This window comes from Anguilla rostrata, chromosome 10, assembly GCF_018555375.3.
Source record: "Anguilla rostrata isolate EN2019 chromosome 10, ASM1855537v3, whole genome shotgun sequence".
NCBI lineage: Eukaryota > Metazoa > Chordata > Actinopteri > Anguilliformes > Anguillidae > Anguilla > Anguilla rostrata.
The window spans coordinates 26,102,471-26,161,467 of NC_057942.1; the positions used below are offsets into that span (position 1 = coordinate 26,102,471).

General features: G+C 39.7%; 2 protein-coding genes across 4 annotated transcripts; one reads left to right on the forward strand and one right to left on the reverse strand.

The window, feature by feature from the left end:
* Window positions 1–2,062: 2,062 nt before the first annotated feature.
* On the forward strand, window positions 2,063–39,393 carry thoc5 (THO complex 5). 3 transcript variants are annotated; one of them, XM_064297681.1, is made up of 20 exons: window positions 2,063–2,199; window positions 2,796–2,913; window positions 12,514–12,657; window positions 12,952–13,065; window positions 16,010–16,107; window positions 16,220–16,366; window positions 17,281–17,395; window positions 20,795–20,927; window positions 22,440–22,517; window positions 23,324–23,367; window positions 30,068–30,167; window positions 31,472–31,580; window positions 31,839–31,940; window positions 32,234–32,330; window positions 32,660–32,771; window positions 36,647–36,750; window positions 38,245–38,332; window positions 38,419–38,534; window positions 38,651–38,841; window positions 39,193–39,393. In XM_064297681.1, exons 2-20 carry the CDS (start codon window positions 2,818–2,820, stop codon window positions 39,254–39,256), a joined length of 2,052 nt encoding a protein of 683 aa, XP_064153751.1. In that variant the 5' UTR covers window positions 2,063–2,199; window positions 2,796–2,817; the 3' UTR covers window positions 39,257–39,393. The 3 variants fall into 3 exon arrangements, with proteins under 3 accessions (XP_064153751.1, XP_064153749.1, XP_064153750.1); XM_064297679.1 differs by having other exon boundaries at window positions 2,125–2,279; XM_064297680.1 differs by lacking the exon at window positions 2,063–2,199 and adding an exon at window positions 2,300–2,445.
* Window positions 39,394–45,530: 6,137 nt separating this feature from the next.
* LOC135233783 (alpha-internexin-like) lies at window positions 45,531–53,098 on the reverse strand. The gene is made up of 4 exons (XM_064297659.1): window positions 52,222–53,098; window positions 48,518–48,717; window positions 48,099–48,223; window positions 45,531–47,517 (listed from the first exon to the last, which is right to left on the reverse strand). Exons 1-4 carry the CDS (start codon window positions 53,036–53,038, stop codon window positions 46,110–46,112), a joined length of 2,550 nt encoding a protein of 849 aa, XP_064153729.1. The 5' UTR covers window positions 53,039–53,098; the 3' UTR covers window positions 45,531–46,109.
* Between the last annotated feature and the right edge of the window lie 5,899 nt (window positions 53,099–58,997).

The window sequence follows — 58,997 nt, forward strand, 5'->3', positions numbered from 1 at the left end:
TCCTATGAAAAAATTCTAAAATAGAAGTCCTTTTATGTGGAATATTAAGGCCCCTGGCATTTACTGAAATGAAATTAAGATCAGTCATGTATTAGTTGGTGGAAAATTAAAGGTCATACTCCCCTCATCAGGATAGAGTGGCCTGGATCCCTAAAATAACAAACGCCAAAACAAAAAGAACCTAAACAATAAATTATTTTTTAAAAAAAACGAAGAACAGCGAAGAGAAAAAAAAGATACTCTTCGACATTCTTTATAAGTCCACAACTGGACAACTGACTTAAATATCCGGCCGCCCAAAAGAGGAAGCACCATCGCCAACTATTCTGACAGATACAACAACTGTTAGCTGATGACATCAAAAAACATTTTGACAATCAATACCATTTTACAATTAATAGGTTTACTTTAATCAAACTAAAATTAATTAAGATGTTTTTCATCTTGATGGCATATTAGCTATACATGCTCATGACTTTCTGCCATAAACACGCCTTAGAAATGCTTAGGCTTCTCTTTCCAATCCCTGTGCATGACATTGTACAGATCTTCAACTAGGACGCAAGAATATGATGTAGGATAAAATAAATAATAATAGAAAAATTCATTTATTTGTCTGTGTGGTAGGAAAAAAATATTTCACCTCAGATAAATAATTAATGTTTTTTTCTTTTTAATATAATGCACAGAATTAACATCAATATATGAGCTGAAGTACTTTTATTTTGCTGTCAAAATGAAAGGAGCCCAATCGGGAAAATGAGTTAAAATCATAGATATCAGCAGGGGATGACAGCCAGTGCTGAGGTTGAGAACCAAAAGCTAGCCCCTTGACTCTGTGGGTGTGTTCCAACGGGTCAAGAAATGCATGAAATCGACATCTAGAATCATGTGTAGTCAATGTGGGTGCATTCAAATTGCTTATTTTGTTGGTCCTTTGTCTCAAAGGTCCTTGACTGACCTGGAAAATGATTAACGTGCACCATCTTTGAGGACATTCCAGTTTAAAAAAATGTTAAACCTGTTAAATGCTCCTTTGAGGATCTAAGAGCAAGGAGCCTCCCGGAGAATTATTGAGCAAGGATACACAAGTGAATCCTTTGCGGAAGTATTTTTACAGAAGGCGTGAAATATAATGATAGACTTGTGGATCCACCTCTGGATTGACAAGGCTTCAAACTCATGCTTACATGAGCAAGGACGTTAAAATTGCCTTATACACGTTCCCTGGATTAATGCGTCCTTTTCTTTAATTCACTCCTTGCTTCCTTTCCTTGCTCCTAGCTCCCCCATCCGAGGACACAAGGAAAGGAAGCAAGGAATGAATGGAATGAGCAAATGGAATGAGCCGACATTGACAAAGCGTGATTCCAGATGTAAATTTCATGTATTTTTGACCCATTAGAAAAGGAGACAAAGAAAGGAGGAAAAAAAGCGGTTGGAATGTAAATGAGGTGGTATGTGCAGGAAAGGAGGATGCATTTTTTTAGCATTTCGATGCACCCAATTAGTGTTAGTAGGCAGAGTGATTAGAATGAGGCAGAATGAGTGTTGACCCAGCATGCATTGCGTTGCTTAATGCCATTATGAGAGTCCTTAAAGCATGGCAGAGCTAACCACATTTAAAATGTAATTTTACTGTGGTCATCGCAGTATTGTTTTATTTGTGAACAAGAGTTGTCTGAGCTCATACAAATTTTGTTGATTGAAGTGTAATCACACCAGTCTAAATTGCGGTAATCATTATTTGTAATGAAGTTCAAAGTCGCTCACTGCCTAAATTAATTATTTCTTTTTATTTCCTAAATTAATTCTTTGTAAATTCTGACCGCAGACAAAAAGCGTGTGCCACACAAATATTGCTTTTTGTGTTCCGTATCATTAGATTTTGTAAGTTTAAATGACTTATAGACAGTGCTTTGTATGTGTGAGTAACTTTTTTTGTAGTTTTTTGTGCTTTGAAAATGTGTTTTTCTTCAGATTGAGACATGGCTACCGGAAATCACAGGTTCCAGCCAATTAAAATGAGCTTTCTTTGAATTTATACTTCCAGTTGTGATTAATTGGTCAGATAACTTTTTAAATAGTTGCCTTTCCGTGATAAAAAAAAATATGTTTGGACCAGGATGACGCTCCAGTTTGGTCTTTTATTTTACATTTTTACACTCGTTTTTTAACCGGAAGTCGTTGCTTCTGTAGGTAGGTTCACAGTCGTCACACGTTCATCTACTCGGCTAGGCACACAAGTTGGCTTTTTGATAAGAGGGGTTTATATCTTGGTAATTATTATTACTTCTATTTTTTAGCAAGTACTTCTCACTTCTTTATTAAGAATATGTTGTTGCACGTGAATACTGTAGACTACAGACTATAGCCCGTAAGGTTCGCTAACGGAAGCGAAACTACGTGCTCATGTTCCTCGGAAACGTTTGCAATCGTTATAGAGTAGGCCTGCATTTATTTTCCTTTGTGTGATAACATTACGTTTGTTAACTTAATTACTCTGTTGATTAGTCATTTGTTAGCTCTGTTGGTAAATAGCTGGTTGTAGCTGTGCACGCAGCTTCCACATACGTTGATGTTTTTTTTTTTTTTTTACCTTAATATTCATGTATATGTTAGAACGATGCCTCTTGTAGCTTAACCTAATTAGTAGGTGGTATGAATAGCTATATTGGCTGACTAAATAAAACACAGCTAGCTAACCATGGTGTTAGTTATTAACATTTTAATTAGGTGGCTAAAACTTGGTAAATTGTCGCTATTGTAGGTAGTAAAATCGCTACTTTTTACAGGTTTCTGCATAAACTGTTTGCCATGTCGTCCGACGCTCTGAAGAAACGCAAGCCCAAAGTGATTCGCAATGAAGCGGGCACGCCAGAGAATAAACGTTGCAGGGGAGAAGGAGACCAGGTGAATGACATGGCGCTCTTGTAAAAATGTAAAATAAGTGAAGTTACAGTTATGCGGCGTTTCATTTAAATTTTGACAAGCCATTATTTAATGTCATATTTTGTACATATTCCACAAAAAACGTATTGTGCTACAAAATAATTTTTTTTAATTTAAACTTACAATTCAAAAGCCAATTGGGGTACCTTTGGCTGTATATGTGGCACCTTTAAGACCCTGTAATTCTTGAACTGTGCATTGTAGCTATGGAAAATATATTGAGTAATCTGGGTTCTAAGAACATTGTACTGGAACACAATTATTTTTGAATTCTTTCTTTGTTTCCAATGAAAGTATCTGTAGCTCAGAAACCATAAGTCCTAGAGAAACCATACTTTGCAGATGGGCTGCTATGGCCCCACACTACTCAAGAACGGTATAACACATATATAGGTCAGAAGGTGGGGCTATAACGCATATTAAGTCCAATTGATGCCGAACATGCACACATCCATTGGCACTACCCATATCTACCAGCTTACTGCCATTTTGTTTCATAGGCAAAACTGTTTATTCCCGAAAGCGTTTTAAAATGATTGATCCTATTTATGCCACCGTTTTCATACAGCTTCAGGAGATTTATACGCAGACGTGCTAAAAACTAACCCAATTGCCTGAACTGTTTGGCCATTATTAACAAAAGCCGCGTTTCCACCACAGGAACTTTCCCCAGGAACTAGGAACCTTTTCAGGAACTCATTGCGTTTCCACTGCAGGGACCAGTGTCTAAATTAAGTTCCGGGGACATTATTTTACCCCCCAAAAAGGCCCTGCTTGGGGGGTAGTACTTTCCAGAAGTACAGGAACTTTGGGGGTGGGGCTTGCAGCGCTGAACATTTCTGATTGGTCGAGTGCTCGCAGCATTTTATATCAACCGCCATTTTTAAAAATCAGTGTTTTTTGTTCATTGTGCTTTGACACCTCAACATGTAGCTTAGCCTGCACGTGTGACTTTACGGGTGGATTTTAATCACAATGCCTGTCTTCATCCGTGGTCACGCGAAAACAACAAACTAAAATAACAAAGTTAGTTTGCCAAATAGCTTTTAAATGGCGGACTAACCCTACAGCCTAACCAGGGCAAAACTCGTATTTTGTTTTTACTCACCCTGCTTATGAGCGGCGTGTTGGAAGCATAGAGCAGAGAGCACAGAACGACAGCCTGGCGTTTATAAGACGTCACACCGAGAGTCAACAAAAAGTTTCCAATACCAGCATGGACAAAACAATGAACAGGCAGACCCCGGAGCAGCTAGAGCTAACAGTATTTTTGGCTGGACCGCAACAGCGGGGCCAGCCCTACAAACGCGAATGTCTGTCACTAGCCGCGTTTCCACCGCAGGAACTTTACCCCGGAACTAGGAACCTTTTGAGGAACTCGGTGCGTTTCCACCGCAGGAACTAGGGTCTAAATTTAGTTCCGGGTGCTTTATTTTACCCCCAAAAAAGCCTGCTCGGGGGGTAGTACTTTCCAAAAGTACCGGAACCTTTGGGGTGGGGCGCAAGCGCTGAATTTCTGATTGGTCGACTACTTGCAGTGTTTTATTTCAACCGCCATGTTTAAAAATATGCAGCCGCAAACCGATTTATTTTCATAATAACTTCAAATCAAACTTGTATGTTATGCGGCGCAGTAGCCTAGTTTTGGTTATAGCCTGCCAACCTCTTGGAATTATAACGTGTGCTCTTCTGTTCGTTTCTTGCTTTAGTATTCGTTTTATAAAATGCTAAGCATTCGTGCTGGGACAGCATATTATGTACCAAAACATTCAAACGGATTATTTCGGTTGCTGAATATTTTCTTCCGGATTTTCTTTGTTAGCCCGTTGTAATTGACTCAAAACGTTTGATACAGTTATGTGAGGTATGCGGTAGTTCTGCGTAATTCACGTTGGTGATACAGTAAAAGCAAACTGGAAATCACCTTCCGCACTTTTTGTCTGGGTAAAATAACAGGTTAATTCTAGTAATCGTCCCTTTAGCTTTTTCAGACTGCCGTAATTCTACTCTGCCATTCTTCAATTCCACAAAAAGACCAGGAAGACTGGACTAATTTATGGTGCATGGTTCGCATCTGGAGGGCACACTTCGCTGCTCGGCTAGCAGTAACTTCGAAGGAAAGCAAACGGTTGCTGTACCACTGCTAATTAAAATTTTCACACAAGTCCGAGTTTTCGTTCTATTCTTGTCATTTTGCGATTAGTCTGTATGGAATTGACGATGAGAAAGTAATCAAACAGCAAATTGTTTACAACGTGTGCATGTTTTCTGCTGTTGTTGCCAGTTATATTGGAAATGTGAATGCATTCTGTCGCCTCGGATGTCAAGACATGAAAGTGAACGTTCGCATAAAAACATAATGAATGTGTTTGAGAGGATATATAAAACAGTTACAATCGGACTATTGGCCTGTTATATCCTATTTGTTGCATAACAACGGTCCAAGTTAAACTACCAACGACAGTTTTGCTTGACAACGGTAAAATATGCCCAAACGGCTGCAGAAGAATATTTCAATTCCAGGTGATTAAATCGATAAAAATCAATAAATACAAAAGTAACCATATATAGTCATTGTTGGTAACCCATTGTATATAAGTGGAATAAATCCACTGTCTCGGTTATTAGAAAATAATGTAGGCTACTTCGGTGGTAGTATGGGGTTACAGAAGAAATCATAGGACAAATGGACCGACGACAACGTCACTTTTTCATGCGTCAGTGGGCTAATTTGCCTAATCTTCGCGGGACTTTAGACCGCGGTGGAAATGCAGACAACAATGGGCTGAAGGAACCTTTTAGTTCCTTGAAAAGTAGTCCCTGGGACTAAAAGTTCCGGGTACTTTTGGTGGAAACGCGGCTAATATGGTGCTCCACTATTGTTATTTCGCATTTTTAGGTTAGCTCATTACTCAAAATGGAAAAAAGGATAAAATGGGTTTAAAATCTTAAAGATGCAGTCGGTAATTTGAAAACCCTTCTCGTGTCCACAAGGTAGAACTGTAATCCAAACCTAAAGTATGACACCACCTTGCTAGTTGCTTTCAAAGGAAACTCGAGTGGTTGCCAGGTTCACAACTTTTGTGTTTGTGCATGGTGTTGGCACAGTGCTGTGTGACAGAAAGATGGCTGTTGTAACATCCAAATTGTTAAGAGTAGAGAGAGTTTAGTTTTGCTTCATAAAAGTAATCAATATGGAAACTTTGTAACACCTCAACTGTCAACCAAACCGCTAGGCTAGCTACGTTACCTAGACACCGGTACAGATGTTACGGAATGGGTTGGAAAATGCAATATCCACTGCTACGCTAGCTAGCTGGCTTATCAGCATTCTGATGTTTCAAGAACTGATTTAGAATATCTAACATAGCGCTCTTGAAATAGCCATTGTGTTGTGCAGAATGCAGATAAAAAGCTTGCTAGCATAGTAAATGATGTTGAAATTTCCAACCCATTCTGTAATACTGTCTTTACCGGTTTGTAGGTAGCAATAGCTAGCCTAGCTGTTTGGTTGTGCAGTTGCATTGCTATTACACAAAGTTTCTGTATAAATATTATATTTGATGTTCGTTCTTGGGGTGAAAAACTGGATAGCGTGCAAATGTCCAAGTCTTTACACATGTATCTGTAAAGTGATAATTTTGCAAAGTACAGCAAATATTCAGAATATATTAGCCTTTCATGGTACTATATGACTAAAGTTATGTGCCGAGAAGAAGGGTAGGGAACTCTGTGTCAGTTTTCACCCCTTTCAACTCCCTCAGCCATTTTTTTAAACTATAACTTAACTGGCAACCGGCTGCACATTTTATTTGTGAGAAGAAGATGGGCGTGTTATTGGCTCAGGAGTGTTGTTCAAGGAGGGAACTCCAGTATCTGATTTAACAGACAAACATAACATAGCTTACAGATTGTAAAAAAATAATTGAAATGAAAAATTCATAGACAATATAATTTATTTTAGGGACAACAATACTTTTACTCTGTATATTTCTGCAAGGTCTTTCAATGTCTTATTTTAAACAAAAAATTGTCTTCATTGTCTTCATGAAAAAGGTTCCTTTAGCACCTTTAATACTTTTTTCTAGAGAGCTAAAGTTTTCAGAACAGTGAAACAAATCTTTTGTACACTGGTATCTACCACTGATTCTGAAGTCGACCTACTCTGTTTATAGCTGAAACTGACAGTGATCTCACCGTGTCGTCCTTTTAAATTGTTGGTCACAGATAAAAACCAACATGATTTTTGAAATCCTCATATGCTCATTAGAAAATACAATAACTATAATGATACAAATGAAAACCCCAAAATGTCCAGCTAATGTTATGAAGATAAAATGACAATGTGAAACTTTCAATATACTTTGATCAATCTTCACCACACTAAAGACTTGTATCGGGACTCTCAAGATTAGGCTGTCAACATACCTTAGACTGTTGTGACATTCTACTCACTGCAACCCCATTCACCACCCAGCACACTAAACTACACACTTGCCTGGTGGGTAAGCTTGTCAGTTTAAGTTCTGAAGTTGCAATGTGTGTAATCATGCAGGGTCCCATAGATTCTCTGCCTATATTAGGGTGTCAGTTTATTTTAAATTTCCCCAATCACATTTTCTTTGATGCTTGTGACGGGTAGGCCATGCCACATTCTTCGAAACAGTATAATATTGTGTCATTCACTGTTTCCTTCTCCAAGGCCATAATGTAAGTACTACATATCTGACACATGCTTTTCTAGATATGAGAAGAATTATAATGGATGGAGAAACCTAAATTTCACTTAAGCTATCAGTCTAGCTTAGCCTTTGTGATCCTTCTCAGATCTAAGAAGGCATGTCCTTGTGATACCAAATTTTGAGAAACAAATGGCATTTAACAACAGGAAGCGTATAAAATTTCCAAAGAAGACATGGAGGGGCTCACTAGAAAGCTGTAAATGAGCCCTGGTTGCATGCCTGCTATCCCTTGAGGAAAAATGAAGCAATGATAACTCTTTTTTTTTCAGATTATGATGCAATTTCTTAATAAGAATTTTTAATTTCAAAACAAATTTGCTTGTTTGCATTGTCATACACCCTCACCCCCCCACCCCTAGGCATGTGTGTGCATTCTGTCTCAAACACACACACACACAAATAAAACTGGTTGTTGCTCTGTACCAGAGATCCCAATGGTTTTAACATAAAATGTTTTACTGTGTTTAATCATTAATCTACATATAAACAAAATCAAATTCAATTTCTATGGGAGTTTGTCAAAAATTATTTGAGCCTTTTGCGATTAGTTTCTTATGCAGGTATGACTTGTTCTGGCTCAGAAACGTGTGTTATGTATCATACAGGCACGCAGGGCTGGAAACACTGTCATCTGTGTCATCGCATGGTGTGCTTCTCTCTCTTATGCGTATGCATTTAAGAGAGGATAGCACAGATAACTGGTGGAGATATAAGTGTGGCTGATTAGGTATTCTGTTGAATTTGTTAACATTCACACAATTTGGGAGGGTCTATTTATGCGTGAAATTTCTTCAACCCTAAAGAAGTATAGGACAGGTATAGGCCTGGAAGACACATTGAGAGAATCTTTGCGGCAACACTATGTTAACATGCTGAGCAAGTAATGATCAAACGGTACAGATTAAGCAGTCACCAGGGTTTACGCCAGTGTATTGCAAGCCCGGCGGCCTGCCGGGCCTAAGTTGACCCCCCGCCGTGCCTAAGCATCGGGGAATTTAATTTATTTTTTGTTTTAAATGTATTTTTAAGATGTTTGTAAACTACAGTTACAGTGGGGTGGCTCGGTTGAAAAGATCACCAGCGACATCAGTTGGTTAAAATGTGAACGCAATAGGAAAACAGCAGGTCTGAGATCAGTGTTCTTTACCCTCATTGTGCGTAGAGTGACATTCAACCTTTTTACAGTCTCTGCATTGAACACTTGATGCTTCCAGCTATCACAAGCTAACGTTACCTAGGAAACCACCGTTTCTTATTTAGTAGGCTAACTAACCTCGTTACAAACTGTGTTATCACTTCATCTCGTCGGTAAGTACATTCTTTTTATATTAACTTAAGGAGTGTGTAGGTAACATTAAAATAGTAGCATGAATGTAACGTTCCATATATTGTAACATTACATGACTTATTAATCGCCAACGAAATAACAACTTCACTTGTTTATTAATAACGTTAGCTTGATGACTTTGATGTGCATGACATTGTCATAAATTTTCCCGACCATGAAAACTGCCTGACAGATGTGGCTACAGAGTAAATCCATCGTTGTTTCCGTCCCAGCACTTTCGACACAATATTGGAAAAATCCTAAAATTTCTTCTTACGGTGAAGAGTGCCAGATCGGCAACCGTAGAAATGTGTTAAAACAGCTGCAAAATTATGCTATATCTAGAAATACCATCTGTGGGGAAAAAACGCTACGGTTGAGGGTCAGGCACTCTTCACGGTAAGAAGAAATTTCTGGATTTTTTTGATATTGCTTGTGTCTAAAGTGCTGCGACGGAAACAACGATAGATTTACTGAGGAGCCACATCTGTCCAAAATGTAAAGAAGTCAGGCAGTTTTCATGGTCGGGGAAAAATTTTATGACAACGTGGTCATGTAGCTAACTTAGCTAGCTAGCCAAACAGTCAGTAACACAGATTGTTCCTTGGTGCCATTTAGGGATAATGTCAAGGAGGAAAGGTAGCCTACTGTAAAAGCAGACGGTCTTTAGACAGTTTTTTAAATGTTTAAATGTGCCCAGCATTCCAAGACTTGTTGTGAGATTCAGTAGCCAATCAGGACTTGAATACAAGTTTTTTGTAGAGTGCAAAAACCTTGATATTATTTATTTTAATTTCATTTCTTTTGTTGTTGTTGAAATGTGCCCAGCATTCCAAGGCTGTAAGAATCAGTAGCCAATCAGGACTCTCCAAGTTTTTTGTAGAGTGCAAAAATTTTGATATTATTTATTTAAATTAAATTTAATTTCTTTTGTTGTTGTTGAAAACACAGCATTCCAAGACTGTACATTGTTGTCAGATTCTTTGTAAGACGCTATGCTGTAAATAGTTATAGTTATAGTAAATAGATTTTTTTAAATGTGTGTTGAATAAATGACTTATTTATAACAACATTCACATTACGTAGTCATATTTTCATATCTCCAGTCAGCTTTTAGCACTGACTTAATGTAGGGCCCTATGGAATCTGTGTTATAGCTTTTTTAAATTCTCAGTTCCGCGATTCCATCCGTGATTCTGTTACCACAGAAACTATAGGGCCCTACCTTAATGCTGCCATCAGTCTGTCGCTGGCCCGCGCCGGCCCCCCTTAAAAAAAGACACTTGTCCGCCAACCCGCGCCGGGCCGCCGGGCCCTGTGAAAAGATACTTGCCACCGGGCCTAACAACTTTTCTGGGAGAAACCCTGAGTCACAATAATTAAGGCTGGGTGTTTGTCATGGAAAATATTTCCTAAAGTTCTGGAACAGTCACGGCCAAATTGTTAAAAATCATTGTAAACTGAGGAAGAAATCTTAAAAAAAAAAAAAATAATAATAATGTTTAAAAAAATCATTGATTAAATTAACCAATAGATCTCATGCGCAGCAGTGGAAATTCATTTCAATAACATGTAGTGACATTAAAAAGTGCTTGAAGTTTAAAATGAATAAAATCAGTGGGCAGTTGCCACTAGTAAAAATATTCCACCAAAAGTACCCAGAACTTTTAGTCCCTACTTTTCAAGGAACTAAAAGGTTCATTCAACCCATTGTTGTCTGCGTTTCCACCGCGGTCTAAAGTCCCGCGAAGATTAGGCAAATTAGCCCACTGACGTATGAAAAAGCAACGTTGTCGTCGGTCCATCCTATGATTTCTTCTGTAACACCATACTACCATCAAAGTAGCCTACGTTATTTTCTAATAACCGGGACAGCCCGGAGGGGTTTATTCCACTTATATACAACGGGTTACCAACAATGACTATATATGGTTACTTTCGTATTTATTGATTTTTATCGATTTAATCACCTGAAATTGAAATATTCTTCTGCAGCCGTTTGGGCATGTTTTACCGTTGTCAAGCAAAACTGTCGTTGGTAGTTGAACTTAGACCGTTGTTATGCAACAAATAGGATATAACAGGCCAATAGTCCGATTGTAACTGTTTTATATATCCTCTCAAACACATTCATTATGTTTTTATGCGAACATTCACTTTCATGTCTTGACATCCGAGGCGACAGAATGCATTCACATTCCACAAATAACTGGCAACAACAGCAGAAAACATGTACACGTCGTAAACAATTTGCTGTTGAATTGATTATTTTCTCATCGTAAATTCCATATAGGTTAATCGCAAAATGACAAGAATAGAACGAGAACTCGGACTCGCGTGAAAATTTTAATTAGCAGTGGTACAGCCACCGTTTGCTTTCCTTCAAAGTTACTGCTAGCTGAGCAGCGAAGTGTGCCCTCCAGATGCGAACCATGCACCATAATTTAGTCCATAGTCTTCCTGGTCTTTTTGTGGAAATGAAGAATGGCAGAGTAAAATTACGGCAGTCTGAAAAAGCAAAATGGACGATTACTAGAATTAACCTGTTATTTTATCCTGACAAAAAGTGCGGGAGGTGATTTCCAGTTTGCTTTTACTTTATCACCAATGTAAATTACGCAGAACTACCGCATACCTCACATAACTGTATCAAACGTTTTGAGTCAATTACAACGGACTAACAAAGAAAATCCGGAAGAAAATATTCAGCAAGCGAATTAAACCGTTTGAATGTTTTGGTACGTAATATGCTGTCCCAGCACGAATGCTTAGCATTTTATAAAACGAATACTAAAGCAAGAAACGAACAGAAGAGCACACGTTATAATTCCAAGACGTTGGCAGGCTATAACCAAAACTAGGCTACTGCGCCGCATAACATACAAGTTTGATTTCAAATTATTATGAAAATAAATCTGTTTGCGGCTGCAGATTTATAAAAATGGCGGTTGAAATAAAACACTGCAAGTAGTCGACCAATCAGAAATTTTCAGGGCTTGCGCCCCACCCCAAAGGTTCCGGTACTTTTGGAAAGTACTACCCCCCGAGCAGGGACTTTTTTGGGGGCAAAATAAAGTCCCCGGAACTTAATTTAGACCCTAGTTCCTGCGGTGGAAACGCGGCTTAAGTAAATGCTTTGATAGGCTGGTGCAAATCTGAAATTTCCTCTATTGGATGTTTCTTTGCAGAAAACAAGAAATTGTTTTGTTTAACTTCAAACCAGATGTCCCTTATGTATTTGGCCCCAGTCTGTGAAATATTTTGGCTATATTGACACTCATGTTTATGTTTAATGAAACATTGTGCCTAAACTGGGCATTGCTCCATTGTTTATAGTTTGTGCCTTGAAAAACTGTGATATTTAAACACCTTTAAAACCTCATCACTATCGTCTTTACGTGCTGCAAGTCCTATGTCTGCAAAGATGAAGTATTAGGAGCAGGGCTGTTAATAAGAGAGGCTGATAAATTGGAAGCTTGCTGCATTTTTCAGGATGCCAGGGTTTACAACGAGGACATGGAATTGGAGGGAAGGGACCCTGCCCAGGATTATGGTCAGTACAAGGAGACCTGTGAAACACTGGCCAAACTTATGGCTGAAATCCAGGAACTGAAGACCAGTGGTTCCAGAGACAGCGTGAGCAACCTTCCCATAGAACAAGTACCTGCATGGTTAAAATAAGTGCTCATGATTGGAGTGCACTATAATTGCATGAAACACTCTGTAGGTTGAATTCTGCGAAACTGTCCATTACAATAAAATGTATTATGAAGTTACTCGATTATGTAACAGTTCTTACTGTGTTGTTTCCTTATTACTATTACTACTGTGTTATTGGGGTGCCCAGTACCTGACTCAAATATTTTGTTAATTGTTATTAATGGAAGGAGGCAGATTTTGGCGTGTATAATCTTTTCAAATCTTCTGCAGTTGATTGAAATAGAAGAGCGACGCATGCAAAGCTGCATCCATTTTATGACCCTTAAGAAGCTGAACCGCCTGGCACACATGAGACTAAAGAAGGGCCGTGATCAGACTCATGAGGTCAGTATCACCCAATTTGCAGCTGTTTGTAATTACTCTCCAGGAGTCAGTTACAGGAGAATTCTCAGTCTTGTTGTTTTTGGTTTTGTCAGTGTGAAATTATCTATAGTTATTAACATTTTGAAAAAAAAAAAATAGATTTTTAAAATCGTAGCTCTGAACAGGGCAATGTACGTACTAGGAGTGTGCAGAGGCGTCATTATCTGTATCTGTATCTGTTCAACCAACAAAATTATCTGTATCTGTATTCGGATAGAAGACAGGAAGTGGGCGTGGTTTATACCGGAAGTCAAATTAACCCCCCCCCCCCCCCGCCTTTAACTGCGGGGACATTGAACAATCAGGAACTGGAAAAAATATATTAATGGAAAGAATCTGTTTGGCATTGGAAATAGAAGCTATTTACAGTAAAGATATATTAAAAAATGTCCTTCAGTTGAATAATCTTAAATTCCAATGATGCTGCGTTCGCGTTTCTTGATGTGTTAACAGTTCGCTATGGAAACGTGAATGACCACTTTACAACAGTAATTACATAACAGTAATACATTAACCTTTTTGCCTGTTTAATTTTTCCCCTACTGAACTAAGTCTGAATAGACGGCAAACCATCTGGTGTCCTCATATTTTCCCTTGGTGGCAACTGTTAGCCTACCATGAAAATCTGGATTGGATTTCGTGTTCATTTGATAGCCAAGACCTATGGCTGATACATACAGCACGTTACATCTTAAATGGATGAACATTGACTGAAATACAAGGTAAAACGTTTCGTAAAATAGTTCGACTAGATTTTTTTAAATGGAGGAAATTAACAAATACAGCTGAAACTACAGGTTCTAAGCTTCATTTTGATGTATAGGTTGCGGGGGTTTGAAAGAAGTCCAGCTGCCACATCAGGCTTTTGTCTCGCTAGCTCCCGCACCTGACGTCTCCTCCTACTCGATGCGAGAGTTTCCCTGAGTGATAGCCGAGAATGGTCAGCTCTCAACCCACTGCCTGTTGTGCGCTGCCTCGGTGGGGGCGACTACAGAATATAGCGATCACTTTTCAATAATGTGTAGTAAATGAAACGACTAGTTAGTTAAATCAAAGTCCTATGTTGCAAACAGAATGGGCATTTTTATCTTGTGGCCATCCATGATATGAATCGATTTGAAGAAACATAACATTATATGGCTAACGCACAGAACTTATTTATTAAACGTTTTGCAGCGCAGTGGCTCAAAGTTTGTTGGCGTGTGTGCCGGAGTTCCAGATACAGCTAGAAGCCGTGCGTAACGCCCTCCCTCCCTCTACATTACATTACAGGCATTTAGCAGACGCTCTTATCCAGAGCGACTTACACAACTTTTTAACATACCATTTTACATTGTATCCATTTATACAGCTGGATATATACTGAAGCAATTTCGGTTAAGTACCTTGCTCAAGGGTACAACGGCAGTGTCCTACCCGGGAATCGAACCTGCGATTCTTTCGGTTACAAGTCTAGTTCCTTACCCACTGTGCTACACTCCCTCCCTGTAACGTTAGATAGAGGCTATGATAACTCGACATGGAGCTAATTTATTAATTTTTTTCCGAATTTGAATAATAACGAGCAACTTCGGATAGAAGAAATCTGTTTCCATCGCATTATTCGTGCTTTCCCGAATATAGTATTCGGATTCTGATACATCCCTAGTACGTACTGTGTCATCTGCAGTCAGCAGCTATAAGAATACATCTGAACCCCCGTGGTGTGTAGGGCTGTCAAAAAATATTCGAAGTTCCAAAACTTAAAATCTTTTTTTTTTTAAAGTTCGAACCTAAATTTGAGCATTAGAATATTAGTTTTGGATCCCGCGTATTGTAATTAACATGTAGGCTTTAATTTCATGCGGTGAATCATGTTCATGCACGCAAAGCTCATTTCCTGTGCTAACGTTACTTCCTCTGTCAACAAAAAACGTTCTGCCCTGGACCCAGGGCAAGTGGATCGTCTGGTTTTCCTTGCCAATAACCTCCAGTGATACTTTCAGCTCTATTGACACCTAACAGCTAGCCTCGTGAGCCAGTCTCTTTTTTTCACTTCGTTCAACTGTTTTTTCACTGTTCAGCTAACAATTTAGGCTAAATAATGTTCCTATGACAGGCTATTTCCTTTCTTTTCTGAAGATTTTGATAAAATTTATTGATGATTAAAGAAGTTAAACAAGCTAAACAGAGTAAGTAATTTATGTTGTTTTAGGCTACAGGTATTAGCCGTTTGAATAGTTTTTGTGTTAAGAAATAAACAGGGATATCCTATAAACAATCATTTCCCAATGATTAATAAATGCCGATGTGTGGCAAATTACATCCACGTGAAGGTGCTTTATTCATTTGCGCATTAGGCTATAGAAACTGCAGGGGCTCATTTATAAAATGAACTTGCATGCATACGTCAAGTGAACACCTGACGTAGAGCGACGACCGTTTCCACGGTCAAATCGAGTCATGTTTAAATTTTTTAAATCACTACTTTGACGTGATTTTCTACGCACGCGCCACACAGTTGATCTAAAATACGTTTTGTAAATGAGGCCCCAGATGTAGTAACCTAGTATGAAAGTTCACCGATGTCCTCTATTCTACTGCCCGATCGTGGAAAATAACGCATAGGCCAGTTTAGAGGGAGCGTCACATGCATATTGTGCCCGACAATAACCGGCTTATTTTTGTGAATTATAGGCAAATGATATTCGAATATATTCAAACTCTAACTAATTACAAAAGCTAATATTCGAACTCAATTTCATGGCACTTTTGACAGCCTTAATGGTATGTGCTGGTCCTGCGGAATGGTTGTTTTAATGGTTTTGTCCTGCTCCATGGTTTCATTGACATTGTATTCATATTTTTTTTATTTTAACTCCTTGCTAGTTGCATGGCACACTTCTGTCTCTACCCTCCATTCTAGGCCAAACAGCGAGTTGATGCCCTCCATCTCCAGCTGCAGAACCTGTTGTATGAAGTAATGCACCTACAAAAGGAAATTAGCAAGTGTTTGGAGTTCAAGTGAGTCTGGGGAAAAAAGGGTAGAGTGGATTATTGTATGGGCATATGAGATGTTTTTAAAGGAGTGATTTTTATAAATGACTGCTCTTGTTTTATTTCCATTTTAATCAAGGTCAAAACATGAGGAGATAGAACTAGTCAGCGTTGATGAGTTCTTCCAAGAGGCCCCCCCAGATATATCACGCCCTCAGCTCACAAAAGATGACCCTCACCAACTTACTCTAGCCCGTTTGGACTGGGAGCTGGAGCAGAGGAAGAGGTAAGGGGCAAGTGTGGCTGCCTGTTATGCATAAGAAACCCACTATTCTACTCATAATTCAAGAACATTATCAGTGTTGCCTGGTTCCCTAATCTAAGGCAAATGTTACTCTTCCTTTTGGCATGCTGAAACTTTATTGCTATTGTACAGGATTCCTGCCGCTCATGCTGAAATGGACAGAATATATAACAGTATGTAGAAAACCCATGACACATGGAACTGTTACAGAGGGTAGATGTCCATACAGTGGCATTATTAGTTGCAAACAAGGTGTCATGGTGGTGCTTTGACCATGTTTTTAAACCTTTGACAAAAATAAATTGCATGAAGTGTGAAAAACTGGTACATGTGCATATGTAGAAGGGTTGTCAATTCAATATTTGACATTCAAACATTCTTTGACTATGAAAAAAAATAGAATTGTTAAAAATTTGTTTGAATATATAATCACGTCTACGCTGAAATCTAGCTTGTTCCCATACCTCTTGCTTCTGAATGACCTTGTTTCTCAATTGTGCATAGCAGCTTAAACTAGCCAATCGTAGATGAAATTGATTACACTCCCACACTAAGTAACATGGCTACAAGCTTGGAAGTTGTGCTTGAACTTTGATTCATTCTGGTCAGCGACATCTTTTGGATACGTTCAATCAAAAGATTTTTTTTCTGGCTCACTCGTTAGTTTTGTTTACTACCTTCAGAAAGGCTGAAATGAAACTTCAATGTTGGTACCTGACTCAAATGGAAAATAACAAGCCATGTTGAATAGGACAAAAAAACATTTTACATAACCTCCCAAAGCAGAACTCAGCCCACCGACATCAGTGCTGCCCCGACAGGTAATAATAGACTTTCCTCTTATTCAGGGTTGTGTCTAAGCCTTCAACTCTGGTCTCCTCTGTACCCCACTGCAGGCTGGCTGAGAAATATAAGGAGTCACTTGCCAGCAAGGAGAAAATACTTAAAGGCATTGAGGTGAAGAAGGAGTATCTGAGCAGCTTGCAGCCTGGTCTCAATGCCATCATGCAGGTCAGTCCAGAATTTGGCAGGGAACCTGTCAAAAGGTTGCTTTAATCATGTAATTTTGTGGTTTTATTTGTTTCTGTTGCATGAAGGAATTGAGTGTGATTTTGAACAAATAAATCCCTTGATGTCTTAATTTTCCACAGTGAAAAGAATGTTTGATGCATATTTGAGATGCGTGTCACAAATCCTTTTTGAGAAACTTCGTTAAATTAGTGCGCACTTAGTGGGGCATTTTTCCATTATGACAATATGATTCTAATCCGAATGCATGAAAGTATGACGGTAATAGTGATTTGGTATGTAATTTTTGTATGGTGATTTATCATTTTTTATATGTCGATCTATGATCTATTGTATAAACACATTAAACTAAAATGTGTTTTAAATGTAGCAGATATTTATTCATGAAGAAGAAACTTAAAATGGGGTGCCAGGCAGGGAATCCAGTTTTCCCATTGTGCAGGGCAGCTGCAGCTTTCATCATATCCTCTTTCAGCATATGGGGTTGTCAGTGTGGTCTTCAGATATTCCTAGGGTCACGCTTTCTTTGATATGAGAATGCTCACAGTAATCCTTCTAGATTACTCATGTCACTATTAACCTCCAGGATGCAACCAAGCCATCATTTCCCAACACTCAGTAAAGAATGCCCTCATATACTCAGGTGCTAGCCTGTCTGGATGAACAGAGCCAATGGGAATTGAGACACAGCTTAAGTGAACGTGAGCTTTCTCCATCCAACTGAACCAGTGTGATTTTTTTCATGGTCAAGAAAGAATGGTGTCCTTGTGATACCTCAAGAATAAATTTTGACAGATGTACAGTGTTTATTGCTAAAATGATGACACAAACTTGGCTTTAGTAAACACTTCGGAAACTTTTAAAGCAATCCTAGAATAATTAAACAGAGTTCAAAATGAGAGTAAACCTGACAAGTGACATTCCACCTGGCAGAATCTAAAGTCTTATATGTGGGGAAATACACCTTTGAGCAAAGTTGATCTGGATCTAGGAATTGTTAACTAAAAAAAGTATAAATCAAGACTGAGGAGGTTACATTGTTTTATAATACCATTGGTAGATGACACCAGTAATATTGTGTGCAATCTTGGGCAGCACACTACAAGAAAGAATTGGCCACCACTTTGCTTTTGCCATCACTCTGGTACAAGTGAATATTATATCATTTATCCACCTTTTTTCAGAACTCTGCTGGCTCTTTTTGGTGGTCCTGTTTTGTGGCAAACTAGTGGTTTGCTTCTTGCAGTGTAGGCTCTGTATTTCTGTTTGTGAAGGCTTCTGCGGACAGTAGTCACTGTCACACCCACACCTGAGTCCTGAAGCGTGTTTCTGACCTTTCAGGCTGCTGTTTGGGGTTGTTGTTCATTATGGTGTGTCGGACAAGTGGGGAAGCGCCATATTCCCTGTCAGATTTCTCTTTGGCTCATGTTTCCACTGTCCAGTCAGGTGGCACTGCAACACAGTCATTCAACCAGTGGCAGGTTGCGGATCTAACTTCACTTACGTCTGTGGGTGTCATTCGTGGGTGGCAGGGGAGGACTGTGGTACTTCACTCACAGCAACATGCAAAGTGGGAACAATTAATTAAAGCGCTGCATGTGCTAAGTTCAATTTGTCCCATTTAGGGAAACTTTCTTGACTGTGTTTACAGTCCATATGACTGCCTGTACACAGGCACAGGGCAGACATGCACAAACAGCCGTTGAGGGCACCTACACTTTGGGAAAGGGACTTAATTTGGTCACTGTTCTGTGTTTAGAAGTGGTGGTCAGGATATGGCTGCCAGTTTTACCTTGAGGAATAGCGGCTTGACTGCTGGCAGTGCTTTTTGCCGCGGAGGGGAACACAGTTCAGCAACCCTGAACCCATCTTGCTTCTTCCGCACATGGATCCCCATTAACCATGCCTGTCTTATTTCTGGCCTGGGATCTATGCCAATAATTTAAGTGGCGGTGTCAGTGAGGCCCCGGGTGGCCATAAAACGTTGGGGAATTGGCTTCCTAGTCCGTTTTTCACAGGGTCCCATTGAAGCCCTGACAGAGGAGCACTCAGTCATTGGTCATTTTCTGCCGTGGTCTGAACACTCATCTCTTCAGTATCTGGTAACTATCAGCACTCTGCAGGGCACTCCCAATCTGGAATCATTATCATCACTTCATCACATCCCTCTACTTTGTTCCTGTATCACTTTCATGTTACACATGTACCCCCTGTGCCACTTTCTTGTTACATGTAGGCCTACCTCAATCCAGAACTTTTATTTTGTATCATTATCTTGATGTTGTAACTCGTCATGCCTCCTAGTTTGACTTGGCATAGGCTAGGTCAGAGAATAAGGTTTACTGAACTGGACTTAATATGTTCATGGCTATGATTAACAATATGAGTATTGTACCTTATCAGACCTGTGTTTTGTAGTTGTTCCAATGACCTTCGGTATGGACCTATTGTACAATGCTTTGGATAAAAGCGTCTGCCAAATAAATGTAATGTAATGTAAAGGTGTACGACTTTCTTTAGAGCCAGCCCTCTGTCTGAGCCCTGTCATGTGACACTCCAGACGTGGTAAGATTACTGGTGTTTTCAGTGATAGTGTCCATGTGCGGTGGTGCAGCATTCTCTGTGGGTGTTATTGCCGGCAGGTGCATAGAACACTCCGCTTCTGCCTGCATAGCTGCCTGAGATTCCCCGGATTCAAAAAGGGGGGAAAGGACAAACTCCGTGCAGCCCACCACTTCTGCCTGCACAACTGCTAGAGTTTCCCTGGATATCAGTAGGGGAGAAGGGGAGTCTGCAGTGGGTGGTGCAGTGTTTTCTGTGTGGACTGGTGTGACAAAGAGTCCACCACTTCTGTCTGCGTAGCTGTAAGATGTTCCCCAGTGGGGCATGGTGTCAAGTTTGGTTCCTGAGTTGTGGAGTGAATCGGATTCTTAAATGTTTAGTATCTAAATCAGGTTTCACACGCTGTGTCATCATACAAATTGTTGCTTGGGTATAGTTCTTACATGGACAGCCAAAGGTGGGGTCATTTGAATATATGGCAGTACAAATCTCTCTCTCTCCTGCAAAAGCAAAGCATTCTATCTCATTGAAAGTGGGGTGGAATCAGATGAGCTTCAGACAAGATGTTCACCCTAGAAATTGTAGGTGGGGTATAACCCCTGCATAATGTTCGGTACCTGATTTTGAGCCAGGGAAACCCCTGCTTATTTTTTAAATTATTTATAAATGGAGAAATCTATTTTTCAGTTTAATTTCTTGAGAGTAAATTCCTGTTACATTTACAATATAATTTGTTGATTGCATTTTGGATACAGCCAGTCACTTTGTTGTGGTGTACATCCAACCCTGTGCATCCAACCCTGTTTCTTCCTTCAACAGGCCTCACTCCCTGTGCAAGAGTATTTGTCCATGCCCTTTGAGCAGACACAGAAACAGAACGAGGTTGCCCGCCATCTGCCACCACCACTGTATGTGTTGCTGGTCCAGGCCAATGCTTACAGCCAAGCTTGTGGTATGTTGCACTGAAATAATTTGTAGACCCCTTACTAGCTATCATTTACCCCTGGTATCAATTATTGTTAATGATACGCTCTCAATATAAAAAAAAAACTTCATTGTCTTTAGGCACTGTAGCAATAAGTGTGGTCGCAGTTATTGCAAGCAGAATTTAAAATGTGTTTCGTGTTAGTGTATGTTTTTGTGTTGCAGTTGTGACTTAGAGGTAATTCACCCACCTTTTTTTGTTCACTTGTTGATTTTCTGTAGTAAGTTAATGTGCTGCCAAATGGAGAAAGCCACTTGCTGATATGTGAATTGGCTTCACTTAAGCAATAGCATTCATATTACTGCTAGGGATTGTGCAAGTAAAAAACATTTTTTTGACTGAATTACTGTGGGACATTTATGGCTAAATATACAAATAAGGTCAATTCCATCACATGGCTCTCATTTTCAAACTTGATGGGCCTAATGACTTTTAATAAGTGAGGCAGTTCCTGTCATGATGTGTAGGTCATATTGCCTAGACATTTGGTTTGTGTCCCCAATTACATTGATTTGAAAACACTTTGCCATGTCATGAAACATGCCCAGTGTAGACAACTTTTATCATTTGTACAAAAAATTCAAATGAGCACCCCCTTCATTGCGGTGTTAGTCATTCTCAGTTAGCCTTTTTGTTTGTATGCAGGGAACAAACCAAGCATACATTTGTAAAAAGAGGATACAAATTGGCCACATGTAACCAGAGAGCACTTGTTAAAGCATTTTTAACCCTCATGCCACATTTGACCAAGACACTCCAAATTTGGTACATTGATCACTCTTTTAATGCCAACCATTAAACTAGGTAGTTTTGCAACACATTGGTGCTGCAACTACACTCAATTTTACATCTACGCTTTAAAAACTCTTGCTGTTTTCCCTAGACACAAAACAGTTTCTCCCATAGAAAAGTTTACCATTTAAAACCATAAAAGCCACCATATTGGATTTTTCACTATTCAGAATTTTTTGAAAAACATTAAAATGACAGCTCTGAGACCAGTTGACAAATCCACATTCAATTTTCAGTAATTTCATTTTTTGGGAATCTCTTAAAAGTTATATAATGAAAGGTGTTCTACCAAAAAATTATTTAGTAAGGAAATTAAGTTTCAGTAGGTGTGGCTTCACAAGAAATTCTAGTAAACCCAGAGTGTTTTGACAGTATTTTTCCATACAGCTAAAATAACTACTGTAGAGTAAGTTACCAGTCCCCAATGCATATACACACGGTTTCACCTGTTACTATGGCAATAATTTTTGAAAGATGGAAAAAAAGGGAAAAAAATTTGCAATCACATTTATTTCTAAACTTTTCAACAATCTGCTGATGAGTAATTATTTACGTCAAGTCAAATGACACTAAGGTATAACGTGCTACATTACACAATTAATTAAAAAGTTTGTCAGGAGTCTGATTTTACAATGAAAACCCTATTATTCATTTTTGTCAGTGAGGCAATATGGTTGCATGTTTCAGATAAGAACTTGGCTGTGTCCGTCAGTGGGGATGTGGATGAAGCCAAAGCCCTGTCCAAGCCCCCGGAGGACTCCCAAGGTGAGTGATTAATTTCAGTGGTTTGGCCCTACCCCACCCTGCATTGTATCCCCCATTCCCCTTATTACATTAAATTGTAGCATGCTTCTCTTTACATGTGGTTCTCAAATTCCAGGCTGGTAAATCCTAATCAACCCTAGCCCCTCCCCTTCAGTAGTTTATCATTACTGAATTTCTGGTATGTCAATAGTGTTCCAGTTTATTATCCTAAATCCCAGAAGTGAGTGAGAAATTTTGAGCCGTGGGTTCTCTCAGCAGATTTCCAGTGCTTATTTTCCCCTATGTAAGCCTAGGAGAGTTTCATGTTTTGTTCCATGGTATAAATTAGGCCCATTAATATCTCAATTGTGAATTTCAAAGCTGTTTTGTGCCGAGAGAACTACATCATCACTGTAACAGTCTGTGCAAAGTTGTTAGTCCACTAATGGTGAGTGCCCCCATTGCCTGGAAGGTGTGTTTTGGAACCTCGGTTTTTATTTTGGATAGCTGCAGGACTTTTTAGTCATTGGATGGACAGACACCAGCCAGAGCTGTTTCAAATGCTTTATGTAAGAGTTGGACTGCTCCCCATCGATCGTAGTTGTAATATTTTGTAGATACAAAGTGTGAGACTTTATCACTTTATATTGAGTTATTTGTGTATTTAAGACATAAATGTTTGTTTGTGATCATAAATGCCTACCAGAGATTGAGGAGTGTTTTCAGAAGGATTGATTCAGTTAAAAATCTTTGGTACAGCTGAGGTACACATGCTGTGCCAAACATGAAATACAGCATGTGTACAGCATTTTTTTTTTTTTAAACAGATGATGAAAGTGACTCTGATGCAGAAGAGGAGCAGCAGAACACAGTGAGTAGCACATGTATAAGTACAAAGAACAGACTGGGATGGTCTGTACAAGTTTGCTTATATGCTTGGCTTCCACTAGGTGTCTGCAAAGCTCCACGTTGAATTTGTATTTGTGAACTCAATTCCCTGTGGTCATTAGTTATAATCCCAGAACGTGAGCTCATTTTCCTATTTTCTGCAAGCTCTGTCCCTCCAGACAATGTTAGACCGTCTCCATCGATCACGTCCTCTGTCCTATATGTGTCAGCAATCTGGGAGTATGTAATCCGATCCATTGCCTCTAAATTCTGGGAATATTGAAAATGGATTTTGAGCTCCAACAGAAACCTTTTTGTATCTTTCAGTGGTACATTTAATAGTATATTACCTTTTCCAGGAAGTGTAGTAAGTACTGTAATCTTGGTGTTGAAAGCAGAATAGTTGTAGAAGAGAATTAGTCAAAGAATAACAAATGTTTTTAAAACATTTGTTGAAAAAAAAAAACCTGTTATACCTATATGTTACTAAAATATCATTTTGCCAATAGTTGCTAGCTGTTTAAGTAGCCGGTAATCAAATAGTTTTTGCACCATTGATACATAATGTTTCAAGACCCTGTGCAATCACTTCAGTGTTCCTGAAGCCACACAAATTTATACTTTTAAAAAATGTATGTACAAGAATGTAATGAAATTTCTGAGTGAGTAAAGTACTGTTTATTATTGGCTGGACCACAACAGCGGGGCCAGCCCTACGAACGTGAATGTCTGTGAGTCACTGAGTGATGAAGTTACACCATTGCTCGGTCGAGTTATGAAGTTACAGTATTGGTCGGCTGGTCCAGCCATATACTAGGTTTTGACTTGGTTTTGGCTGGACCGCAACAGCGGGGCCAGCCCTACAAACGCGATTGTCTGCGACTGAGTCACTGAGTGATGAAGTTACACCATTGGTCGGCCGGATGAAGTGTGTTAGGTCCAGCCATATACTAGGTTTTTATCTGGTCTTGTTTCTAAACATTAGAGCTGTAGGTCTGATGCAGTGTGTAAATTTTATAACGAATATTTACTTAAGGTTCACTTCTGATAGTCAGTCCAAAAAAAATTGATTGGTTAAAATGTTCATGGTCGTGTTGCTCTCATGGTCTACAAAAGGGCAATACCAAGTCCGCCTGTAGTGGGTAATAAGTGGCGTGGTTTTGTTTAATTGAGATACGTCTCAGTTATTTGGCTAGAAAAGTTATTTGGAGTTTAATGCCATCTGTTACCAGTAGTGGTTCAAATTTAGAGTAAACTCCAGAAACCACTAGATGGGTTTTGAACCTTAAGCCAGCAGATGAGTGAAACATTTTGCAGCGTAGTTCTGTGCAGTTTCAATCATACCATCTGCCTAGCAGGATCCATTAATTTCCAACTTTATCAGCTTGCAAACAAACATCATTTTGAAATTAACTTCTGTTGCTAGCTAGCTTGGATGGCTAGCCAAGTAATTTTCTACTCAAAGTTTGTGGTTTGTGTAACAGTTTGCTAGGTATTTGACCATGTTAACTAGGCAGATATGCCTGTATGTAAGTGAAGACTACGATCCATTCAGCTAATTTCCACCGTCACATTTGCAAACTTGTCATAACTGCTGAACACAAGACATAAATGCCTTTAGTCTGATAATGTTATAGATTTTTATAGCATATATAGTTTCATGTTATATTGTTTTATGGCAGATGTATCTGTTTTATTGCAGAGTTGCTAGCTAGCTGAATACTTTCAGTGCTTACAATCTGTTTGCTAGAAATTTGCTTGGAAGCTAAGGATTCTCAGAAGCTACCAATGTTAATTCACTGTATGCTGAATCTTCAGGTCTTACCCTGTCAGTTGCTAAGTTGGCTAAGTTTTCACCACTGATTGATTCTACCATGATTCCTGTGAGCAAATTTCCACAATCAATTGTAGACTATAGCTTTTGGAGTCAAAACCAGCTAATCTTCCATAAGTCGACAACAGGGTCTGCAATATGATTTTGAGGGATGTATACATTTTAATAAAATAAAGTCAACACAGACGATGATAAAGTGGAATGCTCTTATAAAAGCCTACAACTTGCTAAGGCTGATACACCTAACCTGTTGTCAGTTGAGGTAGACAGAACCATTTACACAACAAAAATGTTAGTGTAATTTAGCTTTGTTGGACAAAAGTACATAAATCTTTGAATTGACTGAAATCTTTTAGATCAGAGGTGCACAACTCTGGTCCTGGAGGGCTGGTATTTGTGCTAGTTTTTGTTGTAACCAATTCCCTTAGTTTAAATTTTCTGACTGCTCTTTTAACAATACTGGTTCACTCCTGTACTTCAGTACAGTAAGTGCCATAGCTGGTGTTAAATGTCAGATAAAGATATGATTGTGCTAATTAAATGATTAAGAGCCAAGGTTGGCACAAAATCCTGAAATATCGGCCATTGTGGTGCATCTGTTTTGAATTGTATCTAGCTAGATGTCTTGAACAAATTTGTCATTGGGATCGCTTCAAGTGTAGTCTGCCACAGAGCTTGTGCTACAGCTGAAATTTGTTGTCTGCTACAGAGCTTGAGCTAATTTGAATTATCTGAAATACACTTAAATGACATCTCCTCTCTAAGAGATTTGTGCATGAAACTTGCACTAATTCTGACGGGACAGTTCTCTTTAAAAGTTATGTAAGTTATAAAAGACATATCAACATGTAAATGACATTAATTTGTTCAGTTGCCAGTCCTCTGAAAGTTTCTGTAAAGAAAATAGATACTCCAAAAAACATGGCTGCAGTCAGCCAATAAAAATTGATGGGGGTGTGCCTTATCACATCAATGCTCATAACTCCATAACAGTTTGATGAAAACGGATTAAATTTGGCAGCAACATTGGCACTCGCAGCAGGAGCCCATACCTAAAGTATTGGCCCAATTTAGTTGCATACTAGTGCTTTTGGGCACTGTATTTTTTTATTTATTCTTAAATTTATGAAAAATCACTTGTCTTTTAGACATATAAAACTTGCTTTAGTGTTCAACTTCCTCATCTGGAACATATATTGGCATCTTATTTGTCGCTTCCATCTTGGATTGCCACCATTTTGGAAAATCCTATTTGCCAGATTCCTCTGTTCCAAGTTTTGGCCTAACCACATCGGTGAGTCCTATGAAACATGGTACAGTCCCTTTTGTTACTTGTTAGTGGCATAATATTGGCTGAGAGTGCTTGTACCCTGTGCATTGTTGTTTGCTGCAATATTTGTAGGGCTGTGCCCAACTCAGAATTTTCTTAGTCGAATCGGATTCGGCAGTTCAATATAACGATTCAACGTTTAGTTTTATATATAAAGGTCAATAAGACTTTCTGGCGAAATAGTACATTGGCATGCGTTTCAGTGCTGATTTAGACCACGGTAACATAGTCAAGTACAACAGTTCATTTCATGAACATTTTTTTGAGCATTTAAAATAAAATCCGTTAAGACAACTGCATATGAGATATGACGCCAGATGGCTGATTTGAATTGCCGTCAATGCATTAGCCTGCGTGCGGATTTGTCTGAATCATGTGTTGTAATAATGAGACAGTACACAGGTAGCTCTTACAACTTCTTTATTTTGCTTTAAACATTAAAAATGAACGAACAAACGAAACAGTTTAAATAAATTTACGGCATTGTCCGCTTTGAAATAACTGAAAATAATCTTCTTCAACAGGATAGGGGCCTAGGCTACTTCTGTATTTCTCTTTAAATATAAGAAGCCTAATATAGGCCTATACATCTAAACCAGTGGTCTCCAACCCTGGTCCTGGAGTGCTACAGGGTCTGCTGGTTTTTGTTTTCCCCTTAAAATCAGCACCCAGTTGAGACCCAAGACACCAGGTGAGTTGAGTTAACTGTGTAATCAACTGCTCTAATTGATTCATGAAGTGCAGTCACCATGAAAACCAGCAGACCCTATAGCTCTCCATGACCAGGGTTGGAGACCACTGATCTAAACAAACATGTAAAAGAATAAATTAACAAATGAAGCAAATAAAGATTTGAATTATTTTAGTTGAAAATAATGCATTTCAGGGTTTCCCCCAGAAAAGTTGTTAGGCCCGGTGGCAAGTTTTTTTATGACGGGGGCCCGGCGCGGGCCAGCGACACACTGATGGCAGCATTAAGGTAGGGCCCTATAGTTTCTGTGATAACACAATCATGGACGGAATTGAGAATTTAAAAAAGCTATAACACAGATTCCATAGGGCCCTATATTAAGTCAGTGCTAAAAGCTGACTGGAGATATGAAAATATGACTACGTAATGTGAATGTTGTTATAAATAAGTCATTTATTCAACACACATTTAAAAAAAATCAACAACTATTTACAGCATAGCAGAGTCTTACAAAGAATCTGACAACAGTGTACAGTCTTGGAATGCTGTGTTTTCAACAACAACAAAAGAAATGAAATTAAATTAAAATAAATAATATCAAAGTGTTTGCACTCTACAAAAAACTTGTATTCAAGTCCTGATTGGCTACTGAATCTTACAACAAGCCTTGGAATGCTGGGCACATTTGAACAACAACAAAATAAAATAAATATTAAAGCCGCAAGCGGCGTTGGGAGGGGTCCAAGCATTGGCACAAGTGCGCCCCCTATGGAGCGATTTTTAAATGGTTTTGTCCTCATGATCATATACCTTCACCCAACATATCTACTGCATCGCCATGGATGTCTCCTAGCCACTAGGCGTAAAGGCCTTTACTATGTCGTAACACTGAAGGCTGTTTTATACTTCTGCATAGTACACGTAAAAATGGGTCTGTGTAGATGGTTGCAGACCACGGCCACGTTGAAGACGCATACCTCTCAAGAAATTAAAAGCGCGTAGTTAGTAACCAGTGCCCGCATACAACGTAAAGAAGATGATCGGTTGACTGCTGACATGAGGTCACTGGCATACGGCTCTGACTAACAGGTTATAATTGATTCATAAAACCGATAGGCAACGTTAAATATGCGACTAAAAGCGCTTTTGTCAGGTGAACGTCTTCGTTGCAACAAGTTACATTTAGCTGAGCATTTTTGTGGTCACTGGTGCAGTATATTGCAGGTTTGGAAATATGAATGAAGGTGTTGTCTTTTGAACTATAACGGTCAGTAACAAAATCTAATTACGTGGCCTGCGCAACCTGTGAAATATACCGCACAAATTATTTGGCCCTTCGCGAGTGTCACACACAACGGAAACTATGCAGACTACGCAAAAGTATAAAACAGCATTTAGATGGTCCGGTGTGTATGTAGAGCTGCAGTGCTTCCGCGCCGCAACTAAAATAGGCGTCAGACAGGTATTCCAATCCATTGCTCAGCTTAGCAGAGAATGCACATTTCAGAGCGCCTCAGAGACAGATAGAATGATGACATATAAATACACGTTTCAAATAATAAATACGACATTGAGAAAAAACGAAACAAAAAGCGAAATATCAACTCGCGACCTGCGTGCTACGCGCAGAGTAGCCTACCGTATTTTTTTTTAGACATTGGCAGATAAGATGATTTTCGGTTACGCTGACCTATAAAACGCTATTCCAAAAGCAAAATCAGACATGTTGTACATCGTTAGAAAGCTTATACTCTCACCTACTGAATAAATGAATTGTCAATCAAGCCAAATTGTACTAACAAGGGCGACAACGCCGTAAGCAACAGGTGTGGCATTACGCACAGCTATTTTTGAAGGTAGTCTACCCAGGTATCACAGATGCGCGTATATTTCACAAACGGATTGTCCAAGATGATATATGATCACTCAGTCTCAAAAGGGACATTTCTACGCGTAAATCCAATGGTAAGATTGTATATTTATTCAATGTTTAGTCCCAGATATTGACTGTAGAATGACATGGTATCATTTTTTAAAACTTTTTCTCGTTTATTTAGTTTGTTTTCATAACGATAATTTCTTTTAGATGAAAATAAATGCAAACGGTTTAAATAAATTCACGGCATTGTCCGCTTTGAAATAATAACTGTCCTCTCATTGTCATGTGGAATTTTTCTAGCACGTGCAGGTAGCAAGAATATAAACACTAAATTTATAATTCCCTTTATTTTATATAAAATTCAATATTGTAATATAACCACTGTCCGTTTTTTGTAAGATTCTATAGTGATGTATTCTGGTATTGTAATGCACATTGACTGTATAAAAAAAAGAAAATCCTTTTTTGCTCGAATCAAATAATCTCAGGTCTCTGACAGATGATTTGAATCGTCGACTTTCAGGGGGCAGCCCTAAATAGTTGTATATTATATTTATTTGGACGGCATGATATCTTGTCTGTATGTCTTTTTTTATTTTGTGCACTATGAACAGGTGGGTGATAAAGTTTTCCTTCACCGTGTGCCATGAATCCCTTTTCGAGTTGCCCACAGTCCACATTTCTGGCAATTTCATATGACATTGGATAATTTTTGTATGAGTTGAGCAATGATTGAACCCCTTTGTGCAGATGCCCAGTCTGGTCAATCCTTGCCTAATTAGGGGGTGCCCTATTTAAGGCTTTATAACTCCAGGTGTGAGCCTCACAGAGACTTAGAAAATGGCTAAAATGATAAACCTTACAGGAATATGGAAGATTTGTGTAAAATTGAATGCTTTTCCACTGCTTGGAATAGCCCTTTCCAGCTCATAATTTTCCCTTCTAACAGAAGCGTCGACGGCCCACTCTTGGTGTCCAACTAGATGATAAGCGGCGGGAGATGTTAAAGCGGCACCCTTTGTCCCTTTGTGTTGACCTAAAGTGTAAAGGTAAGTGAGCTTGGAAAGGTGGGGAGGGCTAACTATAGTTTATAGTTTTATTTGTTTTAATTCAGCCTCCACACACCTGTGAACTCCCAGTCATTTTCAGAAATTTTGTCAGAATTAGAACTTTGTGACATTTTGGTTATCAGTGTCTCATCAACATTCCTGCACTCACTGTTTCCTTCCAACATCTGCTGATATGCTGCGCTGAACAAGATCACTTACCATTCAGAGATGTAATGGTTTATTGTTGTCACCACTATATCCATCTTTCTGTCTGCTTATGTGTGTAGTTAGGTAGCAATTTATCCAGGAGAAAAGCATTAATGGCTTGGGCTTTATTGTGCAGCAGTATAAAGTGCCTATTACCATGTATTACTCCTTTAATTTAGATATTGCATATATTAACTTTTCCAGTAGCTTTGTTCCGCAAAGCCTAGTAATATACAATATCAAATATACAGAAAAAAGACAATGTTGTTGTATCTCCAGTCTTTTACCATTCTTGTTTGACACAAATTAAAGCCCTCCTCTGTCATCCTCTCTGAGCACAAAGGCATTGGCTGAGCTGTTGCCTGCTAGTGGTGCAGAGTTTGCAGGTGGCAGGGTTGTGCAGTAATGACTTGCTGGGAGGCAGGCTTGCAGGCAGTCAGGCAGTGGTGGCTGAGCTTAGCTCTGCATTGCAGATGTAACTTTATCCATGGCTGGTTGTGCAGTTTCTGTCTGCTGCTGTTCTCTCCTCCATTGCTACAGCACAGACTTTGCGCCCACTAAAAATAATTTCGTTAAACTTGAATACCATATTGGCCTCTTTTATTTGTCCCAAGGTCAAAGGGGACTACAGCAAGTATATTTCGGTATATACTGTCACTTTTGAGAACTTGCTGCTCATCTGACTCGGTGTAAGTGAACCCCAAATCTAAAAACCACTGTTGGTATTTTCAATACCGGCATGGTTTCTTGAGGGGGTTGACGCCTTTAAAAACCGTTCCATGCTGGCGATCTGATCTCTACTTCTGATAGCTAATGATACTGATATGATGGTTAGCTAGTGAGCAAGTGCCGCTGTCTGGCCTTCCTTACCTTGCAAACAGACTGGTTATAGTAGCTAGCAGAGTGGCAGAGACAGGAAAAATGAAAAGTAAAATAAATCCAGGTTATTTCAAATCATAACGCATGACATAACATTGAGGAGTTCTGCTTATGTTGGGCTTTGAGGTCAATGCCTGAAAACCCCTTCACTAAATGACCCAGTATATGTGTGGTTGCTAAGTGTAACTAATGGCATGTATTTTTTTCTCCACCATTAGATGGCAGTGTACTGCACCTGTTCTTCTATTATCTGATGAACCTCAACATCATGACTGTAAAGGTCAAGGTGTCAACTGCCACTGACCTGACTGGGGCCATTAGTGCTGGGTGAGTGACTGAGTGCGCAGGTGCATTGATCTGAGATGTTTTCTGGATGTCTTAAACATGTATGTGTTTGTGTTGTATACTGTGTGGTAATGCACAGTTATGGTATGTGAGATGTATGGTTTTGTGAGATGCTTTTTCTCTGTTTTACACTGAGTGAGTTGTTTGGTGTGTGCTGAATCCCAGAGCTTTGGCTTCCGCCTGCTCAAGACGTGCTGTAGTGTGTGCTTATTGTCCTCACAAAGGTGTTTGCCTCTCCAGGGAGCTGTTGAACCCCGAGATGCTGCTCAATTGCTTGTATGCCAATGACCAGGGAGTAGAGACACCCAACCCAGCTAACCGCTACCAGTTTGATAAAGTGGGGTAAGGAGGCACTTCGGAGGTCCATAAAATAAGTCAACCGGATATTCTGTGTAACAGTTTAAAATATGATGATTGAGGATAGAAAGACAGGTTGTATCTTTCAGATTATATCTTCAATGTTCACACTGCATCATAAAACATTTTGAATTTTTTAATGATGCAGGTCCATAAACATGTGCTTTTCAAGAATGTTGGACCTCCTGAACAACCTGTGTACATACACGTATTCTCATGTAAGGGTCTGCTGGAATGAACTTGTTATTCACCCCTCTCGCCCTGTGTGTCGTTCGTAGAATCACCACATTTGGGGACTACATGTCTGAGCTTGGGCACCCCTACATTTGGGTGCAGAACCTGGGGGGAGTACAATTTCCCAGTGAGAGACCTGAGGTAAAGAAGGATGACACCAGATTATAATATGTTCTCTTGTTGCAAGCCGGTCTTGAAAGTGATGCTAATTGCATTTACCTGTTCCTTGAGGGAAAAAATACATTTTTATGATCTAGTGTAGGTTGTAGTTGTACAGTGCCATCCAAAAGAATGAGTTCATTTGTTTGTTTTTTTCTTTGTTTGTTTTTTTGGACAAATTAAGTAAATACAAAAATAACAAATTTCACTCTACCATTACCCTACTTTTGGCAGTGCAAGTCATTTCATTTTTGTGAAGAACAGAAGTGACAAAGGCCCACAATGCCATGTAACCATGTGTGTGCCTGCAGTCTGTCCCAGGAGGCAGCTCTCTGAGTGCCAGTCACATGGAGACCACCATGAAGCTCCTAAGAGGTCGTCTCCAGTCACGCCTAGCCCTGCACAAGCAATTCTCCTCCCTGGGTGAGGTCTCAACATAACACCCATTTCCCATTTCCTCCATCTTTTCCAGCCTGTGGGCCTAGGACTCATAAGCCGCGTTTCCAACAAAAGTACCCAGAACTTTTAGTCCCAGGAACTACTTTTCAACAATGACTATATATGGTTACTTTTGTATTTATTGATTTTTATCGATTTAATCACCTGGAATTGAAATATTCTTCTGCAGCCGTTTGGGCATATTTTACCGTTGTCAAGCAAAACTGTCGTTGGTAGTTTAACTTGGACCGTTGTTATGCAACAAATAGGATACAACAGGCCAATAGTCAGATTGTAACTGTTTTATATATCCTCTCAAACACATTCATTATGTTTTTATGCGAACATTCACTTTCATGTCTTGACATCCGAGGCGACAGAATGCATTCACATTTCCAATATAACTGGCAACAACAGCAGAAAACATGCACACGTTGTAAACAATTTGCTGTTTGATTACTTTCTCATCGTGAATTCCATATAGGCTAATCGCAAAATGACAAGAATAGAACGAAAACTCGGACTTGCGTGAAAATGTAAATTAGCAGTGGTACAGCCACCGTTTACTTTCCTTCGAAGTTACTGCTAGCCGAGCAGCGAAGTGTGCCCTCCAGATGCGAACCATGCACCATAAATTAGTCCATAGTCTTCCTGGTCTTTTTGTGGAATTGAAGAATGGCAGAGTAAAATTACGGCAGTCTGAAAATGCTAAAGGGACGATTACTAGAATTAACCTGTTATTTTTCCCTGACAAAAAGTGCGGAAGGTGATTTCCAGTTTGCTTTTACTGTATCACCAATGTGAATTACGCAGAACTACCGCATACCTCACATAATTGTATCAAACGTTTTGAGTCAATTACAACGAGCTAACAAAGAAAATCTGGAAGAAAATATTCAGCAACCGAATTAATCCGTTTGAATGTTTTGGTACGTAATATGCTGTCCCAGCACGAATGCTTAGCATTTTATAAAACAAATACTAAAGCAAGAAAAGAACAGAAGAACACACGTTATAATTCCAAGACGTTGGCAGGCTATAACCAAAACTAGGCTACTGCGCCGCATAACATACAAGTTTGATTTGAAGTTATTATGAAAATAAATCGGTTTGCGGCTGCATATTTTTAAACATGGCGGTTGAAATAAAACAAACAACACTGCAAGTAGTCGACCAATCAGAACTTTCCGGGCTTGCGCCTCACCCCAAAGGTTCCGGTACTTTTGGAATGTACTACCCCCCGAGCAGGAACTTTTTTGGGGGTAAAATAAAGCCCCCGGAACTAAATTAGACCCTAGTTCCTGCGGTCGAAAAGCACTGAGTTCCTCAAAAGGTTCCTAGTTCCGGGGTAAAGTTCCTGCGGTGGAAACGCGGCCATAGTCTATCCATAGATGGAATTCTGTTTTTTGCATTTGTTGGAGAGTGCTTCATTATCTTTGACTTACAGCTTGAATCTGTCATGGGAAGTCAGTGATGGGCTGCTTAGTGCCAGACCTTATTCCTTTGACCTGTAGAAAATACACACACAAATTGAGTTTTGCCTCATGCTATTAACTCTTTCTAAATTTTTCAAAAGTTTTAAAAATAGATGCCACTGTTAAATTGTGATGGAATTCAGTTACTGTGCAAGCTCATACTATTAAGACAATTTGAGAGGGCATAAATAGCAATCATCAATCTTCAGACATTTGCACACCAAAGCTATTTATTTTCTGTCCATGTTTTCGCACATTATGAAAATAATTTTAACCCATCTTATCTGAGTACTTGCACACCAAGCATGAAATGTTTAGTGCTGCGATAATCTGCCATTACTTTATTAAGATCTGAAGATCTGGTTAGATTTTTGTTATGAATAAAATAGGCTATTAAGCAGTGAGATTAATTTTTGCCATATTATTTTTGTCATGTCTGACATTTTTCAACAGTAGCAGACCAGCCGATAACATTTGTATCTCAGCACATGGAGATGTATAACGGTGACATATCTAATACAAAGAAGTTATATTACATTGAAGCATTACATCTAATCATGTGACTTGCATACATACAGATTTAGGCAATGAACAGTGTTGATGCCAAGTGAGAATAAAGACATGGGGCCTCATTTATAAAGCTCTGCATCTTTTTTGTGCTTAAGCGCTGTTTATAAATGAGGCCCATGAAGTTGAGGGAAAACATATGGCAAAAAATTTGCTACTTTTGCTGTACATGGAACTGGAGACCCAACACAGTCTGGTTTCCATGAAATGTCAGACATCCCCAGGCCCATGCATGAATGCAAGATGAGACTTGATATCTTCAACTTTACATGTGTTCTTTTTCAGAATTATTAATGTGTGACTACCAGTACTTAGCAGTACCCCTTGTGTGCGATTTACTTTTGTAAATCACCTTTTAAAAAATTATGTACTATTTATGTAATGCCAAATGTGGCTACTGAACTAAACCGGACACCACTCTGTGGTCCGCAAGATAGAAACAGAATGTTACCTGCTGTTGGAACAGGTAGAAGGAAGAAAAGACAACTCCAATACACAACAAATCTGTCTGTATGTAGTGTTAGCATTTCAGCAACAGAATTTTGTATGTATATACAGAAAATGCATATACATCAACAATATACAAAACAATAATGATGAATTCATCATGGTGATCATGCTCTACATTACCGAGGGCCCTAAGAGAAATACAATAAGCTCCATAATGTTTGGGACAAAGACATATTTTTTTTATTGATTTGGTACCCTCAGCTTTTATTAAAGGGTATATAAGAAAGCTTTCAGTATCTAGTCTTGATTTTAGGCTTTTGATTGCCTTTGGTGTCAACATGACTTACTGCCATTTGTCAACATTTGTGGACCAGAGTTGGAAGCTATTAGTCATATTGGTAGATGTTGGCCAAACTTAAGGCTTACTAAAATCAACTGCTTGGACCATCATTAAGAAGAAAGAGAGCCCTGGTGGGCTTAGTAATTGCAAATGACCTAGTAGGCCAAGGAAGACCTCTACAGTTTATGACTGCAGAATTCTCACCATAAGGAAGAAAAACCAGACACCTGGAATACAGGGATTACACTGCAAGCCACTGGTTTGCCACAAAAACAGGATGTCCATGTCACAGTTTGCTAATAAGTACTTAAAAGAGCATGCATTCCTGTTCTTCTGGACAGATGAGACCAGTATTTTATCAGTGTTTAACCTTACAAAATGTAAAAGATGGAACTGTACATATGGCTGTTGAATGCTCGGACAACAGAAAAAAGAGGGAATGCCACTAATTTAGATGGCATGGGTACAAATAAACTGGCATGTCTGAGTTTGCCATCCTCCCATGCAAAGACACGTACGGGCATTTAGGCTACTGTCTGTTAGAGACTACCCTTGTCCATAATCCAAATTCAACCCCTAACTCCTAGTAGTTCCCCTGGAGTGCCTTCAGTATTTTAACTTGCTGACATCACATCGAGGGCTGCTCACAAAGTTTGTACAAAGAACTCTGGGATACCCCCTTCAGTATGAAGCCTACATTGTTGCTGGCTCAGTCATTTCTGTTGTCGATCACAGAAATATTATGACTATTATGAAAAAGTATTTGCTTTCCAGGAAAGTATATTATTTGGGAAAGGATTTGGTTTGCCATTAAAAGAATTTAAATAAATGAAATATGAAGTAATTCATGAGTAAATGTATTTGAAAGTACTTCAACTATGTATTTAACTACAGTTTGAAATACAAATACGTATTTGTATTTGACCCAGGTCTGGTATTTGGTAAATTGTGCTAATCTTACAATGCAATGTAATCCACTCTGCATAACAAATGTCTGTTAATGAGACTAAAAGATGCTGCATTTTTAGAGCACAGCATTGTGCCGGTGTCCTGTGAATGCCAGCACCTTTTCCCTGCAAAAGTGGTTTCACGCCTGGCCCAGTGGACAACTATAAACTACCAAGAGTATGCGGTATGTACTCCTCTGAGCATGCATGAGCTTGGAAATTCTTGGAGAAAATGTAGATGAGTTGTTTACTACAGATGGGAAATAAAGGCTTTTCATTTTTGGTTGATTAAAAAATAAGAAGATTTTCCTGACAGTTTATGAGTTTGTGTGTTCTGTCAGTGATGTCCTGTGTATTTCAAAATGTTAAAATAGTAGAGGTTTCTTGTTGGGCTGTCCTAAGGCAATGTGACTCTTGCATAGACACAAACGAATTAATTTAGGCATGTCAGATCTGATAAGGAAAGACGCATTTGTGTTTGTGCTTGCATTTAACTGAGCAAAACATCAGAACATATTCTATGTATTTCAATACATTTTGGCTTAATTGGAAGAAATTTCATTCATGAAAAATGGGTGGGAGAGTAATGCATTTTGATGAAGATGTATTTCAGTTAATAAAATTACAAGTAGGCTACACCCTACGCTAGATGAGCATTGATTATATTTAGAGATTTGATTTACAGACATTTACATACTACTTGGGAAGAGTGTTTTTAGGCGTACCACACTGAATTATTGCTGGTGTTTTGACTGTGGCTTGAGGTATGACTGCTAATGCAGAAAAACCCCTTCTATAGCTCTAGAATGTTTGGGACAGACATATTTTTTCTTGATTTGGCTCTGTAGTCCTTAATTTTAGGTTTGTATTCTAACGTGGTTAGAGTGCATATGCTCAGCTTTCAATTAAGGATAGTTCTGTACATTTTGTTTTCAGCATGTTGAAATTACAGCACTTTTTATCGATACAGCCCCCTAACAGACTCCAAAGCTTAGAATCAAGACTTGACATTGAAAGCTGTCTTAAGCCTGCTCTCAATTCAACACACCAGGCTAATCAAAAAGTTTGCTGTAATTTCTGCGTTGTAAAGCCAAAATGTGTGTGTGTGTGTGTGTGTGTATATCCATATATATACGATGAATTTTGGCGTTGTCGTCCTGGAATATGCCCGTGCCGTCAGGGAAGAAAAAATCCATTGATGGGATAACCTGGTTATTCAGTACATTCAGGTACTCGGCTGACTTCAATTTATTGCCGCATAACGTTGCTGAGCCTAGACCTGACCAATTGAAGCAACCCCAGATCATAACACTGCCTCCAGAGGCTTGTACAGTGGGTACTGTCCAAAAAAATCCAAACGGCGACTTTTGTTTTGGCCAGGTATAAACTAAGATAACATTAATCAGAAAACAAAGCAAAGAAATGTTCAGCACTCAAATGCAACATTTTTTTTGATGCATTGATGCCCCATCCTGTAGTTTTGCTAGCAAATGTGTTTTTTTTGTTGTTTTTTTTTGTTTAAATTAATTTTGTTAGTTCAGATGTACCTACAAAATATTTTTTTGCGCCTACTATTATCAAATGCAATCCTGCATAGAAACATGGAGAAGCACTGATTTGAGGTGAAGATATGCAAATATGCAAGCATATATAAAGCTGTGTGCTGTCTGTTCTTGCAGGAGTTGCCTTTCACCCAGCATGTTGCCCTGGCTGGCCTAGCTCAGGAGACAGACATGTACTTCTTGGCTCTCATTGAAAGAGGCACAGGTGAGGGACACATTCTTGGCAGTAATGCTTGAGCAGTTGTTGAAGTTACCAGGGTAACATTGCATTTCACCCCCTCTCTCATACAGCTCGACTTCAGGCTGCTGTGGTGCTGAACCCTCGCTACCCTGAGGTCACCCCCCTCTTCGCCCTCTCCCTCAACTGGAAAGGGGAACGCAGTAGCAGGACAGACGATAACCTACGGGTAAGACCCCAAATCCACAGCACGTATATGAGCCAACCTTTTTATTAATGCATTGCACTTTTAATAACCTTATTCTGGTGCTAGTTTAATTGAGCTTTCCAATGTGTTTTCTCCAGGCTATGGAGAGTGAAGTCAATGTGTTCCGATCAGAACTGCAAGGGCCCCGTCCAGGCTACCAGCTGTTGACCAATCAGCTGCAGCGTCTGTGTCTGTGTCTGGACGTCTATCTGGAGACTGAAAGTCAGGACGAAAGTGTGGAGGGGCCCCGGGAGTTCCCACGTGAAAAGATGTGTCTACGGACTGTGAGGTCAGTTTCATTAATCATATAATTGTATCAGTGCACAATAACAAAATTATTTTGCTTGTCAGCTGGACTTCCCTTTTCCCACTTTCAAAAGTGGTGTGGGAGAAGTTGCACAGTCTACACACACACTCAGCAATTGTTAAACTCATACTGGCTTGGTGGGTTTCAGTTAAAAATAGGACTACAAATAGCTTTATTTTGCATAGTCTGGTGAGCTCTGAAAAAAATCCTGTAGAACTCTTTCATCCCTATATCCAGTCTCTTGTTTTTACAGTCTCCAGACCCCTCTGTATTTTTAGTCTCCATTCTCTCTATTCCTTTAATTCCAGTGACTTTTGCTTTTCTTTATTTCAGGGGTCCGAATCGCCTGAAGCCCTTCAAATATAACTATCCCCAGGGATTCTTCAGTCACCGCTGAGCATGAAGTCCCAGGCTGAGGGGATGACCCTGTCACTGTCTTTAGACACTGTACTTTCTAAATGCTTTCAGGCCTTTTTTTAACCTGCACAGGATAATGTCTATGTAGATAGGACAATAAAATAGGTTTTGTTCAAATGCTTTGAAGACTTTTTTATGAGAAGGTGTTCATAACTGAATGGTAAAGCTATGAAATTCTGCATCCCACACTGCAGTATCCTTCCGTCCCATTTATCTCAGTGCCAAGGAGACCAACAGCAGCAACTATTAATAGTCTGCACTGCACCAGGGCTGATGAGCTTTCTGTTGTACCTCAGCACCATTGCACGCTGAGTCATTGAAACTTAGCCTTCCAGAAAGAAATGAGGAAATGCACATCCAATTCCCCTCAGTCCCCAAAGACCAAGCTCGCCTGCCTTGGTCACAGTCAGTCTGTAGCTGTTAGCCTATTTATTCAGATAGACAGTGTTTCTAACAAACATGCACATACTTGTCTTTTCGTTTATACCTCACAAACACTCAATGCTGAATTGCAAGTATATCAAATACTTTTGCATAGACTTTAAAGACAAAGAAGAGGGCTTCAGTGTGGCTCATTTGGGTAAGGCCAATGTGCACCAAACCTAGCTGCCTATGATTTTTTGCTGGGATTATGCAAAATGGCATTCTTCAGGGATTTTGAGCCAGTACTCTACCCTGCTGTATTTTTTCATTTTTCTCATTTGAGATTAAATATTAGCTTCACGGTATGTTTTAAATGGTTATATGAATATTATGAGCTATCAATACTAGCATCCAGAGCGCAGACTATTTTACCCTTCCCCAACCCCATCCCTCAGATTAGAAAACAAAGGCAACTTCTATATGCTGAGGACAGATTTGTTCAAGAAGGGTACATAGAGCTTCTTTGAAGCAAGCCACGGAACTCCAGTTGAAGTGGGTGGGGTTTTAAAAAGAACAGCAGACAGATTGGTCAGGGATGGAAAAGTCATTGCAAATGCAAAGCAATTGTATGACTGCCTCCTAAATGCCCAGACCTCTGCACAGCTGATCTAATTGACTAAGAAGCTGTGGACAAAGCTGTACACAAGACTCCCGGTGGTTCCTTCAACAATGCGCCTCTATCAGATGATCACTCTCACACCAGGAAAGGTCATCTACAGAGATGTCAGCTGTCTCTGCTCAACTAAGCAGATTCTTGTATGTACATGTCACAGCACTCAAAGGTTTGAATTTGATGTCCAGGCTATCCTTTCTGCTACCACCATATCTGATGTTCAGCCCATCCTTTCTGACACCACCGAAGAGCAACACGCGCAGAAAACAGATGAAATCAAATGGGAAAGCAAAGAGATCATTGGACAGTGGTGTGTCATCAGATATGATGACATTTATCCTGGGTCCATTGTTGAGGTCAATAAGATGCACGTAAAAGTCACATGCATGCACAAAGTGAGCAGAAATCGTTTCTGGTCAAACTGTAAAAATATTTCTTTGACGATGTCCTCAGAATCATCCCACAACCAACCAAAGTGATGGGATGTCATGTAGAAATTGACAAAGCAATATGGGCAGACATTGCTAATGATTGATTTGCATGTCCAGAGTGTGAGGGAGCTGGTATAGTGAAGCATGGGGGCCGAAAGGGCTTGCCATAGAATTTTAAATTTATTTTAAAAGTTGTGTTATAAGTTTATTAAACGTATCCCTGAGCACGGTGACGTATTCACATGGGCGTGTGCACTTTTTAAAAATCAGCTTGCTGTATTTCTTGCTGTATTTCTGCACCGTATCCAATTTCTCTGTTTATAGCTAATCTGAAAACTGCTTATCAGCTCGAAAAACCTTGGACCTTATAAAGTTAGTACTCTATTTTATCAACCTATTATCATTTGTAGTTAGTTTGTGTTTTAATTTCGGTGGAGTCACGAAAATGAACGGGGAACCGGAAAACCTGGAGGAATGGCGCTGCCATTTACCGTCAACAGGGTTATCTAATGTTGCTTGTGTTCATGCTGTGCAAATACATTACATTACATTACAGGCATTTGGCAGACGCTCTTATCCAGAGCGACGTACAACAAAGTGTATAACCATAACCAGGAACAAGTATGACGAAACCCCTAGAGAGAAGTACCGGTCCAAGTGCAGGGAACAACCGCATAGTTCAACTTGGACCCTGAAGGTTAAACTGATTAACACTAACACAACGAGAATGGCAACAACACAATCTATGGAAAAAATACAGTGGGGTAAGCTCCACAACATTACTTGTATTGTACCAAAGTGAAATATCCCTTTAAGATTTCCCTTCACTGGAACTAAGGGGCGTAGCCCAAACCATGAAAAACAGCCTTAGACCATTATTCCTCCTCCACCAAACTTTACAGTTGGCACTATGCATTTGGGGAGGTAACGTTCTCCTGGCATTCCCCAAACCCAGATTCGTCCATCAGTCTGCCAGATAGTGGGGAGCACTTCACTCCAGAGAACGCTTTTCCACTGCTCCAGAGTCCATGGTGATGTTAGGCTTGTGTGCAGCTGCTCTGCCATGCGAACCCATTTTATGAAGCTCCCAATAAACAGTTCTTGTGCTGACGTTTCTTCCAGAGGCAGTCAGAAATTCGGCAGTGAGCGTTGCAACCGAGGACAGACTATTTTTATGCGTTACACATTTTAGCACTTGGCGGTGCACCCTGTTCTGTGAACTTGTGTGGTCTACTACTTCGCGACTGAGCTGTTGTTGCTCCTGGACATTGCCACTTCACAATAACAGTACTTACAGTTGGCTGGGGCAGCTCTAGCAGGGCAGAGGTTTGATGATCTGATTTGTTGGAAAGGTGGCATCCTATGATAGTGCCACATTGGAAGTCACTTCAGTATGACCCATTCTACTGCCAATGTTTGTCAATGATTTTATGCACCTGTTAGCAATGGGTGTGGCTGAAGTAGCCAAACCCGTTAATTACAAGAGGTGTCCACATAATTTTGGCCATGTAACGTAACTTGCCCGATCTTGAAAATTTAGCTGCTTCACATAGTCACTCAACTTGCTTTCTGTCATCAAATTGTGCTGTTACGTCATTACTGTTTACAAACTTTGAAGGGGTCTATTCGTTTATATTCTGCTTTCTGCCAGCCTGTACAGACTCATTTTGACAGCTTGATTAGCGGTTTAATATTATCTAACTAGCCTATAGCCTAGTCTATTTTTTTTCTACTGTAAGCTGTTGCTTCTTCTAAGCAAGTGTGATTGTCTGCATTAACAAATAAATGCTCACATTGAGGACATAAAGATCGGTGTTGTAAAGCGTTTATTTGGTGCAATGGACTTGTGGGATACAAGTGTGTTGCATCCTAGAAAGAATAAGGTTTAACCCAAATGCTGATTGTGTGATGATTGCTGATAGCGTCATTCTTAAATATACATTCTAAACTTCTGTATTCATCACACCGGTGTGACCGTATGCTTCAGGAAACACTCTAGCGCTGTAACACCCGTGTGGCCGTACTTTTAAACACATTGTAATAATATTATTATTATTATTATTATTATTATTAATAGCTTTATTTGTATAGCACTTTTCTATACAGGTAACAAAGTGCTTCACAATAGTCAATACAAAACACAGAAACAAATAAAAATAATAAAATAACATAAAATAAAAGATCACCCAATAAACGCTTTAACATAAAATATATGTGTTAAGAAGTTAAATAAAATGGGGAACTGACTCTGCAAGCCTGATAATTTCTGGCAGATTGTTCCAAAGTCTAAGGGCTCTGTCAGCAAAGGTCCTGTCGCCTTTGGTTTTTAGCCTTGACTTTGGAGTGACTAGCAACGCCTTACCCGGGGATCTCAGTCTGTGTCCTGGCTCATAGGGGGACAAAAGATCAGAAATACAGGGAGGGGCCATCCCATGTCTGGCCTTAAAAGTAATCAAAAGAATTTTAAAATCAATCCTAAGATAAACTGGCAGCCAATGCAAGGATACTAGGACAGGGGTGATATGATCACATTTTTTGGATTGAGTTAAGAGCCGAGTTGCAGCATTTTGAACTAACTGTAGGTGGTGGATTGATTTCTGACTAAGACTGGTATACAGGGAGTTACAATAGTTGAGGCGGGAGAAAATGAAAGCATGGATGAGGTTCTCCAGATCTGGGGCAGAGACGAAGAATCTAACCTTGGCTATATTTCTCAAATGATAAAAACATGATCGACTGTGTTGAAGGCTGCGCTGAGGTCCAACAGAACTAAGATGGCGCATTCACCCGCATCTTCAGCCAACAGCAGGTCGTTACAGACTTTGAGCAGCTCAGTCTCAGTACTGTGGAGGGATCGAAAGCCAGATTGGAATATTTCGAATAGGTAGTTGTCACTCAAATGCGCTACTAATTGTTTAAACACAGCTTTTTCTAGGATCTCAGATAAAAAAGGAAGTTTTGAGACAGGTCTGTAATTATTCAGAATAGAGGGATCTAAATTGGATTTTTTAAGGAGAGGTTAATCTAAAGCAGTTTTAAAATAGACGGGTACAAAGCCAGAGGTCAGAGAGCTATTTACAATAGATAAAATGAAAGGACCAACAGCAGGCATAATCTCCTTCAGTAGTCTGGTAGGGGCAAGTAGATGACTTCATGTGCTTACCCATATCATTGAGTGCAGATAGAGACACTGATGTAAAAGAACTGAGGGATAAAACATCAAATGATCTGTGAGTTAGAGGCTGTGGGGTAGGTAGATTGTGAGGCCGGCTGCTATCAGTCTGGGATCTGATTTTTTCAATTTTTTCGGTAAAAAATATTTTAAACTGCTCGCAGAGGTCAGGTGATGCAAGCATGTTAATGTTAGGCGAGCACCAATAATCCGGTTGTGTTTTATAATAGTACTTTTGGATTTTGGGCATTCTGTGAGATTAGAGTAGGAAAGTAATTTGCTCGTGCATCCTTAACTGTGGAATTGTATTTCTTCATTAAATCCTTCATATACTCATAATAAACGTGGAGTTTGCAGGCCTTCCATTTACGTTCTGTTTTGCGTACCTCTCTCTTTAGAGAGATGTGACCGGATGTGGTCGTTGAAACACGGGGGGACGTTTGAAATTGTTTTGGTTCTAAATCTGATTGGGGCAACTGAATCCAGTGTTGCTAGGCAGAGGTCGTTAAAGGAGTTCACCAGTAGGTCAGTGTCAGAGAAGAAAGGCAGCTTGGAGGAGAGGGACGAAAATGCATCCGAAAATTTGCTAGCTGTTTAGAGTTTGTGATGCGAGAGCGAATGGGGGCCAATGTAACTTTAGGGGGCAGAGAGGAATATAATTTAAACACAATGCTAAGATGATCAGATACACAGATATTAATAAGTTCCATACTATCAATCTTCAGACCATGAGAAAGAACAAGATCGAGAATATGGCCCTTTTCATGTGTTGGCCCTGTGGGGTGTAAAATAAAATTAAAAGACTCTAAAAGACATTGTACAGAATATTTTGCTGTTGTACCCTTGAGCATGGCCATTAACCAGAATGGTTTCATTTAGAATAGTTGGGTATAAAAATTGCTATAAATTGCTGTTACTGTAATATCTGCCAAGCTCGTGTTTCCATGAATTATTTTCAAAAGCTCTCAAATGCTTTTATTGTTTGAGATTCAATGACAGATGCAAAATTCTGTAACTGAGTGTGAAAGGGTAAAAAAATCCTGTTATCATTTGCACAGGCCATATTGTTTATCCTCAGAATTCAGTATTACCCTTTGATTAGCCCTGATTTTTCCCCCTCAGTGCTCAGTATTATCTTTTGAACAGCCCTTATTTTTACACTCGGCTTTCCATATTATCTTTTGAAAAGGTCATAGTTTTACTCTTGGTGTTCAGCATTGTTCTTTGAATAGACATGGGTAGCCATGAGCCATTATGCTTTTTTGTTATTTTTCCTGTGCATTATTTATGACATCTTATTCCAGTGCAGCAAAATTCTTCAGCAGTTACACTTCCTGCTGCCATTGTTGTCGCTTTTAGTTGGCATTTCAATCTCAAAATAAAAGCAGACACACTATTCAGTGAACTAAATGATGCACTGATTCTTCGTGAAATATATAGTAGTTGTGGCCATTCATTTCTTTAAAATCGCAATACTTTGCAAATAATACTTTTCAAAGCATTATCCATCACTTTATAAACAAAACAATTCAGCCTTAATACCAATTGTTACCATTTTAATACCATTTGTTTTAATGTATTTTATGTAAGATAAATGAGGCAGGACACCTTGCAGTGCTCTTTATTCAGCTCTTTATTTATTGATTTGTATTGCTAGGTCTCTGCAGCGTATACATTGCTCAATCAACATTCATTACAGACTACAGACAGGAAGTGCATCATTGCTTGAAAACCAACATGAAAGTATATAAGGTGCATAACAAGCAAATTATGTAAATTCCTTGCATTTTTGTAAATATATTAATATTTATGTATATTCATTATATACATTCATTAGATTCATTATAACAGTCTTGTTTTATCTCTACCATTTTTATATGATATAGTTTCTTTTTTGACATTGTATTTCCAGCCAGTTGGATGTTTGTTAAAATGCACTTGATAGTTAGAGCTGTCCTCAGATATAAAGCATTCTGCATTCCCTATAATCATATATATAAGAGATTGTGTTTTGTTTGTCACAGTTTATATGCAAAAGAAACACTACTGCTTGCTCACTTTGTTCATGTGTTTGCTTTGGCCACCAAATTTGAAAGGCTACTTAGGTCACTTGTAATTCCTAATTCCTAAGTGTTCTTGGCTGATCATTGATTCCCCCTAAACCTTACCCTGCCATTAACCATTACTGTAAGTTTCACTTCTTCGCTTTCTCATCTGTGATCTGGGTTTTCTTGGTGTCTGTGCTGGATGAATTGTGAACTTCCTCTGTCTTGGAGTTCGTGGTATCCTTTGTGACTGCTTTGGGAGCCTCTTTCTCCTTCTTTACTTCCATTTGAGGCTGCTTCTCCTTCATAGGTTCAGGTTTCTTTTGCTCAGAGACATCTTTCTGGGCTGGCTTCACTTCCGCTTTGGGCTTTTCATTCGTCTTAGCTACATTCTCCTCTGGTTTAGGAGAGGCTGGCTTCTCCTCTTCCTTTTTGGTGGGGACTTTTTCTGACGTGGTCTTGGGTGAAGGCTTCTCTGCAGGCTTGGAGGGGGTTTTGGGAATCTCAGCCTTCTTAAGGGAATCTTCGGTCTTGCTGTCCTTCCTGACACCCCCTTTTTCTATCTTTTCCTCTACTTTCTGAACAGGCACATTCTCTTTTGTCCTAATTTCAAGCTTGTCTTCTAACTTAGCATCTGGCTCCTTGTCTTTGTCCTCTTTGGAGGGCTGTAACATCTCTTTAGTTTGACCATCCTTTCCTGGCTTTGTGGCATCCTTCACAGCAGCTGGCTTGGGTTTGTCCTCCACAGGGGACTTAGGGCTGGGAGGTTTGGACTTGTTATCTCCAAGTGATTCTGGAGATTTTTGGACAGGTGATTTGGGGGTAGGAGATTTGGACTCAGGTGTGTGTCCTGGGGACTTGGACTGTGGTGATTTTCCAGCAGAAGACTTGGTTTCTGGGGATTTACTTGTTGGGGATTTTGGTGTGGGTGATTTTATGGTGGAGGATTTCAATTCAGGGGTTTTCTTTACTGGGGATTTTGGCTCAGGTGAGTTTACAGCTGGAGACTTTGTCGTTGGGGATTTAGATTCAGGTGATATTGGTTGTGGTGTTTTAGTAGGAGATTTTGTCTCCTGGGACTTAACTCCAGGTGATTTTGGTTGTGGTGATTTAGCAATTGACTTTGACTCACGGGAAGCAGCATTCTTTCCAGCAGGTAGTTTGGACTTGTCTGCCTGTTCCTCTCCACCTGAAGACTTCGTACCCACCTCAGGCTCTGTCTCTTCTTCCTCTCCTCCATTTTCCTCTTCCCTCTCCTTATTTGTCTCCTCTACATCTTCAGCTTTCTCTACTTCCAATTTGGGTTCTTTCTGCCCCTCTTTATCTTCCTCCTTTTCTCCCTCACCCTCCTCTTCATCTTCCTCCTTCTCTACAGCCTTTCCATTTTCTGTTACCTCCTCTGTTACTTGGGTTTCATCTGTCTGTTCCTCAAGAATGACAGTGTCAGAAATCTCATCTGCTTTGATTTTTATCTGAGAGATCTTGGTGGTGCTGTCCAAGTAAGAGTATGGACCGAGGTTAGAAGTAAACCTTGTCTCCTCACTCTCAAGCAGTTTCCTGTTAGACAGACAAAAAAATAAATGAAAATGGTACCCAGTGTCAAAGGTTTTCTGTTGTAAAACATGGACGTACGCAGAGTTTAATGGGGGCCAAGCATACATAGTCAAACTGAAGCCAGTGAATGTAAAACCAGTCTTTTTGGCCAAATGTGCAAATCATTGCCTAATTAATTGTGTATATTGGATGTTGTTATGTCTAAATTTTTTTGGATTTAAAAAAGAAACACTACTGTTAGCCAGCTTGCTTGCAAAGTGATTTTCCTTGGTATAGTAACAACAGCCAGAAAATAATACACATAATTGCTCCTTGGCCAAACTACACGACCCTCTACAACTACATAAAGGTTTTTTTTTTTTTTAAACTTCACTCGACAGTTTTTCAGTATTGACGAAAACAGACATCAAAACACAATAATCACTACAAGAACAAAAATCTGCAAATACAGTAAAGTGTGCTTGGCCCCCTAAAATGTGTGTGTGTTGTTTTATTATGTCCTGGACACGTCTTAACTTAGACCATGTTCAATGAAATTAAAATCCCATGAATTTGTCAATTTTGTAGAGGAAGAAACAAATCACCTATATGCAGCAATCTCAATATCTAGGGCCATTTTCACATTCAGGAGGTCCTGATAGTCCCTCAGCTGGCTAGCCATCTCCCACTTTATGTTCTTTAGCTCATTGTCCATTTGGTGGATGGTTTCCTGCAGTGGAAAAGGAAACAGGATACATACACATGCAAATGTGCATGCGTGCACACATGCACACACATGTCGAGACTGAGTATATGCAGCCAAACTATTTGCAGGGAATATGGATACTAGAGAATATGGATTCTAATTTACTGGTTAAATTGGTGTTTAAGTGAGATTATTTTTGCTTAGTTCAACTTAGATTCAGGGGTTCTGCTTGTCTTTATTTTACAAATGTTACTACTATCAATTAATTTATGAAAAATGGACGTCATGGTGGGCAGAGAGAGAAGCGAACCAGCTTGCCTGTAGAGATGAGACATCACCATGGTGGCGGTTCTCAATCTCACACCGTTGCCTCTCTAGTGAATCCCTGGTCCCCTTCAGTGTCTCCAGTTCAATGGTGCGAGATTGTAGTTGCCGAAGGTACTCGCCAATCTCATCCTTTGCACTTCGGATGGCATCACTGTTGAAGCGTGCAGCCTCTGACAACTTCTCCATGCGCACTGCCAGAAGTCATAAGAATCATTAAAACCACAAAAAAGCAGCCATTACTACTGGTAGTTTTCTGGACATTTTTACTAGAAGCCAGTTTGGCCTTGGAATTCCCATTCAGTTTATTTGTTTTTCAGTCGTGGTGGTGTTTAATAAATTTTGCAATGAAAAAATTACTTTGATTTTTCATTACTTGAAGTTATGTCCATTAATCTCAGTCAACATCGTTTCAAAGTACATTTTTTACCATCCCAATGTATTTGACGTCTTGATGTGTTGCTAATGAAAGAAAAATGTGAAATTTAGTCCATATCCCCATTGGAATTTGTGACTGAAATTTTGTTAATAGAAAGCAATGTGTTTCTAACAAAAAAACTGACAACTAAAAATTGGGTAAACTTTTTAGAAACTCCTAGAACCCTGTTTTATTGAGGTCATCAGCTCAGAAGTGGTTTTCTTTCACCTGGACATTCAACACAGGAAAACCTCAGTCTGTGATCATATTCCTAAATACATTTGACTCAGTACAGCTGCCAAACCTTTAAAACAGGTTCCTGTAGACTTATGTCAGTGATTTTTAACAGAGACTCTTCCCCACAGTCTTGAATTTCTCTATTCCCCCATTCCTACTAGGTGTACAGTCTGTTTGGCTTACTGTATATTTCAGGGGAGCCAGATTCTACCAGCTTACTAAATGGAATGGTACCATCTAGGGTTACCCTCCATGCAGCAACACAACATGCATTCTGTGTACACACAATCTTGCTTGCACAACACTTACAGAGCACATCACACACTCAAATCTTCTACTTGTGAAAGAGAAACCACTATAAAATGTCGACCATGCATAGAATATCCCTGTCTTGTAACCACTTTGGTGGTTCTTCTTCATGAACAATTTGAGTTTCAGTGGAATTTCCAAAAAAAAGTTATGAAGTGCAAGTAAATTGAAACACATTTCGATCCCCCCCTGCTTCTCATTGGTTACATTAGGGGGTTGCTGTAAATACAAACCCTGCTTCACTGTTTGGCCATAATTTAATTACAAAGATAAGTGCCAACAAGTCTTTATACTGATTCATATTAAGTAAATGTTAAATGTTTACTCTTGATTCCACAAAAAGCACAACTGAGGAAGGGCAAACCCACACATTGCATTAAACAACACATGCATGGACACACACCTACAGCTACTCAAGTCCCACTGTCACTGGCTGGAGGGAAGATGGTGCCAAGGGCTCTGTCTCCTGGTGTTTGGTAGAAGAAAAAAATTCATGAAAAGCCCCAACTGCTTAGAAACACACACACCTTGTGTGTGTGTAAGTGTAGTTTTTTAGGGCAAGCACCAGACATTGTTAATGACATTCCTGTACAATGCTACTATGATCCTTTGATCCCACTTGTAGAATAGTATTAGCGATGACTAACTGTTATGCAGCACATGTATGCTTGTATGGTGGTGTGTAATTAAGGCAATGTGCAATAACAAGCTTAATTTGTTAGACCATGTTCATTGAAATTAAAATCCCATGAATTAGTCACTTTTGTAGAAGAGGAAACAAATCACCTATATGCAGTAATCTCAATATCCAGGGCCATTTTCACATTCAGGAGGTCCTAATAGTCCCACAGCTGGCTAGCCATCTCCCACTTTATGTTCTTTAGCTCATTGTCCATTTGGTGGATGGTTTAATTTGTTGGTAATCAATCAAGTAGTCATTTTGAAACAATGTATATTTCAGAATAAAAATCAAAGTTTTTCATACAAGTGTAGACAACGATGCAGCCATTTAGTGCAGCTGAAGAGTTACTCCAAGAATTCCAAGATGCTGAGTCATCCTACTTAACACCAAACATGATCCATGCCTGAATGTCCACAATTCTTATCCTAACCCTAATAGTGTGCATTTCAATGTGTTATTTACTGGTGCGCCTTTTCTCTTTAAACCATATAAACCATAAATATAATTGTAAAGTTATATCCTCACTGTTCATACCACTGTAAACCCATAGCATGAAAAGCACTGTAAACCGGGAACAACATGACGTCACGTGAAAACCCGGTGTCCTAAAAGGTCAGTCAAGTACGCAGGCAAACCAGAGTTTGTTAAAATTTCACTCGACCATATGTAGCCTCACCACCTTGAATTGTCTCCACTGTATGCAGGCACCTTCACTTAAAATTTGAACCGCAGACGCATTTTAACTGCACAAACTGCACGTTTGCACATCGGCATTGATGATAACCCCAGCCCCAAATGGCAGCCCACATGCTTTATGAATATTTTCTTTGCTTCTTCTACCCAATTCGGAACAATTCGGCTCAAGACACCCCAATGTCTTTGGACTAGATTTGATATAAAGACTTTGAAAATGTGTTGAAACGTGTTTACGTAGACTATAGGGTAATATGTCGCTATGTGTGAGAACATCGGCTATTTTAACATGTAGCCTATAGGTAGGCTATAATAACACGCCCCATTCTGTCGAATTTAAAAAAACCCTTATGCATTTCGATAGCCTATCAGATCATAAATAACTAAATACTATAGCCTACATTTAATGTTATCGTCAGGTTTTCGTTGAAAATTTCGAAAGGACGTGGTAGTTGTCCCGTATTTAGGGTAATTAAACTACCTGTGTGTGAAATTTAATGCCCATCCAAACATGGGCATATTACGAAGTGTTTAATAAACATAGCCTAAACCGACTGCATAAAACGGGCCAATTCGGCACTGCACTGGCGACGATATCGGTACGTTGAAAGCCTACTCTCGCAGGCTTTTAAAAATGGGGGTGTCCGTCGGGTAGGCTAGCCGTGCGGCTAGACTATCCGGCGAAGGTCTTCTAGTTTTCCCACTAGGAAAAAAGCTTCAAGCTGTTTATTAATCGGCTAAACGGACATGAAACAACACAGACACATAGGCTATTATTATACGAAAACAGCGAAAAAGCGTCCGTCTATGGGCAACCTGACGACACCGCATTTGCAGACCGTGGTTACAATCTGTTCAAAACTACAATAAAAAGAAATATGATTACGAATGTAAGTACTGCTCGCATTATGAATACATTTTATACAAAAAATTTCACTGGAAATAAATTGATAAAATTATACGTTAAATGTTCGTCACATTCATGGCTACATGGAATGGAGGGGAGTAGTAACAAAATAATTCTTAAAACTGTAATGACACATTGAAATGTATATAAACTTGATAATTTCGCTCTCCACAAAGAGAAACATACAATATGACCACAGACAAACCACTTAAATTATTGTACATTTTCCATCTAAACGTTTTTCATTGTGAGGCAAGATGGTCTTTCGCAACAAACGTTAACTGTAGCGTCTAGTCCTATTAAAAAAAACAACCTCGTAGGCTATAATGGCTCTCTCAAAACACCTGGAGGCAAACATTGGCTTCAAAACACCTGGAGGTACCCAAAGTGCTGTTGCGTTACCATCGTGCTAGAAGTGAAGCAAGTGTCCGGTTAGGATGGGGGCGGCATACCTTTAAACCATTCCTCAGCCTGCATTGCGCTCTTGGAGGCATGGCCATCCAGCTGGGCTCGGATCTCCCGCAGTGCGCTGGAGACATCAGCCTTCAAGGTATCCCTCACCTCGAATTGCATCTGGGATCCCTGGGTCTGTGAAAGTAGGTCGGCGACCTCCTCCTCGTGGTTTTTCTTGAGAAATGCAGCATCCTCATTAAGCGACTGAAGCTTCTTATCCAGCTCCAGGCGGGTTAGACCGGATTCATCAATATACTTGGTCATGGTTCGGATTGCTGCTTCCAATTCCTCCCTGTTCCTGGACTCGTCGTCCAGCCTTTGCTTCAAGTGCTGAATGTCTTCCTCGATATGCTCCTGCTCTAATATAACTTGAGTTTTCTCGTTGCTCAGCTGCAATACCATGCTCCGCAGGTCCCCAATCTCCCGCTCATAGAGTTCTCCGATAGCCGACCTACCGGCTTGGCTTTGCCTCAGTGCCACTGCTTCTGTCTCGAGGTTCTTATTTTGGAGCTCGAGGTACCTCACCGTGTCAATGTAACTGGCGAAGCGGTCATTGAGAGCTTGCAACATTTCTTTCTCATTTCGGAATTTTACATCTCCATCAAATGATTCCAGGCTGTCGGCGGAAGGAATTTGGCAGTAGCCCGCTACTCCTCCGCGGCGATAGGACGAGGATGCGGAGCCTCGCGACCACACCCGAGAGTGGAACCTACCGGAGGCAATGGAACCGGTTGACCTCGAGACATTGCGCTGAGGGTCGCCGAGCACCTTGCGGTAGGCGGTGCTGCCGTACGCGTTGCCGTAAGTATTGCTCATTTCTCCTCTGATGGAATCAGGGGCACTGCGACAGGACGAACCGTTCCACAACCTTTTATACTGAAGGAAGGAAAAACTCAGCAACTCTGCATGAACAGACGAAACAGGCGAACTGTTCCTCTTAAAGGAGCCTCATCCCAATTATTGATCTCCTTTTTTGCGTTTTCCCCCAATAAAAACTGGTTGAAATCAGACAGCTGCGTTTTTTTGTGCTTATGTAGCATTATAAAGTGCGGTTTGAACACTTATGTTAATGAAGAAGGCACAACTGCACAATGCAGTACTGAAAAAATACATACACTTGAAAACACATTATTATTAAGCATATATTTCCCGTTGTGCTTTCTTACTACTTATCAGTACACCATGACCAGGCACAGGGGACTATAGAGACTGGATAATGGATCACTGTGAAATGCTCCAGGCCTCATAAATGCAGTTTGTCATTCATTACCATGCAGAAGTGTGGCAAGCCATTTTAACATTTTAAATCTTTTTGATATCATAAATGGCTGCTTGTACTGTATGTTACAATATGTGAGTGAAAACAACAGTAAATTGCACAAAACTGAGGGTATATCTTTGGTCAATTTTGAAGCTTTTCTTGTCAGCCAAAAATTATGAAAGCATGTGCATTTTTTACAATGGGTGTCACCTCCCCACAAACCATTTCTGTTGGTTCGCTGACAGCAGTACCAGTACCAGTGCTTGGTCAGACTTGCCAGAAGCAAGATCAATAGGTGAGGCCATGGATTTCTACATACAATTGAGGGGTTGAATTTTTTGCCAAATCAGCCGACCGATCTAGCTCATCATGTATAATTGGCAGGAAAGAAAGATTTTGGCTGACAAAATATGTGCAAGCACTGTATCCCTGTATTTTAAAATACAGTCCTTTTTTGTTGTGCCCCATATTCATAATTAGCCAACATTGTTCACACACCTTAACCTTTGTGTTTTGGTTTGGGTCAAATTGACACAATTTCAACTTAGTCAATGAGAAATGACACATTTGAGAGATGTATTTCATAACCAGTGACTAAATCATATATTTGACCTAGTCTAACAGCATCCTGTAGAGGCATTGTGTATTGCATGGATGGTTTGAATCCTGACCGTCACTGCTGACTGTGGCTGGCTGCCCTTCAGCCCATCGCAAAATTGGTTCTAGTGTTGTTTAGGGATGTGGGGTGTCAAGTCAGCTGGGTTCACTGTATTTCACACTGGCAACTCCCACAGCTCCTTTTCAGGCTACAGTCAACAAATCCGGTTCACACAGACATGAGTTAGAAGACACTTCTTGTACAGCTCAACAGGCAAACTACAAGCACACTATCAACCAATGGGGGTCCCTGGTGCACAGTATGGTATCTCCACTGCAGCTGACTGTAGCACTCCATTCCTGGGCAATGTTAGGGTAAATTATTCTTTCAGTTAGCTACAGCTGGCACTGGTAGGGTCCAGATTCAAGGCCAGAAAACACTTGCATACTCACTTGATGCTCCAAAAACAAATAATAGTTTTTACATTTCCACCACGTCAGTCTTCATCAGAATACTCCTTGCAATTCAAACAGGCACATTTAAACCTTGCACCCTAAGTCACTCATAGGTGCGTGAGGTGTGCTCCTATCACACTTCTTTTCTGGTCTTAAAATGTTCCTGTGACTCAGTGCCTTGTGGAAAAGTGCCTTAACGGAAATGGAAACCCAAATAGCACTAAACTGTAGGCTTATTTAATAAAATAAGTTCTTGTCAAAAATCACAATCGCAAAAGTTATAGGACAATCAATATATTTAATACAGCAAGCATGAAGCCTATTGTATACATAGATTGGGATCCATTTAAATATTGATATTTGGCAGATATCTTTTTAATTATTATTTCAATTATTAGGCTGTCTTTTGGTTTTTGAACTTTGATCTTGGTTTTCTTGGGACTATTTGGGAGAAAAAAAGCTGAGGTCTTGTATTTCCCTTCATTCATTTCTTTTGTGACTGTATACTGTCCATGTCTGTAACATTCATAATTTGTTAAAGTAATTTGAACCTTCGTATTTAGATTAGACATAGATATTTTTTTTGTTCTTTTTTGTAACTTAATAAATGTATTCATTTTAAACTGGCTGTGAGTTGTACATTTTGATAATAAAAGTTGATCCAACAGGTCGCTCTGCATTTCAACAAATTTGGCAATTAAATTGGTAATTAATATCTTTAATAATAACTACCAAATTAAATCAAATAAATATATTTTATACCTTGTATAAGTGAGAAGTTTTAACTATGTTTGGTATTCAGTGTCGAATGTTAAACAGTAGTGTTAGCAGTTAATACCACTGGATTAAGTACATAAACATATCTTACTCAATCATAACTGTCCCAACAGAATCCTGTCCAAAGGTGTCCATACTGTTTTTAAAAGACCCCTTACACAACTCCTGACATGACTCCTTCGAGACTACCAGCACCACCAAGAGCTGTGGTACCCAATCTCAGTTCTACAGACCCCCTTATCTATTCTGGAGAGTTGCAACCAGAGTTGAAATTCCAGAATTTTAACAAGCTGTCAATTTTTTTGAATTAGCTGCTTTTCAGGTTTAGAGGAAGTATATACTCTCTTAAGCTATATTATGGCAGAAATGTTTATGTATGGCATGAAGAATAAAAATCCAACATTTAAATTGTACTTACTGTGCTATATTGCAAACAAGTACATAAAAAGGTCAATCTTTTAAACTGATCAAGTGATGTCAATTAATAGCCTCCTAATTTGAGTGTTCAACACATGTGTTTCAATTTGTTCAGAAATCTTTCATTGGACATATTAACACAATGCTGGTTTGGCTTGTTATCATTTGCTTTATCTTTCAATTCTTCATTATCTACCAAATTTTTAGCTTTAGTAGCCATGTGTCCACATCTTTCAACAACCAGGAGCCTATTAATTAAATAAACCATGGTCTTTAATTTGATCAGTTAAATAATTTGGTTGCCTTTTCTAAGTAATTGTTTGCAATATAGCATAATAAGCACAATATGAACACAAGACTGTTATTCTTCATGGACTGCTTAACTATTGCTGACATAATGTGGCTTAAGAGGGTGAATAATCCATATAGACATGAAAAGCACACGAATAAACAGCTTGTTAAAATTGTGGGACTGCAACTTTGGATGCAACAAAGGGCTACAACAAAGGGGTCCCCAGAATTGAGGCTGGGAACCACTAATTTAGAGTTTTATACTGCATTAGGTACTCTGTTAATTGTTCTAATTCCAGTGACCCAAAGGTTTTACATCAACTGTGCTCAATTTGAAATAAATGATTTTATTAACTGTAACACCTCCCATGTAATTCACAAGATGTTCCACATTTTTCATTGGTCAGACTATGAAAGCTTAGGATAGCAGAACATAAGAAATATGGCTTGTTTGATTGCACTTCATTGTGTGGCAGCTACCCCCCCCCCCCCCCCCCCCCCCCCCCGGTGCCCCATGGTTGAAAAAGCGTCGCTAAAGTGCCCTCTAGAGTGGCGAAAAGGAGAGGAAGTGCCCTATTGGCTGCCATTCACATGGGGAAAAAATGATTGAGTGCCCTCTAGGGTGCCCCTTCATGCAATAAATTATGATGATGTGCCCTCTAGAGCAAGAAAACTCGATAATGTGTCTTAATGAGTGCCCTTCTAGTGGAGAAAACGTGATGCAGTGCCCTATAAGATGCCCTTAAAATGGTCTAAACTTGACGTTCCCTATGGGTGCCCTTCCAATGGAAAAGGGTGCCGTTATGAAGTGCCCTCTATGCCACCCCTACATGACAGTGTCCCAAAGGGTGCCCTTTCCAGTAGAGAAAATGGGATGCAGTGCTGTATAGGGTACTCCTACAGGTGAGAAAACATCATGAAGTGCCCAATTAGGTGCTCCTCTAATGGAAAAAGTGCCCCTCCAGTGGATAAAATGTGATGCAGTGCTGTAAAGGGTGTCCCTACATGCGTGAGAATGTGGGGAAGTTGCCTAATGGATGCCCCTCCAGTGGAGAAAATGTGATGTGGTGCCATATAGGTGCCCTTACAATGGGATGAACTTGAGGTTCCCTACAGGTGCTTTTCTGATGAAAAAACTCATGAAGTGCCCTCTTAGATGCCCTTCCAAGTGAAAAAACACGATGCATCATAGCTTTTTGTGTGCTGGTGGGGCACCATGTCGTGCAGTAGGTGCCCTTTTTATTTTCTCGCCCCTGCAGTCCGCCCCTGCAGTCCGCCAAACAGCCTGAGTCCGCCACTGGTGCGCACCTATTCCTCTTCATAATAACGGAGAAGAAGTTTGTCTGGTTTTGCATTTCCACCTCACTAAGATTGAAAAGTGAGGTCACTACAGCCTACTGTGTGGCTTGGTAAGGCACTGCTCTAGCTCATAGATCGGCCCAACTGTCTGGTATGAAATCAAACCGTGCCAGTGAAAAGCATGCGCTCTTCAGAGTATTACACATGCTTGTATACACTTTTCCAAGATTATCAGCAGCTCAAGGCTGAGATACTGGGTCATACCGGCCTGACACCGCTCTGCACCTTACAGCTGTTCCACACCTGGAGGTCTCATCTCACCCAACCAACAAGAGCACAGGTATATGACTTGCTGCAAGTTAGGGCTCATCTGGCAGTTCATTTCTCCAAGATTGATAATCAAAAAATATCCACAACAGAACAAAAACAACTCTATTGTCCTCTGTGAGTATTTTCTTAATTTTTTCTTTTTTTGTGATGATTTGTTTTTTTAAAAATTGTTTTTCATTACAAATAAAAATAGAAATCATCATCGCAATTCCATCAGTTTCAATGCTATTTTGACTTCTAGCCCTTCCACCCCCCACCCAAGCATTGCCTATCTTGAACAACAATAAACAAGATTTAAAAAATTGAATAAAACTGCTAAGCAGAAAAATATGACCCCCACCCTACCGCACCCCCGCACAGATTGGTAACAGAAGCGGTGTTCTTTTCACAGGGTGGGGCTCAATCCAAAATAAAATGTGTTCTTTGCGCATCTACATAACATTCCATCAGATTTGTTAATTGCTTTAGATGTCCTTTCCTGTTAGCAGGCATGTGGAGGTGTACAGCTTGTCTTGATTCAGAGAGGAGGGAGTGGAGGAGTGGGAAGGAGCCATCTCCGTCCTGGGTTGCAGGGGTGAGGCTCTTCCATAAAGTTCATGGAAGTGCAGCTGGATTCCAAGCATGATGAAGCTCAATAGCACCACCTATGCCTCCCTCTATGCCATGGCGGTCCTACAGAAAGAGCAGGAGGAGAGGTTGCCTGGGAAAAAGCCCACCAACGAGGAGCTGACAAAACATTCTCACCTTCTCAGTCATGTGGACTACCTCCACATTGCAAACACATCACAGTATCAGCTTATAAATACAATTGGGAATTCCAGATTAGGAAAAGCATTAAAGAAAAAAAATGATTAAAAGTCAGCAGCTCTACCAAAACTGCTTAGGTTTTACCATGCAAGCACCAAATAAACTCCCCAGATCCTTTATTTCCTGAATTGAACTATTGTTGGCTTGATAAAATGCAGACAAAGGAGATATCACTCACCTTGTGTGGCCATAGATGGTCTGGCTCGCAGTAGGAATGACTCTGCATTATTTTAATTAAGGCCTATATTGCATTTCCTTGTGTTGGCAAAGGAGTCAGTTGGGGTGTGTGTATTCCATTGGGGTAGGAGGCTGGGTACAGGCAGCCCAAAAAAGAAAAAAAGATGAAGCATCTGAGTATCAGATTAAAAGAAGGCTTTCACTGGACATCTTCTTTAGAATTAAGCTGGGTACTGTCAGTAGGCAGAACAGTTTATACTGCAGGGAGACTAGCTGCATTGTACTAATCAGATAAATTTTATTTGCTATTTGCGACTGCAGTCCGGGAATGGGAATGTGGGGGGTGCAATCACAGATATCCAG

Coding starts and splice junctions, on each gene's coding strand:
- thoc5 (XM_064297681.1), top strand. CDS start 2,818: ATGTCGTCCGACGCTCTGAAGAAACGCAAGCCCAAAGTGATTCGCAAT. Junction 16,367..17,280: donor GAGCTGGAGCAGAGGAAGAG/GTAAGGGGCAAG, acceptor ACCCCACTGCAG/GCTGGCTGAGAAATATAAGG. Junction 38,535..38,650: donor GGACAGACGATAACCTACGG/GTAAGACCCCAA, acceptor TGTTTTCTCCAG/GCTATGGAGAGTGAAGTCAA.
- LOC135233783 (XM_064297659.1), bottom strand. CDS start 53,038: ATGAGCAATACTTACGGCAACGCGTACGGCAGCACCGCCTACCGCAAG. Junction 48,718..52,221: donor GGCTGAGGAATGGTTTAAAG/GTATGCCGCCCC, acceptor GACTTCTGGCAG/TGCGCATGGAGAAGTTGTCA. Junction 47,518..48,098: donor ATTGAGATTGCTGCATATAG/GTGATTTGTTTC, acceptor TCTGTCTAACAG/GAAACTGCTTGAGAGTGAGG.